Raw genomic sequence first — 72,089 nt, forward strand, 5'->3', positions numbered from 1 at the left:
TGTTCCTTTTTTCTTCACAACCTTACCAGCATGTTATTTTTTTCACTTTTTAGTAATAGTCATTCTGACTGGTATGACATGGAATATTATTGTGGTTTTGATCTGCCTTTTTCTAATGATCAGTGATGTTGAGCTTCTTTGTTCATATCATTGTTGCCACATGTGTGTCTTCTTTTAAGAAGTATCTGTTTATGTCCTTTGCCTACTTTTTTATGGGGTTATTTCTTTAAATTTGTTTAAGGTCCTTGTGGAGATGCTGGATATTAGACCTTTGTTGGATGCATAGTTTGCAAAATGTTTCTCCTGTTCTGTAGATTGTCTCTGTTGATAGTTTACTTTCTTGATAGTTTACTCTGTTAACTGTTTCTTTTGCTGTGCAGAAGCTATTAGTTTAATGATATCCCATTTGTCAATTTTTGCTTTTGTTGCAATTGCCTTAAGTGAGTTCATTATGAAATCTCTGCCTCTTCCTATGTCCTAAATGGTATTGCCAAGGTTGTCTTCCAGGGTCTTTAAGTTTGGGGCTTTACATTTATGTCTTTAATCCATCTTAAGCTAATTAACAAATAAGATTTTAAAGAAGCCATTATGAATAAATTCAAAGAATTAAAGGAAAGTATTTTTAAAGAAGTAAAGAAAGACGTTATGAAAATAGCTCATTAAATGTGGAATATTAACAAACGAAGTTTAAAAAGAATCACATGGTAATTCTGTAGAAAAATGTACAAAGGCTCCAATAAAAATTTAGTAGACACGATCCACAGATTTGAACTGAAAAAAAAAATCCATGAACTTAAAGATGGATAAATATATTTGAGAATTTGAAGGACAGGGATAAAAAAAGAATAATGAAAAATAAACAGAGCAACAAGAAATACGGGACATCTTTAAGTATAGCAACATATGTGTAAGGGGAGTACCAGAAGGAGAGTGAGGAAAGAATAAAGAAGAAAATATGCTAAAGGAAATAGTGACAGAAAACTTTCTAAGTTTGATGTTAAAAATTAATCGACTTCAAGAAGCTCAACAAAATCTAAGATAGATGCAAAGAGATACATACTTAGACACAATATAAAAAAATGTTGCAACACAAAGACAAGAAGAAAGCAGCAATAAAATTACAGCTTGTAGCATACAAGTAAAGCAAAGTAAGAGTAACAGCTAAATTCTATCAGAAATCATGGAGGCCAGAAGTCAGTGTAATGACATATTCAAAATGCTGAAAGAAAACAAAACTGTCAACCAAGAATCTTACATCAAGCAAAACTGATTTTCATAAACAAAGACAAAATAAAGGGATTTCTAGATGTACAAAAATATGGAAAATTTGTTGTTAGCAAGTCTGCTAACAACAGTAACTAACCTTAGTATAAGTACTAAAAAAAAATTCTTCATGCTGAAAGTAAATGAATGAAATTATAGGACAGTATAAATACATACTTCTTTTATTGTCTTAACTGACCTGAAAAGAAATTGAATAAAACAATATTATGCAATTGTTTTTAGTTTATAACATAGAAATATAATATATTTAAAAATAACAGCAAAAGGGGAGTACATAGGAAAAAACCTTATTGCAGTAAGGAAATGATATACAACGGATGGTAAGTAATACTTCAATCATAAAGTAGAGTTCATCAGACTAAAAAAACACTAGCAATCTGAACAACAAAATTTGAAGAATTCAAAAATGAAATAAGAAAATACTTTTACTTGCAATACCATCAAAAAGGAAAAAAAATACTTAGGACACTTATAAGAAGCACAAAACTTATACTCTGAAAACTATGAAGCATTGCTAAAAGAAATTAAAGTAGACCTATTGAAGGACAGTTTTCAGGTGGCCTTGAACCAACCTAATTCTTCCTTCTTTCTTGCCTAAAGTTCTTACAAATAACTGCAAAATGTACCGAGAATACAAAAACATTGATTTGGATTCTACCTAACATCATATGCAAAAATAGTATCTAATAGATCATGTATTTAAATGTAAAAGTTAAATTATAAAACTCTTAGAAAATAACAGGAAATACTTATTATCTTGGGTTAGGAAATAGCTTCTTAGATGTGACAGCAAATGCCCAAGTAACAAAAGAAAACATTGACAAATGAGACTTAATCAGAATTTATAACTTTGGTAGACAGTTTCTCAGGTGGGTATTGAAGCTGATGGTACCCTGGTGGAATGCCATTTGTGCCCTATTTCTTTCACAGGTGTACTCCCCAATATTTTTTTTATTTCTAGTTCCATCTTAGAGTCTGCTTTTTGGAGAACCCAAATTGTGGGTTGAACCCAAATTGTGGGTTGAAACCAAGAGTAAGCCAAAAACATCACATAGTAAAATGTAATTCGTAGACTCAATAACATTGCAGACAACAGTGAAGATCTCATGTCCAATGGCAGGTCATAATCAACTGACCCATTTTACCATACGGTACAGCTGTTAAAACGTTTATTGATGGGGAGCTGGAATGTCCTGCCTATGGCAGAGAATTCAGTATCAAGGTGTCATAATCCAGGAATTAGAAATATATGAAGAAAATAATAAATACATGAATATTAGCATTGGATAGTTGTTGCTAAGTTACAGTTTGATATTGAAAAGCTGAGAGCATAAACACAGAGAAGTTTTTGATGCTTGCGAAGAAACCCTGGTCTCATCAATTCTGCCAGCAGAGAAAAACTGAAAATCAAGTCCAAGATTTGAGAATTACAGTGGTTGAACTCTAAAGATGGTTGAATACTTAATCAAGACACATCTGGGAAACCTAGGAATCTGACACATGGAATGAGAATGTTTGGTTGTAACTTATACTCTGAAAACTATTCTCAAATCTATTTCCAAAGATTTGATTTCCAATATTTATCTGAACTTTCACAATTTGTGCAATTGGGCCACCAATCCCCATTAAGAGCCAGCTCTTGCCTCATCTGAGAAGACAGTTCAGAAGACTTTCCCCTCACAGGGAAAAATGTGCTCCTTTAAAGACTGCTTGCCTCTTCTGGCTAACACGCCCTTTATGAGAGTTACACAGGAGCATAATCCATCCAGGCAAGTGCTAGATCTGATGAGGGAGAAAAAAGACTATGTACCAAAGCAGCTGCAAGTTCTAGCAAGCATGTTCCATAGTACTGGATTTTCAAAATGTCAAATTAAGGAGGCTAGTCTGTTAGACTGTATAACAGACATTTATTGACTTGGTTTTCTCTTGGACTGGAGGAAGTAACACCCTAATAAGAATCCCAGAGGCAGTGCTAGCTCTCTACCAGAGTGTCTGCTAGTCTGTAAAAAGAATTAGCTCATGCTGAATAAGTTTAAGTGGTAGAATGACTATGAAGACAGAAGAAATTAAAAGTCTCAGAGAAGTGAGCCTTCTGGAGTAGAAATATTACATAGGGCCAAAGGCTCACCAGAGTATTACACTCCACAGGAGGAACCATAATTTAGAAGTTATAACACTCACCGAGGGCACCAGAAATGCATTGGAGAGGGGGCAATAACACTACTAAGGAGTTCAGTGATGGCTCTACTCTGTAGGGCAGGGTAATAGGCAAGGCTGTGTAGTACTTGGCTCACTGATAGACATGAATTTGATAGAATCCCAAAATAATAGCAGTCAGATGGTGTCCTTAATCACTAGATGTTAGTGAGTTTTAATTATGGTAAGGATCAACATGTCTGAGTGGCAGCTAAGTGAGCCTCACCTGTAGAGAGTAACAAAGATGATTAATAGATTGCAACAGTCTAGGAACAAAATAAATGGAAATCCAACAAAGGAGCTACACATACAATCTAAAGAAGCCATTAATGGACGAGCAATTTTCCCAATTAAAATTTATAAGTTTTTGCTTCATTTCTGGATCTGAGCTAGTTTTCAGGCCCAGGATCTATTGACTAAAAATTTCTAGGTCCCCAAGGGAAAGAGCCCTATAACATGTCAAGTAAATATAAACACTGTAATAATTTTCCCAGTTCTTCCTCAAGACCTGCAGTCATTATTTGTGCGGTTGTATACTGAGTCAGAAGGAATACCGTGATATTAGAAAATTTTGGTATAGAGTCCAAGATGGCTATGATGCCTGAAGACCAAAAATGTCACAATTTTGCATCTGGTAGAGTTGGGGCATTTGGAAGCAAGGTTAAAAATGGGAGCCTGGCCAAAGTATGATATACAGTGGGTCCATTGGGTCCACAGACTCACCCAGGGTTCATTTCTCCAATCCTTTAATACATAATGTTTACTGACATACAAGGGCACATTGGGTCCTTATCCTTTGGGATAACAGTCATTCTTGTATATAATTCCAGGCAGAATCCCTTGAAAGTGTCCACTCACACATTTGAATCTGCACAGTAAAACAAAAGTAACATTTATGCCACATCTAAAAATCTAAAGAATGCAGGATAGTATTTATATTCCCATTTGATTCACTTGTCTATACCCTTCAGAAACTATATGGATAATGGAGAATAACTGTGTATCATGAGCTCAACCAAATAAAAGTTAACCCTGACAACAACTGCCAAGCATACATGGTTTTGTCACTACAGCAGATTAATATGGCCTCAGGTACATGGTTTTGATCCCAGATCTAATGAATGCCTTATTTCCCTCCACCAAATCAGAAAAAGGATTAGAAACTGTTTGTATATATAGATAATAAGAAAGAATTTGTATTTATACTGTGGCCTATCTTATCGTCTGTTATAATTCTATCCCAAGAGATCTGGATCCAATAGATATTCTACAAAACATCATATAGATCCATGATGTCAATAACATCATGCTGGTCAATAAGTACAAGCAAAAGGTCATTTGCATGTTGGAGGCCCTCGTGAGATTTATGTATTCCAGAAGGTAAAGATACTCCCTATGAAGATTTCAGTCTGTATCATTTCAATAGTTTTTGGGAGTCCACTGCTCAGTGGTGCCAGTGGTCCCCTCTAAAGCAGAAGACAAAACTACTTAATATTACATTTCCTATCATGAAGAAGGAAGCACAATACCCAGAAGGCTTCTTTGTGTTCTGGAGGCTTAGAAATACTATTCCAGCCCATATATGATTGTCATGGAAGGCTACTAGCTTTGAGTGGAGCCTACAGCAGGAGAAGCCTCTGCAGAAGGTCTACAGTGCAATGAAAGCAGTGTTGCCCCTTGGACCATTCTGTCCAGCAGGCCCTATGGTACTGGAGAGATTAATACTGAAAAAAAGGCAATGTGTATTTTATGGCAAGCACCATTGAGAGAGTCACAAAGCAAACTCCTGGGATTTTGGAGCAAGGCCATAACATCTGCAGTGGAGAGTTATACATTATTAGGAAAACAGCCTCTGGCATGCTACTGGGCCCTGGTAATGATGGAATGCTAGAACATATGGAGACCAAGCGACTATGCAGCTGTAACGGTACTGTTGGACTACTAAATGTGCTCAATCCCTATTAGCCTCAACAGGGAAGACACCAATTTCAAGAGGCTGAAGAAGAGACCCAGAGCCAGAAAATGAGATGTAGAGTGCTATTAAGTGCTTACATACTAGGGGGAGAGTCCAGTGGTGGGAGTGCTAGACAACATATCCACCTTACATATTGTCCAGTGGCAGTAGGCTGGACGAGATAGCCACATGGCTCAGTGGTGGCAGGCTGGGCAGGAAAACCACAAAGGCTTACAAACAGTGTGCTGTTTATACAGCATTTTCACTTAACACTCTCCCTTTAAGGACCTCCACCTGGCAACCTTCTTCCAATCCAAACTAAGTCCCCTGTATGGCCCTTGTTCCCTGGCCTCAGCCCCCTGTATAGTCCTTGTTCTATAGGACAGGTGCTCAGATGTCACTCATAGACAAGGAATGAATTTCAGGGTTGGCCATTCCCAGATTCTCTAATTTAAAACACACATTCAGGTGTACCTGCCATTCAGGGTAATTCTAAAGGTGTATTTGTTATTGCTTTTACATGTGCTTATCCTATACCAAGTTGAAAAGTCAGGCAAGCCTAGCAAAATCTATCACAACATGAAAATATTACATCCAGGAACAAGGATGAGAAGGCCAAGCATAAGTAAGCTGCAGAAGCCCAGACTCATATGTTACCCATCACACTGCATCAATGCCTCTTTCTTAGTAATAGATAAATGGAAAATCCCATACAATTACCTTAAAGAGCTTAAAAAGGTCTGAGTTTGTATTATGGATGGATATGTTCCGTAACTATAAAAAACCAAAACTATTACGAGCTGTATCACAGCCCTACTCAAAAATGGTCTTGAAAGAAATTGGCAAAGGTAGTGAAACTGGCCTTCTGCTTTAAAAAATGTCATGTGAGCCACAAATGCGAGCTCCACATTTGAGTTTTAATTTTCTAGTAACTGCATTTTAGAGGAAGTATTTAACTTAATATGCCCAAAATATTATCATTTAACATATAATGAATATTTTTAAATTAACAAGATATTTTACATTGTTTCATGATAGGTTTTATGTATCTGGTTTGTATTATACATCTACAATACATTTCAATTTGGAGCCTCACATTTCAAGTGTTCAGTAGCCTCTTGTGACTAGTGCCTATGTTATCAGACAAAGCATGTTTAGAATATACATAGGCACATGGTCAGCAGCAAATGACCTGGCCAGCTTGTCAGGGACCTGGAATAAAAAAGCTTGTAATATCAGAGGCAAGAAGGGCTAGAGTAGAGGCATGTGGATAAGCATAAGGGAGGGGCACAAAGGTGAAAGTTCTTTGTATCACACATTAATGCTAACCATAAATTATTTATAATAGAAAAGGCACTAAACACTCAAGTAGACAAAATGTCTTGGGCAACTGACTATAGCCAGCCTTTGTCAACAACCACCTCAGTACTGTTACAGTGAACACATGAACCAGCTGGTCACCACAGTAGAGACGAAGGCTATGCATATGCCCAGTAACTATGGCCCCTGCTTACCAGGGTTGATCTAGCTTCTGCCACCTCTGAAAGTGCAACATTCTAGTAACTGATGTGCACCCTGGTATAGCATTATTCCTCAGGATATTCTACCAGCCACTTGTGGCAAATTAATTACATTTGGTCTCTTTTGTCCTAAAAGGGACAGGGGTTCATGCTCATGAGAATAAACACTTATTATCAACATATATTTGCCCTTCCCACCCATCAGGGTCTTAGTATACCATGCAATATATGACAAAAGCTGCAATTACTTTTGTATCAATCTGATAGCACTAAGTTCTTTTAAGTGCAATATAGCACTAACTTCCTGTAAGTTTACCTTTAGCAAGAGAGGCTGGAGAAGTGCTGGAGAAGCTTCTCCCAAAATGAGTATGAAGAAGGGGATCACTACAGCACAACGCATGCACCGTGGCAGACACAGAGATGTAACACTCCAAACACACTTCAACAAAGCAATGAAGGAATTGCTGTCCAGCTGTGAAGAATGTGGTTAACTGACAGCTTCCAGCATTTAGCTTTGTCAGAATCTACCTCATCCTCTGGCTCAGGTTATGACAACCTCAGGATACTTCCTGATCAATTACATAGCAGTATATGAGGGCACACCCTACTTGTGGTAGCCCCAAGTCAATGAACAGGCAATGGTACCAGAGCCTAGCTATTTCTACTCGATACTGACTTATCTAATAAGACTTATTTACTCCAGAGCACTTGACCAGAGCTCTCTGCCAGATTGAAATTCTGTTTTCATTCTTTTCCTTTCACAGGATTACTCTCCTATAAAACTTCACACCTCTAAATCTCTCTCAGAGTCTCATTCTGGGAATACTGACCTGTGACACCAACAAGTCAGAACCACAGATGAGTTCTGGTCATCAGAGTGAAAGTGCCCTGATAGTGGTACAGGGAAAATTGAAAGGTCGATGGCCTTCTCTATAAATAAAGCTTTAACCATATTTTATATTGGAACAAATATTATGTTTTTAAAACACACGAAGTTTTATTAATCAAATGTAAAGCCATACATGGAATTTGGAGAAAGGAATTTTGAACACATACCTCCAGTTTTCTTTGCTTCCTCCTAATCTGAGCTTTTGTGGCATCTGTAATCTACATAAATACTTCACCACAGACAGTTTAATTTGATATACATTGTATACATATATGTAATTCACATCTTGCTTGATAGTAATACACATTCTCTTATTCACATCTTGCTAAATAATAATCTACTTTCTATTATTCACATCTTACTTGATAACAGAGCTTTGTTAATACCACATGTCAAAAATATGTTTCTATTGATAAAATTAATGCTTTCTTATGAGCAGAATACCTGTTAGATATTAGCTTTCATGAGTTAAATCAGAAGCTATTCAAGTAAAGTGAATTGGCTAAAACTGTTTTAGAGACAAGACAATTCCCTATACTTTTATGAATAGGATATAAGAATCCTGCAGTCTTTCTTTCCCCTTTCCCCCTAGAAACAGTGCTTGACGTTTAATCCCTAAATAGCCCTGTATTCAATCATTAGTTTAGTAGGAATTTTTGGCCAATACTTACTCCCAGGGTAGCAGAATTCTTCTTCTGAAATGTTGTTGCATACCCCTTGAGTGATCTTTCTTGCAAGACTGAAGGTGATTTAAACAGGTAGTATATCTTCAGAAAGAATAGAAAGTTGGAACTTCAAGCTTATAAAGCAGGTTGAGCAAACTATTTTTTGCCTGCTTATTAATAATTGTTAGTTTAATTGCTGTCTGTATATATTGCAGATTTTTATCTAAAACTTGCTTTCATTATACTTAGAAGGGAATGGTGGAGAAAGAGCTAACCTTCATTTCTTCAAAATTATCATAAAATCATATTATATACCTCTTAAAACTGAGTATTTTACTTATTATACTAAGTATCATTTATTTTATAAAAAGATAAGGTATTTGTAATATAAGTCTTCTGCACCAATTTCTACAAATCTAAGATGACTGAAGAGGGAAGAAACTCTTGATAAAATTGATTTTAATGATACAACAAAGAGATCCAATAGAATTGCATTGAAAAACTTTAACAGGCTTGAGGTTTTCTCTTTGCATTGGAAGAATATTAAATGCTTTAAACAAAAACCTGTTGAAATTCATTTGGCATATGATTTCTGCAGTGAGCTAATTTTAGAGAAATTTGCCAAAAGTAAATCCATCTTTTTTTTTTTTTTCAACCAAATTGGCCTAAATTTGGCTAGTCTTTGGGGGAACTATTTGCTGGCTGTAAAAGTGAGTATAAGCAAATTTGATGTACAAATACAAGTATGTTCTTTTATTATTATTATTATTATTATTATTATTATACTTTAAGTTCTGGGGTACATGTGCAGATCATGCAGGTTTGTTACATAGGTATATACATGCCATGGTAGTGGTTTGCTGCATCGTTCACCCCATCACCTCCATTAGGTATTTCTCCTAATGCTGTCTCTCTTTAATGCCCCTACCCCCTGCTATTCCTCCCCTAGTCCCCCACCCCCCAGGCCCCAGTGTGTGATGTTCCCCTTCCTGTGTCCATATGTTTTAAATATACTTTTAGGATGTCGAGTCTGACTGGCAAACTCTGTCTGAGCGACAGATGACAGGAGTACACAGACACAGATCCTTTGCCTGTGCATGTGCAGCCAGGGGACCCCACGGCTCACAGACCCTGATGAGGGAGTCTGGCCATGGATTCCCAATATGCCAGAGATGCTCCATACTTATTTAGTACAGATTTAATGACAAAGGTCTTGAGTAAACACCATTAGTGGGTAATTAACATTGCCAACCCCCTGAGTGGACAGCAGTTTTGCAAGCAGCTAATCAAAGGTTGCTCTTAGGACAACATGAGTAAACAAGCCACTTAGATAAATTCCTCTATATTCCCTTGTTATCTGCTCTTTTCTATTAGTTTGAAGTAAGAGGATTAGGCTGCCTTCAGCCATAATTCTCTCCCAAGGCTTTTGCAAAAATCTTCCGGCCTTCCAAGAAGGTTTGCATCTTTCTTATAATTTTTCCCACCACCCTAACTGATCTCCTCCATTAGAATAATTTTGATACCTAATTGTTCATCTCAAAGCTGATTTTTTTTAAATAACTGAGTACAATTTCTTTTAACTCAGTGAAAATGTATTTCAAGCATACCTCAAAGCATCATAGATTTAAAACCAAATAAATTTCTACAGTTTTCTTCAGTGTCTTAGAAATTGATGTAGTTAGCCTAGTGGGTTACAAATACTGCAAATAAGAGGGGCTCATTCAATAACTCTCTGACAGATCCTAAATTACAGTAGTCTATGGAAGGAACACTGTAATGATGAAGCCATCTGCAAAGTAGTTACATCCTAATTTTTTTTAAGTTATGAACAATGAAAATATTAACAGACCTGGACGAAATCTATAAATTTAAGGGATATAAAATAAACCAACTAAACAGTTCCCCAAGAGACAGATTTTGAACAGTTTGATTGCAAGGTCTGAAAGTAAACAGTTACAAAACTATACCTGTTGATAAAATAACACCAAATATTTATTTTTAAAATGGTATCACACTTGGATAATTATTTTGCATTCTAATAAACATCTAGATAATCTCTAATTTGAAATTAGTATGTACTCAGTTTTACTAAGTAAAGAGTAAAAGATATTGTTAGGTGTGTGTATATGTGTACATGCATATTTAATTAAACCCAATATTCAAACTTAAAGCAATTAAGATGCATTCGGAGAAAGTGAAACTAAATATAATAAAGGTCTTCAAAGTTATGTTATTACTTAGCCTTTGGGCATGAAAATGTTTACTAGGGGCAGTGGACCTCTATAGGAAATTCTAAGCTTTTGTAGGTGTTGAAAGACAATTTAGTACTCTGTAAATCTATTTAATAAAAAATACAGTAAGGTTGTTATTCAGATGGGTTTAGAACCAAACAGTATGGGTTAGTCTGAGATCTACAACTTACTAAATAGGTGACCTTGAGCCAAATTGTTAATTTTTTTTTCTTTTTATTATTTATTTATTTATTATTTTTAAATTGCATTTTAGGTTTTGGGGTACATGTGAAGGACATGCAAGATTGTTGAATAGGTACACACATGGTAGTGTGATGTGCTGCCTTCCTCCCATCACCTATATCTGGCATTTCTCCCCATGCTATCTCTCCCCAACTCCCCACCCCCTGCTGTCCCTCCCCTATTTCCCCCCAACAGACCCAAGTGTGTGATGCTCCTCTCCTTGTGTCCATGTGTTCTCACTGTTCAACACCCACCTATGAGACCTTGAGCAAACTCGTTAATTTTTTGCTCCTCAGTTTTCTCACCTCTAACACAAAGATAAGACTAAGGTTCTCAGGAAGATATCACTAAGGTACTTAGTAGGTTACCTAACAAAATACTGACTTCTTAATAAATGTAATATTAATATTATTATTTATTAATTGGGAACTTACTGAATACAACATGATGTAGAAAGTTATAAGAAGTGGATTTTGCTCATGCCATCAGTGTTTTAAAAATCAGGTCAACACAGTGCAAGAACTCTGGTAATCAAAAAGCTAGGGTGTCTTCTTACCTTGAAACAACCACACTAGCTCCCCAGCAATGGTTCTTAACTAGACTGAAATATCTGCAGTGACAAACATAGAATTCAGAATTTGCATAGCCATAAAGAAAGTTGAAAATCAATTCAAGAAATCTAAGCAATCCCATAAAATCATATGACAGCTGAAAGACAAAATAGCCATTTTAAGAAGGAAAGAAACTGATCTGATAGAGCTGAATAACGTGCTATAAAATTTTCATAATACAGAGGAGAAGGGAAAAAAAATGGCAGATAGGAGGCAGGACTAACTTGCAGCCCCCACTCAAAGGGACATAGCAGCATGTGAAGGCTCACATCTTGAACTTTTGCTCCAAAAACTACCATAGGAACATACCAGGAAAGCCAACAGAATCCATAGACTCTTTGAAGGAGATGGACAGGCACTGCAGCCTCTTTTGGACAAGCCAAGGAACTATGAGTCTCCTGTCTTTCTAAGCTGGAAGGCTTGTAACCTGGGCAAGTTCTCAGCCTTGCTACCCAGCTGCCTGGAAATAAAGTCAGTGCTGTTGAGAGCACATGGTGAAAGTAAGACCTGCCTTTCAGGTTGCAGGCTGTGTGGGAGCTGAGTGAGGCCTGTGACTGCTGGAGTTCCTTCACTTTCCTGCATCCTGCATGACAGGGCAGAGGTAGCCATAGTCCTGCTGAGAATATAACTTCATTGGCCTGGAAACACACCAACATCCCCCACAGCAGCCCCAGCAAGCCCTGCCCAAGGAGAGTCTGGGCTAAGAGATACCTAATCCTACCCCTCAACTGATGGTCTTTTTCTACCTGCCTTAGTAGCCAAAGACAAAGAACATAATCTCTTCAAAGCTCTACAGCCCCACCCACTGCCTAACCCTAGGCAAGCTTGTATCCTCTCTATACTATCACAGCTGAAGTGCTCTTAAAAGCATTAACTCCTTGCTGAAAGCCAACCAATAAGAAACTATCACACTTAACAAAAATATAACCAAGGACCCTCACAGAGTTCTTACTCCCTGCTACCTCTACCAGAGCAGGTGCTAATATCTGTGGCTGAGAGATCTGAAGACAGATCACATGACAGGACTATTTGCAGCCACTCCCCAGTGTCAGTCTGGAGCCTGGTAGCACCCTGGGTGGCTGGATCCAGAAGAGAAATAACAATCACTGCAGTTTGGCTGTCAAGAAACCCCATCCCTAGGAGAAGGGGGAAAGTAATACAAGTGATCACCCTCAAACTGAACAGCAGCCCTTGAACCCCAGATCTTCCTTCTGACATCGTCTACCCAAATTACAAGAAACCAGAAAAACAAATGTGGTAACATGACAAAACAAGGTTGTTTAACACCCAACAAAAATCACACTAGCTCACTAGCAATGGATTGAAACCAAGATGAAATCTCTGAATTGCCAGAAACAGAATTCAGAGGGTCAACTTAAAGAAAGTCCAACTTAAAGAAATCAAAAAAGGGATACAGGATATGAATGAAAAAGTTCCCGATGAGATAGATTGCATGAATAAATAACAATTACAACTTCTGGAAATAATGGACACACTTAGAGAAATGCAATATGTACTCAAAGGTATGAGCAACAGAATCAAACAAGAAGAAGGAAGAATTTCAGAGCTCAAAGACAAGGCTTTTGAATTAACCAATCTAACAAAGACAAAGAAAAAAGAATTTTAAAAAAATGAGCATAGACTCCAGAAGTTTGGAATGTTAAACTACCAAACCTAAAACTAATTTGATGTTTCCAAAACAGAGAAATCTGAAAGTTTGGAAAACATATTTGAGGTAATAATTCTACTATAAAGACACATGCACACATATGTTCATTGTGGCACTGTTTACATAGCAAAGACTTGGAACCAACTCAAATCTCCATCAATGATAGATTGGACAAAGAAAATGTGGCACAAATACACCACGGAATACTATGCAGCCATAAAAAAGGATGAGTTCATGTCCTTTGCTGGGACATGGATGAAGCTGGAAACCGTCATTCTCAGCAAACTGACACAAGAACAGAAAACCAAACACCGCATGTTCTCACTCATAATTGGGTGTTGAACAATGAGAACACATGGACACAGGGAGGGGAACACCACACCCTAGGACCTGTTGAGGGGTAGGGGAGAGATAGTAGGGGATACGGGGAGTAGGGAGGGATAACATTAGGAGAAATACCCCATGTGGATGACGAGGGGATAGATGCAGCAAACCACCATGGCATGTATATACCTATGGAACAATCCTGCATGATCTGCACATGTACCCCAGAACTTAAAATATAATATAATAATAATAATAATAATAAAAGAAATGCTACATGCCAGAAGAGATTAGGGGCCTATCTTAAGCATTTAAAAACTTTTATTTTAGGTTCAGGGACACATGTCAAGGTTTGTTACATAGGTAAACATGAGTCATGGGGGATGGTTGTACAGATTATTTCATCACCCAGGTATTAGGTCAATAGTTTTTTTCCTGATCCTCTACCTCCTCTCACCCTTCACCCTCCAAGGGCCCCAGTGTATGTTGTTCCCTTCTGTGTATCCATGTGTTATCATTTAGATCCCACTTATAAGTGAGAACATGTGGTATTTGATTTTCTGTTCCTCCATTAATTTGTCCATCCATGTCTGTGCAAAGGACGTGATCTCATTATTTTTATGGCTGCATAGTATTCTATGTTGTGTATCTATCACATTTTCTTTATCCAGTCTATCATTGATGGAAATTTAGGTTGAGTCCATGTCTTTAATATTGTGAAGAATGTTACAATGAACATATGCATGCATGTGTCTTTATAATAGAATAATTTTTATTATTTTTGGCATATACCTAGTAATAGGATTGCTAGATCAAATGGTATTTCTGTCTTCAGGGCTTTGAGGACTCACCTCACTGTTTTCCATAATGACTGAACTAATTTACACTCCCACAGACAGTGTATAAGTGTTCCCTTTTCTCCACAACTTCCCAGCATCTGTTATTTTTTGACTTTTTAATAATAGTCATTCTGTGAGATGATTGGTGTGAGATGGAATCTCATTGTGGATTTGATTTGTATTTCTCTAATGATCAGTGATGTTGAGCTTCTTTTTATATGATTGTTGACCACATGTATATCTTCTTTTGAAAAATGTCTGTTCATGTTCTTTGCCCACTTTTTAATGAGATTTTTTTTTCTTGTAAATTTGTTTAATTTCCATATAGACACTGGATACTGGACCCTTATCAGATGCATAGTTTGCAAAAATTTTCTCACTTTCTGTAGGTTGTTTACTCTGTCGACAGTTTCTGTTGCTGTCCATAAGCTCTTTAGTTTAATGATACCCTTTGTTTCAATTTTTGCTTTTGTTGCAATTGCTTTTGGCATCTTTGTCATGAAATCTTTGCCAGTGTCTATGTCCTGAATGGTATTGCCTAGGTTGTCTTCCAGGGTTTTTATAGTTTAGGGTTTTACACTTAAGGCGTTAATTTTGAGTTAATTTTTTATATGGTGTAAAGAAGGGCTCCAGTTTTAATCTACATATGGCCAGCCAGTTATCCCATTACCATTTATTGAATAGGAAATCCTTTCCCCACTGTTTGTTTTTATCAGGTTAATCAAAGATCCAATGGCTGAAAGTGTGCAGTCATATTTCTGGGTTCTCCATGCTGTTCCATTGGTCTATATGTCTGCTCCTATATCAGTAGCATGCTGTTTTGATTACTGTAGCCCTGTAGTATCAAGTTGGGGAGCATAATGCCTCTAGGTTTGTTATCATTACTTAGCTTATTGCCTTAGTTCTTCTGACTCTTTTTTGGTTTCATACAAATTTTAAAATAGATTTTTTTACATTTGTTTGCAGAACCTGAACAGCAATTTAGTAGAAATAGCATTAAATCTATAAATTGCTTCGGGCAGTATGGCCATTTTAATGACACTCATTCCTCCTATCCAAGAGAATGAAATGCTTTTCCATTTGCTTGTGTTATGTCTGATATTTTTGAGCAGTGTTTTGAGTGCTCTTGTAGAGATCTTTTACTTCCAAAGTTAGCTGTATTTCTAGGTATTTTATTTTTGTGTGGCAGTTGTGTATCAAAATTTGTTTCTAATTTGGCTCTTGGCTTGACTGTTGTTAATGTATAGAAATGCTATTAATTCTTGCACATTGATTTTGTATCCTGAGACTTTGCTGAAGTTGTTTATCAGCTTATGAAGCTTTTTGGCTGAGACAATAGGGTTTTCTAAACATTGGACTATGTCTTCTGCAAACAAAGATAGTTTGACTCCCTGTCTTCCTATTTGGATGCCCTTTATTTCTTTATCTTGCCTGACTGCCCTGGCCAAGACTTCCAATAATATGTTGAATAGGAATAGTGAGAAAGGGCATCCTTGTCTTGTGCCAGTTTTCAAGGGGAATGTTTCCAGCTATTGCCCATTCAGTATGATGTTGGCTGTGGGTTTGTCATATATGTCTCTTACTATTTTGAGGTATGTTCCTTCAATACCTAGTTTATTGAGAGTTTTTAAAATAAGGATGGATGTTGAATTTTATCAAAAGCCTTTTCTACATCTATTGAAATGATCATGTGGTTTTTTTAGTCTTTAGTTCTATCTATGTAATGAATCACATGTATTGATTTGTGTATGTTGAACCAACATTGCACCCCCAGGATAGAGCCTACTTGATCCTGATGGATAAGCTTTTTGATGTGCTGTTAAATTTGGCTTCCCAGGGATTTGTTGAGGATTTTTGCATTGATGTTTATCAAGGATATTGGCCTGAAGTTTTTTTTGTTGTTGTTGTTGTATGTTTACCAGGTTTGGGTATCAAGATGATATTGGTCTCATAGAATGAGTTAGGAAAGAGTCACTCCTCCTCAATATTTGGAATAGTTTCAATAGGAATAGTACCAACTCTTCACTGTACATCTGATAGAATTCAGCTGTAAATCCATCTAGTTCCTGGCTTTTTTTTTCTTGGTTGGTGGGCTACTTATTACTGCTTCAATTTCACAGTTTGTTATTGGTCTGTTCAGGGGTTCAATTTTTTTCTTGTTCAGTCTTGGGAAGGTGTATATGAGCAGAAATATATCAGTTTCTTCTAGATTTTCTAGTTTATGTGCATAGAGATGTTCATAACATTTTCTGATTGTTGTATTTCTGTGGGGTCAGTGGCAATATCTCCCTTGGCATTTCTGATTGTGTTTATTAGAATTTTCTCTCTTCTTTTTTAGTCTAGCTCATGGTCTATCTATTGTATTAATATTTTTTAAAAAACACCTCCTAGATTTGTTGATCTTTTGAATGGTTTCTGGTGTCTCAATGTTCTTCAGTTCAGCTCTGATTTTTTTTCTTTCTTGTCTTCTGCTAGCTTTAGAATTTGTTTGTTCTTGGTTCTTTAGGTCTTTTAGTTGTGATATTAGGTTGTTAACTTGAGATATTTCTATTTGATGTGAGCATTTATTGCTATAAGTTTCCTCCTTAACATTGCATTATCTGTGACCCAGAGATTCTATACATTGTCGCTTTGTTCTCATCAGTTTTAAGAATTTCTTGATTTCTGCCTTTTTGTTTATCCAAGAGTCATTCAGTAGCAGGTTGTTCAATTTCCATGGTGAGAATTTCTTTTTCTTAAGAATGTTGAATATTGGTCTCCAGTCTCTTCTGTCTTGTAGGGTTTCTGTGGAGAGGTCTTCTGTTAGTCTGACAGACTTACCTTTGTATATGACCTGGTCTTTCTCTCTAGCTTTCTTTAACATTTTTTCTTCCACTTTGACCTTGGAGAATCTGACGATTATGTGTCTTGGGGATGATCTTCTTGTGAAGTATCTTACTGGGGTTCTCTGCATTTTCTGAATTTGAATGTTAGCCTCTGTAGTTAAGTTGGGGAAACTCTACTGGAAAACATACTGAAATATGTTTTACAAGTTGTTTCCATTTTCCCTATCTCTTTCATGTACACAAGTCAGTCATAGATTTAATCTCCTTATATAATCCCATATTTCTCATAGGTTTTGTTCATTCCTTTTTATTCTTTTTTCTCTATTCTTATCTGCCTGTCTTATTTATGAAAGCCAGTCTTTAAGCTCTGAGATTCCTTTCTCTGCTTTGCCTATTCTGCTATTAATACTTGTGATTGCATTATGAAATTTTTGTAGCATGATTTTCAGCTCTATAAGGTCAGTTATGTTCTTCTCTGTATTTGCAATTTTGTCTGTCAGTTCCTGCAATGTTTTATCATGATTTTTAGTTTCTTTGAATTGGATTCCTACATATTCCTGTAGCTCAGTGAACTTCATAACTACCCCTATCCTGAATTCTACTGCTGTCATTTCAGCCATTTTCAGCCTCACCCTTATTCCAAAACCTTGGTGAAGAGGTGATGCAGTGATTAGGAGGAAAGAAGGCACTCTGACTTTTCAGAGTTTTCAGAGTTCTTGCACTGATCTTTTCTCATCTTTGTGGGCTTATCTACCTTCAATCTTTGAGGCTGCTGACCTTGGATTTTTTTTTTTTTCTGTTATCCTATTTGATGAACTTGAGGGATTCAGTAGACCAGGTTCATTTGGGGAAAGGTTTTAACATTCCACTCCCAACTCCTGGACTGCATGCTGTAATTCTGGAGAACCTGTATTGGGCCCAACTTTATTCTCTGGATCCTCAGGGTTGAGAGTCCATTACACTAGTGGGGAATGAAGTGTGGCAAATACAGCAGTGTGCTCTTGGATGTAGAGGTGCTGTCCTCCTGTGGGCATTCAGGAGCAGGAGGACCTCTGCTGGAGACTGTGTGCTGTTGCACTGGAGGTGGCGTTGGCTTGGAGTGGGGTGCTGCCTGGTGCAAGTTTAGGTGCCTCTGTGCTCCAAAAGTGGAAGTGATTGCTCAGAGTGTGGGAGGATCTCCTGTCCTCTACCTAGCCTTAGGACAAGGGCAGTGCACTGCTGGGAGCAGGGCTTGCTGGCTCTGTGACCTCCAAGACTTCATCTACAAAGGTGGTCATCAGAGGTGGGGCAGTATACTGCACTCCCACATGCTGTCAGGGCAAGTAAATCAAAACCTGTCTCTGCAGGTACATAACAGCAAAGTGATGTGGGGACTTGCAGTGGGCTCAGGGGAAGCTGCAGTATGAGAAAAGAAGGTGTGAGCTGGTACATGGCCATAAGGGCTATCACACTGGATCTCTCCACTGGCCAAGCACAGTCTGCTAGCATAGAGGCTATGCTGTGCATCTCTAGGGCACCTAGAACTTCCCTGTAAGTGGGCATGGCCAGGCTGGGCCTTGGGAGATGCCAGTGGACCATGGAGTGCTCAGGTTTGACCAGCACCATTGATGTGCAAGACCACCCTTCGGAGGTCAAGTCCAACAGTTCCCCTAGGGCTAACGTCTCTTATGGGAGAAAGTTGAACCTAGAAGGTTGGCCATCACTGGTCACACTGTGCTAAAGATGTGGCTCCACACCCTGCTAAAGATGTGGCTCCATACCAAACTCTCTGGGGTTCACATCAGCTGGCTTGCTGTCCCACCACTTTACTTGTCTCCCCAGAGCTCCACCCCAGATGATGTGGGTCAGCAATCACTCAGTGAAATCAACACAGAATGGAGAGTTCCAGGCAAGGGTTCCCGGCTGGTGATGATCAGTGGAGGTGTATAGGACCCATGAAAGATGGATGGGCCTCTTCTACTTGGGTCAACTGCAGCTTGCTGGAGGTGTGGATAAAGCACTCTTAAGGTCTTTGCTCCTTCATTAGTCTCAGGTTAACAAAAACAACTTATCTGCACAGGCAGTGGACAGAGAGGTTTTCAGTTGCCCCTGGAGGCTGTGTATAGGGAATTACCAAGCTGCTACTGGCTTGATAGCTCTGGTGAGAGGTGGCTAGAGCCCAGGTCTAGAGGACCTGGCTGGTGAGGAGATATGGGAATGGACACACAGGTAACAGTCTGGCCACTTTTCTGTAGGGCTACTGTAGTATGCTGGGGCTCTGATCCAGTCTCTACTTGCCTCAAATTGTGAAATACCTGGAGTTATTACAGTGAAGGCTATGAAACAGCAAACATGGCAGCCTGACTCTCTTTTTGGGAGCTCAATCCCAGAGAGGTATGGACATATTGCCAGCCCAAATGCACCTTTAAGGAGGTGGCTGGACCCTCAGTTGGGAGGCTTCACCCAGTGATGATGAATGGGATCAGAGACCTGCTTTAAAAAGTAGTCTGGCCACATTTTCACAGAACAGCTCTGCTGTGCGGGTTACTGCCTCTGCCTCCAGTTAGCTTGGACTTTCCAAAACCCAAAGGCTGGAATGGCTAAGTTACCCAAACAGCAAAGATGGCAGCCCACCCCATAACACCCCGGAAGCTCTGTTCCAGGGAGGTTTCATATCTCTTTAGGCAGGAGGACACTGATGCAGGTGGCTGGAGGCCCCAACTGCGAAGTACCACCCAGTGAGGAGTAAAGGGATCAGGGACCTGCTTAAAGAGGCAGTCTGGCCATGTTTAGATATAGCAGCTGTGCTGTACTGACATACCACCTCTGCCCCCAGTCAGCTTGTACTCTCCTAAATGTGAAGGTTGGTATGGCTAAGTCACACAAACAGCAAAAATGGTGGCCCACCTATCCCCCTGGGAGCTCTATCTCAGGGAGATGTAATGCTGCTACCAGTGGCTGACTGAAATTCCAAGACAGTGAGTGTTATCTTGTAAAGTGCCACGGAGGTGGGGACTGCAGACTGATGCTGCTTAGCCCCCTGGATTTAGCCTCTTTGCCAGGGGTATGTATGGGGGTTTAACCTCTTGCTTTGCTAGAGTTGCATCTGCTTTTGCCAGGATGCCAAGAAACCCTGAGTATCTAAAGCTCCTTGGGCTCTGCATATGCCTGAGTGGCTGTTCTGCTGAGACTCCACATAGCTCTGTGTATCAGACTGAAGGCCCTGGTTGAGTGGGTTCATGAATAAGAGGCTCTCCTGACCTGAAGGTTGCAAAGACCATGGGAGAAACATGAGTTTCCAGGGTTGCACATTCACTCAACACTTCCCTGGATGAGGGAGGTTCCCTAGTACTGGTATCCTAGATGGGCCATTGTCCTCTCTTGTTTTTCTTTGTTCTCTTTGTGTCAAATTGTATCCTTGATTATTGCCAATGTGAGTAGCTGGATGCTTCAGTTGAAGGTGCTGCATTTACTTACCCCTTCTGTTCCTCTCCATGAGAACAGTACACACTAGCTGCTTATAGTTGGCCATCTCAGTTTCCTACTCTAAATTTGGCATTTTTAAATAAAAGATTTTCCAACTAAGAATTTCATGTCCAGCTAAACTAAGTTTCATAGCAAAGGAGAAACAAAATCCTTTTCAGACAAGAAAATGCTAAGGGAATTTTTTTAAAACACTAAACCTGTCTTGTAAGAGGTCTTAAATGGAGTGCTAATCATGGAAATGAAGATCATTACTGGCCATCACAAGAAAATACTTAAGTACATAATCCATTGACACTACAAAGTAACTACACAATTAACTTGTCATAACAACACAATGACAAGATCAAATCCACACATATCAATATTAACCTTGATTATAAATTGGCTAAATGTTTATTAAAAGACAAAGAGTAGCAAGTTGGATGAATAAGTAAGACTCAATTTTATGCTATCTTCAAGAAACCCCTGTCACATGCACTGACAAACATAGGCTCAAAGTAAAAGGATGGAGAAGAATCTATTAAAGAAATTGAAAACATAAAAAAACAAGGGTTGCTATTCTTCATACAAAACATATTTTAAAGAAACAATGATCAGAAAAGACAAAGAAACATTATATAGTGATAAAAGATTCAATTCAATAAGAAGACTTAACTATTCTAAATACATAAACACCAAACACTGGAACACCAGATCCATAAAACAAGTTCTTAGAGACTTGTGAAGAGACTAGATAACCATACAATAATATTAGAAGACTTTAACACTCCACTGACAATATTACATAGATCGTTTAGGCAGAAAACAAAGATACTTAGGACCTAAACTTGACACTTGACCAAATAGACCTAAGAGACAACTATGGAACACTCCCCTCAACAACAGTAGAATAAATATTCTTCTCATCTGCACATGGCACATACACTAAAGTTGAACACACTCTTGGCCATAAAGCAATTTTCAACAAATTCCAAAAACCTGAAATTATACCAATTATATGCAGTGACACATCAGATCACAGCATAATAAAAGTAGAATCATACCAAGATCTCATAAAAAACAGAGAATTACATGGAAATTTAACACATGCTTCTGAATAACTTTGGGGTAAACAACAAAATTGGGGCAGGACCAAGAAATTTTTTGAAACTCATGAAAGTAAAACTACAGCATATCAGAGTCTTTTACACTAAAGCAATATCAAGAGAAAGTAATAGTGCTAAATATCTACATCAAAAAGTTAGAATAATCTCAAATTAGCAACACAGAAGTATAAAAACAAGAGCAAATCAACACCAAAGCTAGCAGGAGAAAAACAAAATCAGAGCTGAACTGAGTAAAATTGAGATGCAAAAAAAACATATAAAAGACTAATAGTTGGGTTTTTTAAGCTTGACTAATAAAGAAAAAAGGGAGAAGATTCCAGTAAACACAATAAGAAATAATAAAGCAGTCCTTATCAGAGACCCCCACAGAAATAAAAGAAACCATCAAAGACTATTATGAACACCTCTATGCACACAAACTTGAAAAGCTAAAAGAAAATTATAAATTCCTTGAAACAAACAACCTCTGGATTGAACCATAAAGAAACTGAAACACCAAACTGACCAGTAACAAGTTCTTAAATTGAATCAGTAATAAAAAGCCTACCAACCAGAAAAAGCCCTGGCAGATGAATTCATAGCTGACTTCTACCAGATATATAGAGACAAACTGATAGAAGTCCTACTGAAACTATTCCAAAAAAGTGAGGAGGTGGGATTCATCCCTAACTCATTCTATGAGCCTGATATCAAAACCTAGAGGAGACACAATGAAAAAAATAAAACTTCAAGCCAGTATTCCTAAAGAACATATATGCAAAATCCTCAAAAAAAAAGTACTAGCAAACAGAATTCAGCAGCATATCAAACAGCTAATCCACTGCAATCAAGTAGCTGGGATGCAAGCTTGGTTTAACATACACAAATCAATAAATGCAATTCATCACATAAGCAGAACTAAAAAAACAAAAACAAAAACAAAAAAAACCCACATGATTATTTTAACAAACACATAAAAGTCTTTTAATAAAATTCAATTAAAACCACTTCATGTTAAAGATCTTTAACATATTAGAAAATAAAGAAACATATCTTAATTGATGACAAATCCACAGCCAACATCATACTGAAAGGAGAAAGTTGGAACCATTCCCCTTGAGATTTGTAATAAAACAAGAATGCCCACTCTTACCACCCCTATTCAGCATACTACTGGAAGTGCTACCCACAACAATCAGGCAGAAGAAATAAATAAAAGACATTTAAATAAAAAGAGAGAAAGTCAAATTATCTCTATTCACCGATAATATATTTCCATACTGAAAAAACCATATAGTCCTTGCCAAGAATCCCAGATCTGATAAACAACTTCAGCAAAGTTTCAAGATATAAAATCACTGTAGAAAAATTTATAGCATCTTTGTACACCAATAATGTCCAATCTTAGAGTCAAATCAATAATGCAATCTTATTCATAATATCCACTGATATGGTCTGGCCCTGTGTCCCCACCCAAATCTCATCTTGAATTGTAATCTCCATATGTTGGTGAAGGGACCTCATGTGAGGTAATTAGATCATGTGGGCAGTTCCCCCATGCTGTTCTCATAATAGTGAGTGAGTTCTATGACATCTGATGGTTTTATAATGGTCTTTTCCCACTCCACTCTGTATTTCTCTCTCCCGTCACCATGTGAAGAAAGATATGCTTGCTTCTCCTTCCAACAAGGAGGTTGTAAGTTTTCTGAGACCTTCCCACCCATGAGGAACTTTGAGTCAATTAAACCTCTTTTCTCTACAAATTACCCAGTCTCAAGCAGTTCTTTATAGCGGTGTGAGTTGGAACTAATACAGCCCCAAAAAGAATTAAAAACCTAAAAATACAGCTAAACAGGGAGCTCTCTACAATGAGAATTACAAAACACTGCTGAAAGAAATCAGAAATAACACAAACAAATGAAAAATATTCCATGATTATGAATAGAAAGAATCAATATTGTTAAGAGGGCCATAGTGCCCCAAGCAATTTACAGATACAATGCTATTCCTATCAAACTATCAACATCATTTTTTACAGAATTAGAAAAAACCTATTTTAAAATTCATATAGAACCAGAAAAATTCCTGAATTGCCAAACCAATCCTAACCAAAAAGAAGAAAGCAGGAAACATCATACTACCTAATTTTAAACTATAAAAAAGACTACAGTAACCAAAACAGCATGATATTGGTACAAAACAGACACATAAACCATGAAACATGTTTGAGAGCACAGAAATAAAGCTACACACCTATGACCACCTGATCTTCAACAAAGAGAACAATAAAAATCAATGGAGAAAGGTATCTCTATTCAATAAATGGTTCTGGGATAACTGGCTAGCCATATGCAGAAGATTGAACCCTGGATCCCTTCCTTTCATGATACACAAAACTCAAGATATATTGAAGATTTAAACATAAAACAAAAACTATAAAAATTATACAAGAAAACCTAGGAAATATCATTCTGGACGTAGCGCTTAGCAAAAATTTGATGACAAAGGCTCCAAAAGCAATTGCAACAAATACAAAAATTGACAAGGGAGACCTAATAAACAAAAGCTTCTGCACAGCCAAAGGAACTATCAACAGAGTAGAGACAAACTACAGAAGGGGAGAAAATATTTGCAAACTATACATCTGACAAAGGCCTAATATCCAGGTTCTATAAGGAACTTAAACAAATCAGCAAGCAAAATCAAATAATCTCGCTTAAAATGGGCGAAGGACGTGAACACACACTTCTCAAAAAAAAGACATACATATAGCCAACAAGCATATGAAAAAATATTCAACATCACTAATTGTAAGAGAAATGCCAATCAAACCACGGTGAAATACAATCTTACACCTGTCAGAATAACTCTTATTAAACTGGCAAGATTGTGGAGTAAAGGGAATGGTTATATACTGTTGGTGGGAATATAAATTAGTTCAGCTAATGTGATAAGGAGTCTGAAGATTTCACAAAGAAGTTAGAACTACCATTCAATATGGCAACCTCATTACTGGATATATGGCCAAAGAATATAAATAATTCTGCCATAAAGACATATGCACATGTATGTTCATAACAGCACTATTTGAAATAGCAAAGACATGGAATCAACTTAACTGCTCATCAACAGGGGATTAGATAAAGAAAATGTAGTACATATACACCAGGGGATACTATGCAGTCATAAAAAGCATGGAATCGTGTTCTTTACAGCAACACAGATGAAGCTAGAGGTCATTTTTCTTTGCAAATAAACACAAGAACAGAAATCCAAATACTGCATGTTTTCACTTATAAGTAGAAACTAAAAACTGAGTACACATGGATACAAAGATTGAGACAGTAGACACTCAGGCCTACTGAAGAGTAGAGGTTGGAAGGAGGGTGAGGATTGAAAAAGTATCTGTCAGGTACTATGCTGATTACCTGAGTGACAAAATAATCTGCACACGAAACTCTCATAAGAAATAATTCACCCTGCACATGTGGTACATGTGTAACAAACCTGCACATGTACCTCTAAACCTAAAGAGAGAAAAGAAATCAGGTAGACAGGCTCTAGCTTTGGCAGCATTTTTGCAAGTGGGGACTGGCATAGCCTAGCATAAAGATACCATTAAATCTGATGAAGCATTTTATATATTTCAAAACACTGCTGAATATAACTGCAAAGATGAAACAGAAGCTGGAAATCATATTGTTTATCTTAAAGACTAGAATCTCAGGCACTACAAGACTGAAACCAAACAAATTTAAAATACATATACGCATATACTACAGTGACTGGAAAAATTCTTCAAAAAATACATCCAAGATGCTAACTGTTTCTTTGACATCACAGATCAATAAAGAGTCATTGACTGGCTTTGGTTTAGGTGGATATTTTGCATAAGAATATAGTACTAAAAATATTTTTGATGCCTATTAATACAATAACATGGACTATGAAGCTTTAAAAATATATTTCAATGTAAATGCTCCTGATTTGAAGCTAGTTTAATGGTTTTGATTAAACTTCAGTTTTGTTGCCACAGTGATTACACAGAATCCCTAATGTAATTTGAATTTTATATCACAAGTGTTTACATCTGATGCAGTTAAGTTTAGATAAGCACATTTAGATATTGACACAGGAAACACATTTTTTCTATCACTGCAAAACACACACACACGCACACATGCACACACACAGAACACAAACAAAAGTTAATGAAGCCATTATAGCTGTCCAGGCAATTATTGTTGATCCAAAGACAGACTCCAGGCTGGAAAAAATTGGAAGATGAACATTTTAAGATTTTAGCATCTCATCTAGTTAGTATAGGCAGAGCCTACACACAATTCTGGAATGTGTAAGAAAATCAAATTTTAGTTTTTCAGGAAATGAAAGCCCATAAATTTGACCAGATACTTATCACATTTGCTTTTTTCCTCTAGTAATTACTAGGGGAGAGTAAGAAGATACATTAACAAAATGAAAATGCTATGTATACAAAGATGTTCATTTTAACTATTTTACAATAGAGTTGGGGGTTTTAGTGCCCATCAAAGTAAAATAATTTAATCATGGAACAGTAACTACTCAAGGAACTGCCTATAACTAAGTTTTGAGAACTGATAAACAAATGGTGGTAGAAATATTGCATAGCAATAAAAATGAATGAACTGTTGATATAATTACAAATTGAAGACTCTCAAAACATTTTTTTGAGCAGAAACCAGCCACAAAAGAGTACATGCTACATTATTTCATTTATGCAAAATTCTAAGACAGGAAAAAACAATCCAGAATGATATAAATCAAAGTAGTAGGTTCCTCTGGTAGAGATAAGGGGTGTGAATTGACTGCAAAAACAAACAGGGGAATTTTCTGTAGTAATGGGAATATTCTATATCTTGATTTGGCTGATTGATTCATTGGTGTATATATTTATTTGAAAAATATAGGATCGTAACATCTGTGCATTTTACTATTTGAAAATTATACCTCATTAAAATTAATCAGAAAGAAGTACTGAAGAGTAAATTTTAAGTAAACCAAGGATTATAAAAGAATAGTAAAAAACAAACAAACAAACAAACAAAAAACAATAAAATTCTTTTAAAGCTATGTTCTGAGTGAGAACAGTAAAGACTAAATATGTCATACTGCTTGGTCCATTTCCACTGGTTCACCATTTCTTTTGCTTCCATCTGTTTGGCAAAGTTACAAACATTGGTAAGAGGCAGTTGTAGCTCAGAGGAACTAATTAATGAGCCTTGGTTTTGCCACTAACTGGTTTTTTGATCTAGAGCAATTTACTTAACCCAACTATACCTCCATTGCTTCATCAGTAATATGAGGGCCAGACTAGACAATTTCTAAGGCCCCTCCCAGCTCCAACATTCTATGTGTAATTCCAAATATGAGTTCTGTGGCTTCATTCAAGGAACAGCACCCAGAGTTCTATGGTGACCTAATAAAAACATTTGGAACTGTCAATAGACCTGAAATCTGGCAGATATTTTAGAATTTTGGGCTGCCAAGAAAAGTTTACCAAGGTCATAAGCCTATTCTACAATGATATATTGGTTATGCTAGTGTTGACAGCATTTCATATGATCTCCTCCCAATTACTGGTGAAATAAAGCAAGGCTATGAATAGGATCCAGGGATACCTAATTTTTTGTATGCAACGCTATTAGGGGATTTGAAAAAATTTTGGAAGCTGTTGTTGAGATCTGTTCCCAGTCCTTTGGAAAACCTTTTCAACTTATCAGACCAGGCACTCAAGAAGAAACAAACAACTAATGTTCTAAATAAAAGCATCCCTGTGTGCTTAAAAAGTTGCAATGCCATTAAAAAAACTCCTATTTTTTTGGTTAAAAATGTTTAATTTCCAATAACATTAATAGAACATGAGTGTGTACTAAATGACTATACAAGGATGTTTCATCTTCTCTTTAACAGATACTAACATGTACATACTGAAAGTGGAGCAGCTTGTCCACCTCCCAAAGCTATATTAAACCAATACAAAAGTACACTGAATTCTGTAGAAAAGACATTAATTTACACAGTCCTCAGGGCATTATTTAGCACATTTCAATAGTAAGTGACTGTCTTTGGATAGCTTACATAATATATCACTCATCTCCCAGAGCCCTTTTAGCCCAGGGAATAACAGGACCTTTTCCTTCCTAAGGCATTCATGGTTCATGACTAATAAATAAAAAATATTTTAAAAGGAAATCCAAAAGTGATTTCATAAAAGGAAAGAACTGGATTTTGATGTTTGCCACTAGACATATATACTGATCCTGGAGGCATCCTAACTGTAATAGATACTTATATCATTTTCTACAAGTGTCATCTGTTTATTTGTTTCTGAGAGGAAAAATAGTTTTCATTTTCTGGAGTATACTTCAACTTCTCACTAATAAAAATAACTCCAAATATACAAGAAAGAATTGGAGGGTGGAAAAACCTAAGACAAACATTTTGTTGCAGAATTTTGTTCTTTAGTTTAGCTAAAACCAGGCTCTTGTCACACGACCAGAAAAATTTAGGCACACAGACACATTGAAGGATGAGTAGGGCAGGAATTTATTGGGCAAAAAGGGAAAAAAGAAAAAGAAAAACTCAGCAAAGTAAAATTATGTCCTGCTAACAAGCCTTTCACCTCATAGATTGAATCCTAGGCCACACAGAAACTGAAGAGGCCAGGCTCCTCCCTGCTGGCCTGGAAGTTCAATGGCATGAACTTCCCTTGGCTTACCCCATTCTCCCACTGTGCAGGTCAGCTTGAAGTTCTCTGGGGACCCTTCCCCTTATCTTCCTCCTGCATCTGTCATCCACCCCCCCCCCACCAATAAAGAAGTACATCTAACTACTGTTAGAATAAGGATAAGGAAAATGATGAAGACCAATGTTAACTGCTTCCTGCTGACAAGGGGCACTATTTTGGAAAAATGGCAGACAGAGCTCCCTCAAAAGCCTATCTGAATGTCCCCAGTAGAAGGGTCCACTGTTTGAGGCTCCGATTGCATGGCCATTTGGAGTTTGATGGCCTGAAGGTGAGAAGAGACAAGTCAGGTTATTAGAAAATATGTATCAAAATGAAATAAGGGTGGGGTAAGGACAGCTAAAAAATTCTGAGGCCTTTTACTGGTTTTCACAGGGAAAGGGAAACCACAAGCCCAACTGCTTAAAAAAAAAAAATTGCTGGTATGTCAGGCTTTTGGGTTCCTTTTCCCTGAGCCTAATCCCAAAACAATCAGTCTAAGGTTTGGGAAATTAACTCTTCCCAGTTTGGAGGATGTATCTGAGGGGAGTGTCTCATAGTACAGAGACACACTGCCTATCAGTGAAGACAGGACAAAGGAGGAGAAAGGAAAAAGAAGGCATTTTTTTTCAGAGGAGTCCCAGGTGTGCAGGATGCATTCAAAAGTGATACAGACTGAAGACGAGATGCCTGCTCCCCTCTTCCTAGATGACTACTCATCTAGGAAGAGGGGAGCAGCCATCCCTGGTTCCTTTCCCTTCCTAGCAAATACCTGGTATACATGAGTGAGGGAAAGTGAGATGTTCCTCTTTCTTTCCTTTGTTCTTATATCCCTGAGTCCCCAGCCACAGCACAGTGCCACCCATGGGAGTCAAAATGACTTTCACCCATGCTAACAGGGTGGGCCTATGCTCTTACCCACATACACACTGTCTCCCCTGCTGTCAATAGCCTTTGAATTTCTTAGACCTCATTTATGCCATGAATACCAACATGACCTTTATCCATGAACCAGGAAGCTTGGCTTAATCAGCAGGAATTAGTCATGCTCATCTTTGCTTGCCTTTTAACTTTTGTTATCATCCTCCTCTGGATCCCTCAGATGTAGATTTTTTACACTAGGGCTTTGAACCAAAGCTTGGAATTCAGTTTGTAGCAAAAATGTGTCTTGGTAGGGTTGCATGGACTCCTTGTCAAAGACAAAATGCTAAGGCAAAGCTGTGGAATTTATTCCTCCTCCAAGGGAGAAAAAAGAATATTTTGTGACATGCCCAGATAATTGTTGACTATAGTGTTGCCTTCTAAGATTTGGGTGCATGGTACTTGCCTTTGGTTAGCTCCCTTGGTCTTGCTTTCCCAAACAGAAAACCTCTGGGTGATGGGCATCCCATTTACTCCCATCGTCTGGCAGGATTTGCAGGATACCTGCCATAAACTATAATATTGATCCAGATTTTGACATCGCTTATCCCTTTTGTTCTTTCTGAGTTGCAGCCAGAGATAGCTGGTTGGTTCACAGGGACAAGCAATTAGTCCAAAATATAGGCAAAAACTTAAAAACAACTAATGAATCTAAAATTTAAAGATGATAAGTATTGAAACATAATTTCTCTCTCTCTAGTTCCCATTTCTCTTGAAAACAAATGATAATTGGACTTCGTTATTTTCAAAATAGACTTTAGTCTTATACTTGGCCTAATGATTTGCGTAAAGTGCCACAAAAATAATTATTTCTATATAGGCTTCTTAGATTGGTTTAGTGGAACTCTGTTCCACAAGGAATGTCAAATAGACCTTTTAAAACTGAGCCCAGACATGGGTTTATATCCTCAAATACCTGTGAGTTTGGAAAACTCTTCTCTTTTTGAGGCCCCAAGAGCATATGGTTCCTGGGCCTATTGGAAAGTGACATTCTTAACTCATCATGGGTGAAGAACATTGTACGAAAACTGTGTAGACATGAGTATGAGGCCAGTTTTCCCAGGGAGCTTTTATCAGCTCTGAAAGTAACCTTGACTCCTTAAAGGGAAGAAAATCCTTTCAGTCAAAACCTTGGTAAATCAACCAGCTTTTCCAGTTGCATCTTGTTGCAAAGGAAACCGGATTTTTATTCCATGGATGCAAACAACTGTATTGCTGTAAGTTAAAAATTCTCACAGATAGTTTCCAAATTCTGGAGAATCCATGCAGAGGTTTCCAAATTCTAGAGAAACCAGGCAGAGAAAAATAAGCTCCAAATTTTGTTCACAGGAGTATAACTTTCTCAATTGTTAAAGGCTGAAAATAGCTCAAAATAAGTTTCCTTGACTCTGAAAATCAAAACAAGAATTAGCAATGTTCCAAGCAAAAGTCAAAAAGGTTACTTCAGGCTTTGTGTTAGTTCAGTCCATCCAGTTAGCTCTTGTTTTGCTTTATATTAGTGAGCATTTGTGCTCTTCCTGAGTCTTGTACATTTTTTTCTTTATTCCAATGTCAAAATTTCCAAGGTTATGAGAAATGTATATTTGAGAGCACTTGTTAGGGTCCTACAGCTTACTATAGACCATCCTTTGAAAAGGATCAAAACAAGACAAGAATTGTCTGTGAATAACATAATGTCCAGGATAGTTACAGTCAGAAACACAATTGACAAAGTTTGGTTTTCACTGTGGTTTACAATGACTTAACATAGCAACCTTAATTATGATTAATGGCTTATACTTTAGACATTAGAAATTTAGAAATCCCATACAATTTGGGAACATATATTTGTGTTATTCACTGAAATATAACCTAAAGAAGATTGAACACTATTTTGGCAATTCCATGTAATTAAACATGTCAGATAATCCTGTTTACCTCTCTTGTTGACACTCTAGGGGCCCTCTGTAGCATCCAAAAGCCAGGCATCAGGAAAGATAATTTTGAAACTGAAGTTTGATTTTGGGAAGCCTATTAAATGCTTTAGAGGTTTAAAACACTTGATGTTATAAAATAGAATTCCAGATTACCATAAGTTATTTATTTTGCCAAAATGATGACTCAGAAATTTTAAAAAGCAAAAACCTGTTATAGTTCCTTATAAATTTTGCTAAAGAGCAGGTTAGTGCCTTAAGAGAGCCTTGTTATGGTTTTATTTTAATTTTCAATTTATAGACGAACCATATAATATCCCTTTGCATTTAGTCAATGTTTACACATGAAATTTTTGCAAGACTAATTTTTACAATCATTTCCTTATTTGTTTAAAACATCAGCTTTATCTTATCTGATTCAAAACAATCCTTCAACCCTAGGCAGAAATGTACATTTCTATGCCTTCTTAAAATTTTTTACTAAAAACCCATTTTACTGTTCTTACACACCTTACATATAAATCTATTTTCAGTAGTTTTAATTACATGTTATAATGGTAACTTTTAACAATCTATAAATTTAATTTAAAACCTGGTAAGTTGTTATAATTATATGCTAGTTTTATGTTTTGTTTGCTATAAATGATTCTGTAATAAATATACTTGTTTCTATGACTTTGTAAAATTGCTTCATTGGAGAAAAATATTAGGAGTTGAATTGGCAGGCTGTTTTAAAGGTTTTGCTATTGTCAAAATATACCAAAAATTTGTACCAAATCATATTCAACCTGAGTGTGTGAAAATGGTTTTCATACACAGTCTTACTATTGTCATGCATTGAAATTTTGAAAAATGTTTTCTAATATACCTCAATGGATTAAAACATGGTTTATTATCGTGGCTCTAATGCAAATGTTAATTCTAGTAATTTGAACATATTTCATGTTTGTTGGACAGTTGTATCTTTCATTCATGAAATGTGTTTTCATAAATTTGCCTTTTTAAGAATGTTATTAAATATTATATTTTTCATTAATTTATAAGAATTTGTTTATTTTAGTAGAATACGTCTACTATATAGGTTACTAGAATATTTTTCCAGTGCAGTGTTTTTCTTTTACTTTGTATAGACATTTTGTTTTTTGGGTTTTTTTGTACTTGGCAATGAGGAAGTTTTTAACCATCACATAATTCAATAATTCCAACTAATTTTTCAATGGCATAGAAATTGCTGTTCTCTGAGGGATTGAAAGTACTCACCAGTCAGACTACCTAGACCAACCCTTTTTGGGAAAACTATTTTTGACAACATGTTCTATTTCAGCTACATATATTATCTGATTTAGATTTTCTTTTTCTCCTTAATTTAATTTGGTAGGTTATACTTTCCTAAAAATTAATCATTTCAGTTAAAATTTTCTACTATCACATTTTTTCTACTTATGCTTAACTACTTATACCATTTTCATTTATGTGTTGTATCCATCTTTCCACTGATAAATAGTTTAATGGTTACCTAGTATATTATTTTACTAGGCAGAATACCCCAAAACTGGGTAGGCAGAAACTGGGTATTTTACTAGGCATAGGTGAGGGAGGAGAGGGCTCTCCCCCACTCACAAGGAATGTCAGGTGATCATTCTACTCATCAAATCTCATTAGTATTTACTATGCCTCAATACTTATTCCTAATATTATTTGTCTTTATAGCTTTTCTCATTTTCGGGGGACTTGTTACTTTTTAAAAGAAAAAGTTTTTGGATTTATTTTCCAATTTGAACATCTTATTTTTCTTAGATTAATTCTGTCAGTTATTTTCTTTGTTTTTTTTTTTTTTTTACCACATATTTACTTTTAAACTTTGTTTTTATTTCATTAATGTCTTGATTTGAATCCTCATGTACCCCAAAATTCCTGAAATGTTATTTTAGATGCCATCTTAGTCTGTTTTATGTTGCTTATAGCAGAATACCTGAAACTGGGTAATTTATAAGAAACAAAATTTATTTCTTACAGTTCTGGAGACTGGAAAATCCAAGGTCAAAGGGTACATCCGGTGAGAGCCTTCTTGATAGTAGGGACTATCTGCAAAGTCCCAAAGCAACATAGGGAATCACTTGGTGAGGATGTTAAGCCTACTAGGTCAAGTCTCTTTTCCTTTTCTTATAAAACCATTATACACCCATGATAACCCATTTTTCCATTAATTCATTATTTCATGAATGTATTAGTCCATTCATGAGGAAGCATCTTTATGACTCAATTACCATCTAAAGGCCCCACCTCTCAGCACTACCACATTAGGAATTAAATGTCAACATGAATTTAGGAGGGGAAAAGTATTCAAACCCTGACAGATGCTATAATCAATATTGGAGAAAATTCCAATATTGTGGCTGGGCACGGTGGCTCAAGCTTGTAATCCCAGCACTTTGGGAGGCCGAGGCAGGTGGATCACGAGGTCAAGAGATCGAGACCATCCTGGTCAACATGGTGAAACCCCGTCTCTACTAAAAATACAAAAAATTAGCTGGGCATGGTGGTGCGTGCCTGTAATCCCAGCTACTCAGGAGGCTGAGGCAGGAGAATTGCCTGAACCCAGGAGGCGGAGGTTGCGGTGAGCCGAGATCGCGCCATTGCACTCCAGCCTGGGTAACAAGAGCGAAACACCGTCTCAAAAAAAAAAAAAGAAAAAAGAAAATTCCAATATTGTTTGTTCTTTATTTTATTCCACAATATTTTTATATTATTCACATTACACATTATTCTTTTCTTATTTGTCTTTAAATAAGACAAAATCTGGCAAGACCAATGTTTGTCTGCACAGAGCCTATTGAATTGCCCTTTTTCCTATCCTCTGTTCACCATGATGATGGTCATTTTTTTTTAAGTATTAGTAATATTTACTAGTTAAAGTGCTCAACATCTAGGTGTCTTTTTGAATTTTATCAGTTTTAAAACAAAGGGGGCCGGGCGCGGTGGCTCATGCCTGTGATCCCAGCACTTTGGGAGGTCGAGGGGGGTGAATCACGAGGTCAAGAGATGGAGACCATCCTGGTCTACATGGTGAAACCCCGTCTCTACTAAAAATACAAAAAATCAGCTGGGCATGGTGGCGCGTGCCTGTAATCCCAGCTACTCAGGAGGCTGAATCCAGGAGGCAGAGGTTGCGGTGAGCCAAGATCACGCCATTGCACTCCAGCCTGGGTAACAAGAGCAAAACTCCATCTCAAATAAAAAAAATAAAAAAAAAAAAGGAAAAATACCACAAAACACAAGAGAACCTTCTCCTCTTAAATGGCACTTTTGAATTGTTTAATCCCCAATTATATTATAATAAATTAAAAATATAATCAGTTTGTACTAGAGCAGAGCAGCATCTCCTTTATAACACTTTTCTAATGAAAAATACAGTTTTCAGATGTATGTATCACCATCTTAGTTTGTTCAATCAGCTATAACAAAATTTCAGAGCTAAGTAGGTTATATACAGCAGACATGTATTTGTCACAATTCTAGAAGCTAGATATCCAGTATTAAAGGGCTGTCAGATTTAGTGCCACATGAAGGCCCACTCTCTAGTTCATAGAAAATACCTTCATGGGTCCTCACATGGTGGAAGAGACAAGGCAGCTTCCTGGAGCCTCTTTTAAGGGCACTAATCCCACATTGGTGATTCGGTTTTAACATACGAATTTTGGGGAGGACACGGGGAACACAAACATTTAGACTATAGGAACCACCATCAGTTCTGTCACTTGTGAATAGTTTCTAGGATTTAAAGTTGTTGTCTAGTTGTTAATGGAAAAGAAAGGAAAGGGATTGTGGCAAAGTGAAGAAACGGGTAGGAGCTGACGGCAAGGGAATACAAGGATGCTCAGGTTCTAGTTTATAAGGCAGAGAATGAGTGGTTAGAAAGCATGAAAGTATATTTTATATTTTCTATTGTTAACACTCTGAAAAGCAAGCTCTAGAGACAGTATGAAAACAAAACTTGGGCTCTGGTTAATTTCTTGAACTGGCATGTTGTAAGAAAAAAAAAAAAAAAAACGTCTGGAGCATTCTGTGGTGCCAAAAAGTAAGAAAGTACTGAAAACAGAAAACAAGAGGATGAGAGCAAGTATAAAGGATGCACAAGTCAACCTAAAATAGTCTCCAATGGCCAAAGTGGGAACAAGTTGAGCAACAAAATAAATAACAACAGAACTGAGTTATAAACCCTCTAAATGTACATGAGATCATACTGACACAAATAAATACATGGAAGAATGAACAAATTTTCTTTATAGAAGAATCATAATTAATATGTGTATATTAAATCAGAAAATTAGAAAATCATCAGTAGATCATTACAATAATTATTGCTGTGGGCAAAATCTACTAATGGATGCTTAAATTAATGAACAGAACTTTAAGCAGAAAAAAATATGTACACAATTTGGAGGTATTTTTCCCAAAATACTGAGTTTTCGGTATATTACAGTATATTTCCCAAAATATTGAGTTTTCAGTAAATATTACAAATATATAAATATTTGTAATATTTATTACAAATAAAGGAGTAGCTTTACAATAGAGAATTTTGGCAAATATCGGCTTAGCCAAGTGATCAAGAGCTACAACACTGGGCATATACACTGACACAATGTATCTCTTCATAGGTGATTTACAAGGATACATCATACCCAATGCCGAATAACCTTAATTTAACATTGAAAAAACATCAGACAGACCTAAATTTAGAGATAATCTGTAATATAAGTATCAGTTCTCTTTAAAAGTGTGAAAGTCATGAAATACAAGGAAGACTGGGAAACTGTCATGGATTAGAGATTAAGAAAATTAAATACAGCATATCAGCAAAGTAATAAAATAGGAAGTGTCAGATTCCACACCCATTCCCATCCAAGGAAGTTACTCTAGCAACTATCCACAGACCAGAACAACTTTTTGAAAATCCAAACACTTGGCAACAAGCTTGAGATATCTATGCGGTCTGAAGAACTTAATGAAAGTCTGACTACAATAACACCATCCCTTCCCATTCTCCAAGTAAGTACAATGTTAGATGAAGATTAATCTATGCCCAGTTTCAACAAGAGAAAGGAGAACTGTAGGCAGTCAACCAGCTTCCTTGGCATTCTGAGGTGCTTCCCAGGATGCTCACTCTGGTCTTACCTCATATGCAATACTGGAAAGTAATGGCACAGTTAGACTACCCAAGGCAAGTTAGAAACAAAGAAAGGAGGCAGAGCTCATAATGACTGGCATGTAAATCTTGGTAGTTCTGCCTTCATGCCAGCTGTGGTGTCCAATCAAAGATAACAGGCAACTTTATTGCTCACCCACAAAGCTGAGCCAGTCACCTTCAGAAGCATAATGAAAAGTTCAACCCAGCTTGAATCCCTAGAGAGCTGATCTCTATGCCCCATCCTCAGAGCCTACCCCAGTTATTCGACCCAAACAGGAATAGTCTTGATTTCACTCATTTCAGATAAACAAAAAAGCTAGACCTACTTGGCCCAGAGGTCAAACAGTTGCTCAACAACCAAAATCTCACCCCATGGCTCTACTCTAACAAGGAGGCAATTCTTAATCATGTATTTCTAAGAAGCATAGCTTCTGATCCCCCCTGTTATTAGCAGTAACTCAGCTTAATATGAGCAATCTCGGAGCCCAGTCTGCAGCCTTGCCCAACTGAAGACCCCAAGTAGCAGAATTGCCCAGCTAGGGAGCACATTCTTGGCCTGTCTTACCAGAAGAAATCACAATACCCTGTCAATAGTTCTGCCTAACAGCAGAACTCAACCACTGTTTTTTCCAGACAGTAGAGCAGTCAGCAGCTCCACTCAACATTGGAGCAAAGGCAGTAGTTCAGCCAGCTAGAGAACCTACAATAACCTCTGCCTCAAGGGGACATAACTAACTAGCTTTTCCAGAATCACAGGCTAGACTATATAATTAAGGTCTACCCCTGCCAAAGAATACCTGTAAAGATAAGAAGAGGAGGCTGTCTTCTCAAATACACAGGCAAAGCTGTAATAACACAAGAATTGTTATTAATCAAGGAATAATGACACTTCCAAAATATCCAATAAAGCTCTAGTAATAAATCTTTAAAATAAAGAGTTATAAAATGACTGACAAAGAATTTAGGATACTTCTCTTAAAGAAATTCAGTGAACTACTAGACTATATGGAAAGGAAATTAAATAAAATTTGGGAAATAATACATGAGCAAAGTGAGAAATCTGACAATAATAAGAAAACCAAATAGATACCCTAGAGATTAAAAATATAATGACTGAACTTAAAAATATGATAGGCTACAGTAATCAAAACAGCATGTTACTGGTACCAAAGCAGAGATATAGACCAATGTAACAGAACAGAGGTCTCAAAGGTGACACAATATATCTACAACCATTTGCTCTTTGACAAACCTGACAAAAACAAGCAATGGGGAAAGGATTCCCTGTTTAATAAATGGTATTGGGAAAACTGGCTAGCCATGTGCAGAAAGCAGAAACTGGACCCATTCCTGACACTTTACACTAAAATCAACACCAGATGGATTAAAGACTTAAACATAAGACCTAACATCATAAAAACCTTAGATGAAAATCTAGGCAAAACGATTCAAGATATAGGTGTAGGCAAGGACTTCATGACCAAAACTCCGAAAGCATTGGCAACAAAAGCCAAAATCGACAAATGGGACCTAATCAAACTCCACAGCTTCTGCACGGCAAAAATTAGAGTGAATCAGCAACTAAGAGAATGGGAAAAAAATTTTGCAATCTACCCATACGGCAAAGGGCTGATATCCAGAATTTACAAAGAACTAAAACAGATTCACAAGAAAAAAACAAGCCAATTCAAAAGTGGGCAAAGGATATGAACAGACACTTTACAAAAGAAGACATACATGAGGCCAACAAACATATGAAAAATGCTCATTATCACTGGTCATTAGAGAAATGCAAATCAAAACTACATTGAGATACCATCTCACACTAGTTAGAATGGCAGTTATTAGAAAATCTGGAGACAACAGATGCTGGACAGGATGTGGAGAAATAGGAATACTTTTACACTGTTAGTGTGAGTGTAAATTAGTTCAACCATTGTGGAAGACAATGTGGCCATTCCTCAAGGACCTAGAAGTAGAAATTCCATTGACCCAACAATCCCATTACTGGCTATATATCCAAAGGATTATAAATCATTCTACTATAAGGACACATACACACGAATGTTCATTGCAGCACTGTTTACAATAGCAAAGACTTGGAATCAACCCAAATGCTCATCCATGATAGACTGGACAGGGAAAATGTGGCACATATACACCATGGAATACTATGCAGCCATAAAAAATGATGAGTTCATGTCTTTTGTAGGGAGATGGATGAATCTGGAAACCATCATTCTCAGCAAACTGACACAAGAACAAAAAATCAAACACTGCATGTTCTCACTCATAGGTGGGTGTTGAACAGAGAACACATGGACACAGGGAGGGGAGCATCACACACTGGGGTCTGTTGGGGGGAAATAGGGAAGGGACAGTGGGGAGTGGGGAATTGAGGAGAGATAGCCAGATGGGGAGAAATGCCAGATATAGGTGAAGGGGAGGAAGGCAACAAATTATGCTGCCATGTGTTTACCTATGCAACAATCTTGCATGTTCTTCACATGTACCCCAAAACCTAAAATGCAATTAAAAAAAAAAAAGTCTACTAAAAAAAAATGGTGTGGTGGCACGAGCCTGTAGTCCCAGCTACTTGCAAGACTGAAGTGGGAGACACCTGAGCATTGGAAATTGAGGCTTTAGTGAGCCATGATCATGTCACTGCAATTCAGCCTGGGTGGAAAAAAAAAAAAAAGAAAGCTTCAATAGAAGACTCAAAGTGTTAAGAGATGATCAGTGAACTGGAAGAAAGACATTTAAAATTATCTAATCAGAAAAACAAAAAGAATAGAAAGAAATGTAGAAAGCCTGTAAGAATTTTGGGACACCATCAAGAGACCACCTTTACACAACAAGACTTATAGAAGAAGATGAAGAAAGAGAAAAATGGTGAGAAAGCATATTTAATAAAACAATGGCTAAAAAGATTTTCCTATCTGGGGATACATACTAGCATACAGATAAAGGAAGTGTAGAATCCTCTAATTAAATTCATCTCATGAGTTAACCATAACGCATAATAATAAAACTAACAAAAATCAAAGACAAAAAAACTCTGAGATCAGTAAGATAAAAGAAACACATCACATACAAAAGAGTATCAATATGACTATCAACAAATGTCTCACAAACAAAAAAAGATATATTTCAAAGTGCTGACAGAAAAATACTGCCATCCAATAATACTTAACCAAGCAAATGTGCCTTTCAAAAGAGAAAAATTTTCCAGACAAACAAAAGCTAAGGTTTATTATCATGAGAATTGCCTTACAGGAATTGATAAAAGCCTTCTTTAAACTGAAACAAAAGATCACTAACTAATAACATAAGGTATATGAAAGTCCAAAACTCAATGGAATAACTAAAACAGAGCCATATTCAGAATATTTCAGGTCTGCAATGATTATGAAAAGCAATTTTATATCTAGTATGAGGCTTAAAAGCCAAAACTATTAAAAACAACCATAGCTACAATAAATTGTCAAGGAATACACATTACAAAATAATATAAATTATGATATTAGAACTACAAAATGTTGGAATAGGGTAAAAAAGTGTAGAGTTGCTCTATGCAACTAATATTAATTTGTTAGCTTAAAATATGAGGTTATAAGATGTTTTATGTAACTCACATAGTAACAACAAAACAAAATTCTAGTATAAAAACAAAACAATAATAAAAAGAATTCACACCACACACACACACACACACACACACACACACACACACACACACACAAACCACCAAATCGCAAAGGAAGACAACAAAGAAACAAACAAAATATCTACAAAACTAGAAAACTGCTAACAAAATGGCAATAGTAAGTTCTTACATATCAATACTTACCTTGAATGTGAATAAATAAAATTCTCCAATAAAAAAGACATAAAATGACTGACTGAATAAGAAAATAAGATCCAGAGAGAGTCAGGGAAAGACAGCCAAATAGAAGCCTTCAGTAATTATCCCCACTACTGGAACACCAAATTGAACAACTAGCTACCCCCTAAAAAGCACCTTCATAAGAACAAAAAATCAATTAAGTAATTACAGTACCTGGTTCTAACATTGTATTTTTAAAAAGAAACACTGAAGAAGACTTAAGAAAGACAGTCTTGAATCACCAACACCACTCTTCCCTGAACTTCCCCGCAGTGGCCACATGGCACAGAGAGAACATGTGTTTGTGGGAGAGTGCATTGATTGTAGGACTTTGCCTTGAAACTCAGTGCTGCCCTGTCTCCGTGGAAAGCAACATGGGGCAGAACTTGGCCAGTGCCCATGGTGACATCATTCAAACTAGCCCTAGCCAGAGGAGAATTGTCTATCACAGTGGTCAGAATCTGAATTCTAGCAAGCCCCACCATAGCCAGCTAAAGTGCTCTGGGGTTCTGAATAAATCTCAAAAGCAGTCTAGGACATGAGGACTGCCATTTCAGGCCAAGTCTTGATGTTGTGCAGGGCTCAGAGCCAGTGGACTTGGGGTGCATGTGACCTAATGAGACACCAGCCAGGGAGGCAAAGGGAGTGCTTGCATTACCCTTCCCCCAACCCCAGACAGCACAGCTCACAGCTCTGGAGAATCTCCTTCCTGCCACTTGAGAACAGTAAAGGGAAGAGCAAAGAGGATTTTGTCTTGTTACTTGAATATCAGCTCAACCACAATAGAATAGGTAAACAGGCAGAACAGATCCTAGCTCCAGAATGCATACCTAGACATACTCTGGGCCAGAAGAAAACCCACTGCTTTAAAAATGAAGGACCTGGTTCTGGCAGGATTCATAATCTGCTGGCTAAAAAGCACTTGGTTCAGCTCTAGTAGCTTGGCAATACTTACCATGGGCCTTGGGTGAGACTCAGGACTGTGCTAGTTTTAGATGTGACCCAGAACATTCCCACTTGTACTAGCTATAGGTAGAGACTCCTTCTGCAGGAGGAAAGAAGAGAGAAGAGTAAATGGGGACTTGGTTCCACAGCTTGGGCACCAGTGTAGCCACTGTGGAGTAGAGCACTAAGTAGGGTCCTGGGGTTCCTGGTTCCAGGCCTTGGCTTTTGGATGGCATTTCTGAACCTGTTCGGGACTAGAGGGGAGCCCACCTCCCTGAAGAGAGAGACCCAGGCCAGGCAGCACTTACCACAAGCTGACTAAGGAGCCACTGATCCTAGAGTGAACATCAGTGGTAGCCAAGCAGCACTAGATTCAGGCCAGGGACAGTGGTGGCCCTGAGGAGAGACTCTTCTGTATGAGGAAAGGGGTAGGAAGAGTGGGAAGAACTTTGTCTTGTGCCTTGGGTGCCAACTCAGCTGCAGTAGAATAGTATACCAGGTGTATTCTTAAGCTTTCTGACTCTAGACCCTGGCTCCCAGATGGCATCTCTGGAACCACCCAGGGAAAGGGATAACTCATCACCCTGAGGGGAAAGACACAAACCTGGCTGGATTCATCATCTGCTGATTGTAGAACACGTAAGCACTGAGTGAATGTAAGGGGTAGCCAGGCAGTGGTCACCGTGATCCCTGGGCAAGACTCAGTGCTGTGCTGGTTTCAGATCTGACTCAGTGCAGTCCTACTGTTGGTGGCCACAAGGGTGCCTGTGTAACCTCTACCCCAGCTCCAGGAAGCTCAACAGAGACAGAGACTCCATTTGAGGAAAGTAAAGGAAGAAAACAAGGTATTTCCCTGATAAGCCAGAAAAAATCTCCTCGCTCTTACACAAAACTACTCCTAGAGGCAGTTTCTGTAGAAGTCTGCAAGAACTACAGCATTATTGAGGTTGAGTGCTCCCCAATGCAAATACAAATACAGTAACTAAAGACTTAGATCACAACACTCAAGTCCTTTTGAATACTTGAAAAGCCTTCTCAGGAAGAATAAACTGCAAAAGCCCAGACTGCAAAACCTACAGTAAAGATCTAACTTTTCAAAGCCCAGACACTGATAAACATTCACAAGCATCAAGACTATTCAAAAAAACAACTTCACTGAACAAATTAAATAAGGCATCGGAGAGAAAGAGATGTGTGATCTCTTTCGGACACAAAATTCAAAAATTAAAAAAATTTTGAGGAAAGTCAAAAATATTCAAGATATTACAGAGAATAAATTAAGAATCCTATCAGATAAATTTGACAAAGAGATTTTAACAATTAAAAAGACCAAGCAGAAATTCTGGAACTCAAAAATGTAACTGACATACTGAAGAATACACAGGACTATAATGACAGCAGAATTGATGAGGAAGAGGAAAGAGCTGATGAGCTTAAAGACAGGTTATTTTAAAATACAGTCAGAGGAAACAAAAAAAGAATAAAAGAGTAAAGCACACTTAAAATATGTAGAAATAGCTCATGTAATTCTTTTTCCTCATCGATTCTGCTGTAATAAGACTCTTATGTATTATTCAGTATATCAATTGCATTTTTGAGTTCCCGAATTTCTGCTTGATCTTATAAATTATTTTAAAAGGGCAAATCTAAGAGTTATTGGCCTTAAAGGGGAGGTAGAAAGAGAGAGATCATGGAAGAAAGTTTATTCAAAAGGATAATAACAGAGAACTTCCCAAACCTAGAACTTTCTCTAGGTTTATCAGTATTCAAGCACAAAAAGGTTATAGAACATCAAAAAGCCTTAATCCAAAGAAGATTCCCTAAAGACATTTAATAATCAAATTCCCATAAGTCAAGGATAAAGGTGGAATTATAAAATTGCTAGGCTGAGCGTGGTGGCTCATGCCTGTAATCCCAGCACTTTGGGAGGACGAGACGGGTGGATCACCTGAGATCGGGAGTTCAAGACCAGCCTGACCAGAAGAAAACCCATCTCTACTAAAAATACAAAATTATCCAGGCATGGTAGTGCATGCCTGTTATCCCAGCTACTTGAGAGGCTGAGGCAGAATTGCTTGAACTCAGGAGACAGTGGTTATGGTGAGCTGAGATCACGCCCTTGCACTCCACCCTGGGCAACAAGAGTGGGACTTCGTCCCCCCCAAAAAAAGCAAAATAATAAAAAAGTAGCACAAGACAGTAAGCAAATAATATATAAAGGAACTCAAATACATCTGGAAGCTAACATCTCAGTGGAAACCCTGCAGACTGGGAAAGAAGGCCATGATATTTAAAGTTTTGAAGAAAAAAAGAATTTTATCTTAGAATAATATATTCACTGAAAATATCTTTCAAACGTGAAGGATAAATACTTTCCCAGACAACCAAAGTTGAGGGGTGTCATCAACACCAGACCTGACCTAAAAGAAATGCTAAAGGGAGTTCTTCAATCACACAGAAAAGGAGATTAAAGAGGAATAAAAAGTCTTCTAAAGGTACAAAAATTATGAGTAATAGACTAGTGCATAGAAAAAAATACAAAATAGCAAAAAATTATAATTGTGTGTAGAATATTCATATCTTGAGTAGAAAGACTAAAAGATAAACCTATCAGAAATAATAGGTTTATCAGACATTGATAATATAATATGATATAAATAGAAACAATGAAATATCTAATAATAGAAATATCAGACATTGATAGTATAATATGATATAAATAGAAACAATGAAAAGTTAAAAAGTAGGGAGAAAAAGTTAAAAAATCCAGGACCTGATGGCTTCACTGCTAATTTTTACAAAACATTTAAAGAAAAACTAATAGCAATTATACTCAAAGTATTCTAAAAAATAAAGAAGACAAATGCTTTCACACTTATCCTATAAAGCCAGTATTATCTTGATACTAAAACCAGACCAGGATATGCAAAAATAGAAAACCACAGGCCAATATTCCTGGTAAACATTTATGTAAAAGTCTTTAACAAAATACTAGCAAACCAAATTCCACAAAACTTAAAAAGATTATACATCATGACCAAGAGAAGTTTATTCCAAGGATATAAGGATGGTTCAACATACACAAATAAAACAACACAGTACATTATATCAACAAAACAACGTTAGAAAACCATGATCATTTCAACTGACACTGAAAAGCATTTGCTAAAAGTCAACATCCATTCATGCTTAAAAAAAAGAATAACTCAAAAGGCAAGATAGAGAAGAAACATATACTTCAGATGCACAGCTAGTATCATACTAAATGGGGAAGAATTGACCATTTCTCATAAGATCTAGAACAAGACAAAAACACACACATTCAATACTGTTATTTAATATAGTACTAGAAATCCTAGATAGAGCAATCAGATAAGAGAAAGAAATAAAGGATAGCCAAATTGGAAAAAAAAAAAAAAAAACTTATCATTGTTTGCAGATGATATGATCTTATATTTGGAAAAAACACTAAGAATCCATCAAAAAAAAAAAAACTGTTTAAACTGATAAACAAATTTAGTAAATTTTCAGGATACAAAGTCAACAGATGAAAATCAGTACTATTTCTATACATCAAAAATGAACAATCTGAAATATAAATCAAGAAGGTAATCTCATTTACAATACATACAAATAAAATAAAACACTTAAAAATAGACTGAAAGAGAAATCTCTACAATGAAAATTATAAAACACTGATGCAAGAAATTAAAGAGGAAACAAATAAAGTGGAAAAAATTATTCCATGTTTACGGATTGGAAGAATCACTATTGCTAGAATATCTACCAAGCAATGGTAGAATACTACCAAAGCAATCTACAGATTCAATGCAAAACTGCCAAAACATCAATGAAGTTCTTCACAGAAATATAAATAATAATCCTGAAATTTATATGAAACTACAAAAGAACCAGAATAGCCAACACTATCTGGACCAAAAGAACAAAACAAGAGTAATCACATTACCCGACTTCAAATTATACTACAGATCTATAACAACAAAAACAGTATAGCACTGATGTAAAAGCAGACAGACCAATATAACAGAGTATAGAATCCAAAAATAAATCTGTGTATCTATAGTGAACTCCCTTTGGACAAAGTTGTCAAGGACGTATTTGGGGTAAGGACAGTCTATTCAATAAATTGTACTGGGAAACCTGGATATACATATGCAGAAGAATGGAAATAGACCCCTATTTCTTGTTATATACAAAAATAAAACTAGATTAAAGACTTCAGTATGAGACCTCAACCTATGAAACTACTACAAGAAAATGTTAGTAAAACTTTCTGGAACATTGTACATGGAAAAGATTTCTTGAGTAATACCCCAGAAGCACTGACAATGACAGCAAAAGTAAACAAATGTGATCACATCAAGTTAAAAGTTTCTGCATAGCAAAGAAAACAATCAGCAAAGTGAAGACAAAACCCACAAAATGGAAGAAAATATTTGAAAACTATTTATTTGACAAAGGTTTAATAACCAGAATATACAAGGAGCTTAAGCAACTCAATGGAAAAAAAAATCTGATAATCCAATTTTAAAACGGGCAAAGATCTAAATAAACATTTCTCAAAAGAAGATATATAAATGCCAATCAAGTATATGAAAACCTGCTCAATATTATTGATCATCAGATAATGTTAATCAAAAGTCAAATGAGATATCATCTCACCCCAGTTAAATGGCTTTTATCCAAAAGTCAAGCAATAATAAATGATGGAGAGGATGTGGAGAAAAGGGAACCTTCATACACTGTTAATGGGAATGTAAATTAGTAAAGCCACTATGATGAACAGTTTGGAAGTTCCTCAACAAATCTAAAAATACACTGCCAGTGGGAATGTAAACTAGTACAACCACAATGAAAAACAATGTGAAAATCCTCAAAAAACTAAAGTAGAACTACAAATAGATCCAGGAACCTCACTACTGGGTATCTACCCAGAGGACAAGAAGTCATTACACACACAAAAAAAAATTACTTGCACATGCATGTTTACAGCAGCATAATTAGCAATTGCAGATATATGAAACTAGTCCAAATGCCTATCAATCAACAAATGGATAAAGAGATAGTGGTATATATATATATATATATATATATATATATATATATATATATGTTTTTTTATCCATTAATCTGTTGGAAATATATATTTATATGTGATGGAGTACTACTCAGCCATAAAAAGAAATGAATTAATGGTATTTGCAGAAACATGAATGGAGACTATTATTCTAAGTGAAGTTACACAGAAATATAAAACTAAATATCATACGTTGTCACTCTTAAGTGGGAGCCAGGCTATGAGGATGCAAAGGCATAATAATAATACGATAAAATTTAGGGTCTCCAGGGAAAGAGTGGGAGGGATAAAAGACTACAAATTAGGTTCAATGTATACTACTTCAGTTATGGAGGCATCAAAATTTTACAAATTCCCGCTAAAGAACTTACTCATTTAACCACATACTAGTCGTTTCCCAAAAACCTATGGAAATAATTTTTTTTTGAAAAAAAAAAAAAAAAACTACCATATGATTAAGCAATTCTACTGCTAGGTATGTACTCAAAAGAAAGGAAATCAGTATAGGTAACAGATATATACTCTCCCATATTTATTGCAGAACTATTCACAATAGTCAAGATTTAGAAGCAATCTAAGTGTTCATCAACAGATGAATGGACAAAGAAAATGTGGTACATATACACATTGGAGTACTACTAGTCAGAAAAAGAATGAGATACAGTCATTTGCAACGACATAAATAAAACAATAAGACATTACATTAAGTGAAATATTCCAGGTACAGAAAGACAAACTGCATATGTTCTTATTTATTTTTAGAAGCTAAAAAATAAAATAACTGAACTCATAAAGATAGAGGGTAGAATGGTGGTTGCCAGAGGCTGGGAAAGGTAGTAGAGGAAAGTGGAAATGGCCAATAGGTATAAAAATATAGAATAAATAAGATTTAGTATTTGATAGCACAACAGTGTGACTACAGTCAACAATAACTTATTGTACAATTCTAAATAATTAAAAGATTATAATTGGATTATTTTTTACACAAGGAAGGTATAAATGCTTGAGGTGATAAATACCACATTCTCCCTTATGTCTTTATTATGTATTGTGCGTTTGTATCAAAATAGTTTATGTAACCCATAGAAATATATACCTACTATGTACAAAAATTAAAAGTGAAGAAAACAAGATCCAACAATATGCTTCTTACAAGAAACTCAGCTCATTTTATGAATACACATAGACTGAAACTGAGAGTGAAAAGAAAAATCCATGTAAATGGAAACCAAAAGAAAATAGAGGTAGCTACAACTTATATCTGACAAAATAAACTTTATTTTTAAAATTGCTTGATACAAATCAGACACTTTTAAAATTAATTAATTTATTATATTTTATCTGGGGAACATGTGTAGATTGTGCAGGTTACATAGGTATACACATACCATGGTGGTGGTTTGCTGAATCCAATCCCCCCACCCCCCTGCTATTCCTCTCCTAGCCCCCGACCACCCAGGCTCTGGTGTGTGATGTTCCCCTCCCTGTGTCTGTGTGTTCTCATTGTTTAACTCCCACTTATGAGTGAGAACAGGAAATATTTGGTTTTCTGTTCTTGTGTCAGTTTGCTGAGAATGATGGTTTCCAGTTTCATCCATGTCCCTGCAAAGGACATGAACTCATCCTTTTTTTATGGCTGCATAGTATTCCATGGTGTATATGTGCCACATTTTCTTTATCCAGTCTATCACTGATGGGCATCTGGGTTGGTTCCAAGTCTTTGCTATTGTGAACAGTGCCACAATAAATGATTTATAATTCTTTAGGTCTACCTCCAGTGATGGGATTTCTTGATACAAATGGTATTTCTATTTCAAGATCCTTGAGGAATTGCCACACTGTCTTCCATAGTGATTGAATTAATTTACACTCCCACCAACAGTGTAAAAGCATTCCTATTTCTCCACATCCTCTCCAGCATGTGTCACTTTTTCTCATATGCTTTTTTGGCTGCATAAACGTCTTCTTTTGAAAAGTGTCCATTCATACACTTTGCCCACTTTTTGATGGCATTCTTTTTTTCTTGTAAGTTTAAGTCTTTGTAGATTCTGGATATTAGCCCTTTGTCAGATGAGTAGATTGCAAAAATGTTTTCCCATTCTGGTTGTTGCTGGTTCACTCTATTGATAGTTTCTTTTGCTGTGCAGAAGCTCTTAAGCTTAATTAGACCCCATTTGTCTATTTTGGCTTTTGTTGCCTTTGCTTTTTGTGTTTTGGTCATGAAGTCTTTTCCCATGCCTGTGTCTTGAATAGGCTTTCTTAGGTTTTCTTCTAGAGTTTTATGGTGTTAGGCCTCATGTTTAAATCTTTAATCTATCTAGAGTTAATTTTCATATGAAGTGTAAGGAAGGGACCCAGTTTCAGCTTTCTGCATATGGCTAGCCATTTTTCCCAACACCATTTATTCAATAAGGAATCTCTTATCCCATTGCTTGTTTTTGCCAGGTTTGTTAAAGATCAGATGGTCACAGATGTGTGGCATTCTTTCTGAGGCCTCTGTTCTGTTCCATTGGTGTATATCTCTGTTTTGGTACCAGTACCATGCTGTTTTGATTACAGTAGCCTTGTAATATAGTTTGAAGTCAGGTAGTGTGATGTCTCCAGCTTTGTTTCTTTTTTTGTTTGTTTCTTTGTTTTGTTTGTTTTTTGCTTAGGATTGTCTTGGCTATGAGGGCTCTTTTTTGGTTCCATGTGAAGTTTAAGGTGTTTTTTTCCAATTATTTGAAAAAAGTCATTGGTAGCTTGATGAGAATAGCATTGCATCTATAAATTACTTAGGGCAGTATGGCCATTTTCACAATATTATTTCTAACCATGAACATGGAATGTTTTTCCATCTGTTTGTGCCCTCTCTTATTTCCTTGAGCAGTGATTTGTAGTTCTCTTTGAAGAGGTCCTTCACATCCCTTGTTAGTTGTATACCTAGGTATTTTATTCTCTTTGTAGCAATTGTGAATAGGAGTTCACTCATGATCTCTGTTTGTCTATTATTGGTGTATAGGAATGCTTGCTATTTTTGCACATTGATTTTTTATTCTGAGAATTTGCTGAAGTTGCTTATCAGCTTAAGGAGATTTTGGGCTGAGATTATGGGGTCTTCTAAATATACAATCATATCATCTGCAAAAAGGGAGAATTTGATGTCCTCTCTTTCTGATTGAATACTTTTATTTCTTTCTCTTGCCTGATGGCACTAGCCAGAACTTCCATTACTATGTTGAATAGGAGTGGCGAGAGAGGGCATCCTTTCTGTGTCAGTTGTCAAAGGGAATGCTTCCAGTTTTGCCCATTCAGTATGATATTGGCTGTGTGTTTGTCCTAAATAGGTCTTACTATTTTGAGACAAGATCCATAGATATCTAGTTTATTGACAGTTTTTAGCATAAAGGCTGTTTAATTTTTTTGAAGGCTTTCTCTGCATCTATTGAAATAATCATGTGGTTTTTGTCTTTGGTTCTGTTTATGTGATAAATTACGTTTATATATTTGTGAATGTTAAACCAGACTTGCATCCATGGGATGAAGCTGACTTCATCATGATAAATAAGCTTTTTGATGTGCTGTTGGATCCAGTTTGCCAGTATTTTATTGAATATTTTTTCATCAATATTCATAATAGATATAGGCCTGAAATTTTCATCTTCAGTTGTGTCTTTGTCAGGTTTTCATATCAGGATGATGTTGGTCTCATAAAATGAGTTAGGAAGGATTCGTTATTGTTGTATTGTTTGGAATAGTTTCAGAATGAATGGTATCAGCTCCTTTTTGTACCTCTGGTAGAATTTGGCTGAGAATCTGTCTGGTCCTAAACTATTTTTGGTTGGTAGGCATTAATTGCTGCCTCAACTTCAGACCTTGTTATTGGTCTTCAGGAACTTAACTTCTTCCTGCTTTAGTCTTGGCAGGGTGTAAGCGACCAGGAATTTATACATTTCTTCTAGATATTCTGGTTTATTTGCATAGAGGTTTTGTAGTAATCTCTGATGATAGTTTGTATTTCTGTGAAATCAGTGGTGATATTCCCTTTATCATTTTTTATTGCATTTATTTGAATCTTCTCTCTTTTCTTTTTTGTTAGTCTGGCTAGTGGCCTATTCTGTTGATCTTTCCAAAAAACCAGCTCCTGGATTTATTGATTTTTTTTGAAGGGCTTTTTGTGTCTGTATCTCCTTCAGTTCTGCTCTGATCTTAGTTATTTCTTGCCTTCTGCTGGCTTTTGAGTTTGTTTTAAATGTGTCCCAGAGATTTTGGTACCTAGCATCTTTATTCTCATTGGTTTTGAAGAACATCTTTGTTTCTGCCTTCGTTTCATTATTTATCCAGTATTCATTCAGGTGCAGGTTGTTTAGTTTCCATGTAGTTTCATGGTTTTGAGTGAGTTTCTTAATCCTGAGTTCTAATATGATTGCACTGTGGTCTAAGAGACTGTTAAGCAAGTTCTTAATAACCCACAAAGAGACTTAGACTCCCACCCAATAGTAATGGGAGATCTTAACAACCCACTGTCAATAATAGACAGATCAATGAAACAGAAAATTAACAACGCTATTCAGGACTTGAACTCAGATCTGGACCAAGCAAACATAATAGACATCTGCAGAACTGTCCACCCCAAAACCACTGAATATACAGTCTTCTCAGCACCACATCACACTTATTCTAAAATTGACCACATCATTGGAAGTAAAACACTCCTCAGCAAATACAAAAGAACAGAAATTACAACAAATTAGACATTATTTAACAATAAAAGGGTCAATTTATTGAGGATGTAACAATTCTAAATACATATTCCACCAGCATTGGACCACCTATATACACAAAACACATTTAAAATGTGCGAGGCAGAGATTGACTACAAGACTATAAGAGTAGGGAACTTGAATACTCCACTTTCAACAATGGACAGATTATCCAGGCAAAACATTAATAAGAAAACATTAGGCCTGATGTTTTAGATCAAATTCATCTAACAGACATAGGCAGAACATTCCAGTGAATAGAAACACATACAAATTATTCTCATAAATAGAACCTTCTCTGGGACAGACCACATGTTCAGGAAACAACAAAGTCTTGATAAATTTAAGAAGATTGAAATTATAACATGTTTCTTATGTGATTACAATGGTATAAAACTAAAAATCAAAAATAGAAGAAATTTCAGAATATTCACAAGTACATGGAAATTAAACAACATGCTCCTGAACAACTAATAGGTCATTAAAGGAATTAAATGAAAAATTAAAACGTTGTTGAGACTATTAATAAAATTAAAATGTAACATATCAAAGCTTATGGGATGTGGCAGAAGCATTTTTAAGAGGAAAATTTATAGCAATAAATGTCCACAATAAAAACATAAAGCTTTCAAATGAACAACTGAATGTTATTCTTTAAAAACCCAGAAAAAAAGAACAAACTAAGGTCAAAGTTAGCAGAAGAAAGAAAATAATGGATATTAGAATAAAAGGAAATGTAATAGACACTAGAGAAACAATACAAATGATCAATAAAACTGAGTCACTTTTTTTAAAGATAAACAACAAACCTTTAGCTAATCTAAGAAAAAAAGATGGATGAATAAATAAAATCAGAATTGAAATAGAAGACATTACACCTGATACCAGAAAAACACAAAGGATCATAAAAATTGGTATGAACAATTATACCCCAATAAATTAAACAATGAAGAAGAAAGGAATAAATTACTAGAAAACAAACATATAACCCACCAAGCATGCATAATGAAGAAAGAGAATAACTAAACAGACCAACTATGAGTAAAACAATTGAATCTGTAGTAAAAAAAATCTCCCATCAAAGTGAAGCTCAGGATCTGATGGCTTCACTTCAGAATTCTACCAAACATTTAATGAACAAATAACAATACTTCTCAAACTCCCTCAAAAAAATGGAAGAGTAGAGAATATTTCCAAACTTTTTTTCATGTGGCCTGCATTACTCTGTGACCAAAGCCAGACAAGAACATTACAAGAAAAGAAAATTACAGGCCAATATATTTGATGAACATAAATGCAAATTTCATTTAAAAATAAAACTAGTAAACCAAATTCAAAAAACATTATATTTTTAACAGAAATATATTTTTTAAATTCTCAACATTGCTAATCATTACAGAAATGTGAAGAAAAATCCCAATGAGATATCATCACACATTCATCAAAAAAACTATTGTTAAAATAAAGAAGATAACAAGTGTTGGCAAACTGTGAAGAAAGAAGAAAGCTTTTATACTGTTGGCAGGAATGTGAATTGGCAACATTTGCAGATGATATTGAATGCATACACTTTAAAGTATCAAGATTATATGCAAATAATACTAGAGAGTATCAATATTTACATCTCTTTCTCCCCATTCTTGCTATGTTCACTTTATAGTTTGAGGCTAAAACAAATATTTTAAGTGATACCTCAAGGAAATGTTAGGTAATATACTAGAACATAGCAGTAGCTATAAATATATTTCTCTCTATTTGCTGATTTGGCATTTCTGATTTAAAATTTTTAAAAATAGAAAGCATCATCACTGATATATTTTTTCAACAAAATCACAAAGTTCAAGTTTAGGTTTTGGGTATTTTTTTTTTTCTGAAATGTTCTGCTGTGGAATCTAGGGCTATCTCTGTCTTAAAAATAACAATTTTTAAAATCAGTTAAGATGAGAAATAAATACAACTTAATGTCTACATAGAAACTTAAAAATCTAAGAATGAATACAAATTTGCATCACGATTATAATGATTTTGAATTTTTCTTTTAAATTTTTACATATATTTACTTCTGACATCATTCTGACACAGAATGGTTAATTCATTAAAACAAATTTATTATTTTCTACAAGTTAATAATGTATGATTCTCAGATCACATAAAGTGTATGTTTCTTACATGGGAAAAATAATATTTCTTTATATCTTGGACTTGGCTAAGCCAAATTAAAGATGTTGTAACTGAGCCTAACTGTTGAAAATGTTTGAAAAGAGCAGTAATATTTCATTCCTACTGCATGGCTACCTTATGGCTTTGAAAAAAGAATAGAAGAAGGAGAAGGATGAAGATAGGTAGGAGGAACAGAAACAGAGCATGCAAGTTGAATAAACATATTGTCCTCAACTATCACTACATCAGAGTCAAAACACTTGACCTTAATCAAGAGTAAGCTCAAAGATTTTAGGAGACATAACACACAATATTTGAAGTAGATGATTCCCAAGGACTCTTCTATTAGAAGACAATTCTTCATTGGTCTAATTGAGTGTCCAAAGACTTTCTACTGGGAGACAACTCTCCAGGGATGTCTCGCTTTTATGCACATTGATATGGTTTGGATGTCTCGCTTTAAGCAGCTGTTGAAATGTAGTCCCCAATGTTAGTGTTGGAGCCTTGCAGGTGGTGATTGGATCATGAGGATGGATTTTTCATGAATAGTTTAGCACCATCCCCTTGGTACTTTCCTCATGATAATGAGTGAATTCTCATTAGATTTGGTCATTTAAAAGTATATAGCACCTCCCTTCCCTCTCTCGTTCCCATTTCGTCCTGTGAAATGCCTGCTCCCACTTTGCCTTCTGCCGTGAATGACAGCTCGCTGAGGCCTCCAGAAAAGCCAATCATCATGCTTCCTGTACAGCCTGAAGAACCATGAGCCAATTAAGTCTTTTCTTAAATCAATTAACCAGTCTCAGGTATTTATTTATAGCAATATAAGAAAGGCCTAATACACACGTCTTGTAAGAACAGGCACTGTATTAGTCTGTATTCATGTTGCTAATACATACATACCTGAGACAGGGTAATTTATAAAGGAAAGAGGTTTGATTGACTCACAGTTCAGCATAGCTATGGAGTCCTCAAGAAACGTACAATCATGGTAGAAGGGGAAGCAAATATTTCTTAACATGGCAGCAACAAGGAGAAGTGCAGAGTGAATGGGTGAGGAAAGACCCTTGTAAAACCTTCAGATCTCATGAGAATTCACTCACTATCACAAGATCAGCATGGAAGTAACAGCCCCCATGACTCAATTGTCCCTCACCAGAGTCTCTCTCATGACATGTAAAGATTATGGGAACTACAATTCAAGATGAGATTTGGGTGGGAAGACAGCCAAACCATATCAGGCACCAACAGACTTACTTTGTTTCATATTTGTTTTTATCAAGAATTTTTGTACAGTGAACAGTCTTAGAGAATTATGATAGTATCTATCCCCAGAATAAAAAGGCAAGTCTGCTTATAGTCTGGAAATAGAGACAATGCCTCCCTTTGGAGCAATAGACAGAGAGATTTACTGCCCATTATTAAAGATTCAGGTTTTTTAAACTCAGTGTTCCTCCCTTATAGCACAATCTATACATGTATAGATATCACTGACCTTCCACACATCACCCTGCAGGAATTTGGTTTCAGGAATCTAATACTGAAAACAATGTTGATACTCTGGCTACTGCTATTAATAATGTCCTTTGTCTATGACCCATGAGTCTCATGTCTTCTACCAGTGTGCATAAAACTGTGGCAAGTCTAACTTGCTAGCTTACAAGCACATATCTCAGACTTTTCAGAGTCCTTGACACATTCAGTTCTACTTTATTTCACAAAAAGTAAAGACCAAATAAAACTAATACAGATGTGTCAATTGGCTAAAGTTGCTTAGCAGGTTACAATATAGAGAGTTCACTCCCTGTTTAAATGTGACTATTGCCATTCTGATTAATTATTATGGGCCCAGTTGCCATAATAATCAATTGGAATTGCAATAGCCTTATTTAAACTAATATTGTCAGAATTGTCTAAATTTTTTTGAGAAATTAAACTCTTGTTTTTATGAATAGCACCTAAAATTTTAATGTCAATTAACTAGTTAAAAAATTCTAAAGCCTGTTGCGGGATCAATAAAATATGTCAATGGATCAGTACTGTCATGGATATTGCTACCTTAGTCTAGTTGTTACATGTCAAAAGTCAACGGTCTAGATTTTTCTACTTATGGACTGCATAAAGTAATTCATCTAGAAACTTTCTATAGTTTCTCTCATTTTAAGTTTCTCATGTAGAATACATAGAATGGTACTTTCACAATTTCTTCTTTAGAATCAACCAGACTTTTTGAGTAACTTTTGAAAGATAATATGACAGGAGCCTACAGGACAATAGAGGAATTCAGGGAAAAAAAAAAAAAAAACAAACAAACACTACAATTCTTAGAATCAGATATAATTTTGCCTCCATGATCTGCCTTTGCAGAAATTAGGCCTGCAGTTCCAGGAGAAATTAAATACTGTACCTTGTTTATTGGTTGTTCAATCAGATATGCACCGCTAAGTCTTTAACATTGTGTTTTAACTGTTCTGTATTTACTGGTTAAAGATAAAGAAAGATTATATTAAAATAAGATGCTGGTAAGAACATCAAATGTTGAAGGAAAATTTGGGCTGCTATATTTTGCAGTATAAAAATGCCTAACTCTAGAATTTTCTCACAATTTGAATGTCCTATTTTGTATTGATACTTTTTATATAGTAATCTCCCATATTATGAAAACAACTCTAGACTCTGAATCTTTAGAATTTAACAGAAGAATGCTATCACTTTCAATGATTATTTTATTCCCAAAGTTCTAAAGTCAAAAAGCGATATTTATAAAATATAGCAAAGATGAAGAATGGCATGAGAAATATGCAGTTTAAAATAGATGCTACCTCAGGCATAAAATTCAAATCCAGTGAAACTACAGCTTTGTTTTTTAAAAGAATCTTGTGATCTGAGTTGTCATATATCTGAAAGAACCAGCAAAATGGGCTTTTGAAATTTTTTTCAAGTATACTTTTTTCCTTCCAGCTGCACAGCTGCTGTTGCACTCCTCCATGAAATTTTCTTCTTTCCCCTCCCTACATGTGCCTGCTCTTCCTTCAGATCTCAACTCAGTCGAGATTCCTGTCACAGGAAAGTCTTCTCTGACTTCCCTTACCTGTCCAAGGCCTTTCACTCTTAGCACTGCCTGTCTTCTTTGTGGAATTTACCACAGTTGAGGTTATTGGAATGATGTCTCTATTCTCATTGGACTGTAAGACCCAAGAAGACAGGATTCATTTATTTTGTTTCTCATCGAATCCCCAATTTCGAGAATTATCATTTACATATGATAGGTAGTCAATTCAAAGTTGTAAAATAAAGAATATGAATAGGCAGTGTCCAGAGTCTAAGGTTCTACTCTTCAGTCTTTCACTAACAAGTGTCTGTGGCCAATCACTAAGTGTCTTCAACTGAAAAATAAAGAGTAAAACAATAGTGATGTTTTGATGTACATCAGCATTTTTAAACATGATAACGGGTGATGTCTATTTAGTCTCAGTCTGATAATTATATTTGTATTTTGCTCTGGTTGAATATTTTCAATATAATAATGGTTTTATTATTTGAAACTAGCAAAAAGGATTTTGTGTTTGTATTAAAATTCCAGAGAATGCTGGGAAGATGGCCACCTAAGAACAGCTCAGGACTTCAGCTCCCAGTGAAAGTGCAGAGGGTGAGTGGATGCCACATTTCCAGATGAATTTTTATTGCCCACAGACCAGGAGATACCCAGGCAAAGGGGTCGCCAATGCCTCTGTTCCAGCCGCTGCAGCTGTTTTGGTCCCCACGGGGCTGATGTGGCCCGCACGGCTGCTGTGACCATGCCCTGTCACGGCAGTTCTCCGTACAAAAGCCACTGGTCTGGGAGCCCTCTTAGCTGGTGATCAGAGCCCTGAGACGGCAGAGTTGCCCATTCATCTGAAATAGCGAGCCAGGCCAGGAGATTCCTAGGCAAAAAATCCGCCAGGAGCCGGCTCTGCTGTTATAGCCGACTCAGTGAGTCGCAGCACGGGAGATCCTGACGCCTTTTCAACAAGCAACTGGAACGCAGGGTCATTCAACTTAAAAGAAAAGACTCTGAGTCAGGAAGCCAGGTGATCAGGCTCGGTTGGTCCCAGCCCCCCACCCCCAACAACAACGAAAACAAAAACAGTAATTGGAAACCCTCTGGGTTGAGCCCTTCAAAACAAGCACAGCAGGATGGGGGACGGGCGTCCGCCATTACTGAGACTCTCCACCACTACAGAGGCAGGCCACCGTCGCCAAGGCAACCCGCCATTGCCAAGGCAACCTGCCATAACAGAGAGAGTCCACTATAACAGAGGTGGGGCCACCATCGCTGAGACAGTTCTAACTATGCCCATATAAACAGGACTGCAGGGAAAAGCACAGGGCAGCTGGGCGGAACCCACAGCAGCTCAGCAAAGACTCTGCAGGCAGGCAGTGGCTAGGCGTGCTGCTAGCTGGGTGGGTCAGACCTGAAAGACAAATCAAAAAAGGCAGTAGCGCAATGGAAACTCATAAAGCCCCAACTCCCCAGGACAGAGCACCAAGGAACAAAAAGTGTTTTATGAGTTCAGCTGCAGCAGACCTAAACGTACCTGCCCAGCAGCTCTGAATGAACAACAGAGCTCACAACTCAGGACTTAAGCCCCAATAAAAGATAGACTGTCTCCTCAAGTAGCTCCCTGACCCCTCTAGATCCAAAGAATTGCCTCATAAAGGAGAGAATGGACTGACAGTAGGCGAGCATCCTTCTGGGACAAAGATAGCGGAAGAGGAAACTGGCAGCAACCCTTACTGTTCTGCAACTGCTGCAGGTGATCCCCAGGCAAGCAGGGCCTGGAGAGGACCTCAGCAGTCCTACAGCAGAGGGGCCAGACTGTTAGAAGGAAAGCTTAAAAAAAAAAAAAAAGTAACTTCAGCATCCACGAACTAGAAGTTCACTCAGAGACCCAATCTGAAAGACAGTAACTACAAAGACAACAGGGGGAAAAACCCACAAAAATGGGAAGAAACCAGCACAAAAAGGATGAAAGCTCCTGAAACCAGAACACCTCTCCTCCTAAAAGGGATCACAACTCCTCACCAGCAAGGGAACCAGACCGGATGGAGAAGGAGGGTGATGAAATGACAGAATCAGACTTCAGAAGGTGGGTAGTAAGAAACTACAGTGAGCTAAAAGAACATGTTCTAACTCAACGCAAAGAAACTAGGAATGTTGAAAAAAGATTGGACGAAATGCTAACGAGAATGGATAGCAGAGAGGGGAATATAAGTGAGTTGATGGAGCTGAAAAACACAACAGGAGAACTTCGTGAAGCATGTACAAGCTTCAACAGCCGAATTGACCAAGCAGAAGAAAGGATATCAGAGGTCGAAGATCAACTCAACGAAATAAAAAGAGAAGGCAAGAACAGAGAAAAAAGCACAAAAAGGAATGAACAAAATCTTCAAGAAATGTGAGACTATGTGAAAAGACCTAATCTACGTTTGATAGGTGTACCTGAATGTGAAGAAGAGAATGAATCCAAGCTTGAAAATACTCTTCAGGATATTATCCAGGAAAACTTCCCCAACCTAGCAAGGCAGACCAATATTCAAATACAGGAAATACAGGGAAAACCACAAAGATATTCCTCAAGAAGAGCAACCCCAAGGCACATAATCATCAGATTCAACAGGGTTGAAATGAAAGAGAAAATGCTAAGGGCAGCCAGAGAGAAAGGTCGGGTTACCCACAAAGGGAAGCCTATTAGACTCACAGCAGATCTCTCAGCAGAAATCCTACAAGCCAGAAGAGATTGGGGGTCAATATTCAACATCCTTAAAGAAAAGAACTTTCAACCCAGAATCTCCTATCCAGCCAAACTAAGCTTCATAAGTGAAGGAAAAATAAAATCCTTTGTGAACAAGCAAGCACTCAGAGATTTCATCACCACCAAACCTGCTCTACAAGAACTCCTGAAAGAGGCTCTACACATATAAAGGAACAACCAGTACCAGCCACTCCAAAAACGCACCAAATGGTAAAAGAGCATCAACACAATCAAGAATCTGCATCAACTAACCAACAAAACAGCCAGGTAGCGTCAAAATGACAGCATCGAATTCACACATAACAATACTATCCCTAAATGTAAATGGACTAAATGCCCCAATCAAAAGACACAGACTGGCAAATTGGATAAAAAGCCAAAACCCATCAGTGTGCTGTATCCAGGAAACCCATCTTACATGCAAGGATACACAAAGGCTCAAAATAAAGGAATGGAGGAAGAGCTACCAAGCAAATGGAGAGCAAAAAAAAGCAGGAGTTGCAATTCTCATCTCTGATAAAATAGACTTTAAAGCAACAAAGATCAAAAGAGACAAAGAAGGACATTACATAATGGTAAAAGGACCACTGCAACAAGAAGAGCTAACGATCCTAAATTTATATGCACCCAATACAGGAGCACCCAGATACATAAGGCAAGTTCTTAATGACTTACAAAGAGACTTAGACTCCCACACAATAATAGTGGGAGACTTTAACACCCTATTGTCAATACTAGACAGATCAACCAGACAGAAAATCAACAAGGATATCCAGGACCTGAACTCAGACCTGGAACAAGCAAACCTAATAGACATTTACAGAACTCTCCACCCCAAATCCACAGAATATACATTCTTCTCAGCACCACATCACACCTACTCTAAAATTGACAACATAATTGGCAATAAATCACTCCTCAGCAAATGCAAAAGAACGGAAATCATAACAAACAGTCTCTCAGACCACAGTGCAATCGAGTTAGAACTCAGAAAGCAGAAACTAACTCAGAACTGCACAGCTTCATGGAAACTGAACAATTTGCTCTTGAATGTTGACTGGATAAACAATGAAATGAAGCAGAAATAAAGATGTTCTTCAAAACCAATGAGAATGAAGACACAACATACCAGAATCTCTGGGACACATTTAAAGCAGTCTCTAGAGGAAAATATATAGCAATGAGTGCCCACATGAGAAGAAAGGAGAGATCTAAAATTGACACACTATCATCAAAATTGAAAGAGCTAGAGGAGCAAGATCAAAAAAAACTCAAAACCTAGCAGAAGACAGGAAATAACTAAGATCAGAGCAGAACTGAAGGAAATAGAGACACAAAAAACTCTTCAAAAAATCAATAAATCCAGGAGCTGGTTTTTCGAAAAGATCAACAAAATAGACAGACCACTAGCCAGATTAATAAAAAAGAAAAGAGAGAATAACCAAATTGATGCAATAAAAAATGATAAAGGGGATATCACCACAGATACCACAGAAATCCAAACCATCATCAGAGATTATTACAAACAACTCTATGCTCATAAACTAGTAAACCTGGAAGAAATGGATAAATTCCTGGACACCCGCATCCTCCCAAGCCTAAACCTGGAAGAAGCCGAAACCCTAAATAGACCAATAACAAGGACTGAAGTCGAGGCAGCAATTAAGAGCCTACCACCCAAAAAAAGCCCAGGTCCAGATGGGTTCACAGCCGAATTCTACCAGACATACAAAGAGGAGCTGATACCATTCCTTCTGAAACTATTCTAGACAATCCAAAAAGAGGGAATCCTTCCCAAATCATTTTACGAGGCAAACATCATCCTGATACCAAAACCCGGCAGAGACTCAACAAGAAAAGAAAATTTCAGGCCAATATCCATGATGAACATAGAAGCAAAAATCTTCAATAAAATACTGGCAAACCAATTGCAACAGCATATCAAAAAGCTCATCCACCATGATCAAGTAGGATTCATCCCGGGGATGCAAGGCTGGTTCAACATATGCAAGTCCATAAACGTAATTCAATACATAAACAGAACCAAAGACAAAAACCACATAATTATCTCAACTGATGCAGAGAAGGCCTTTGACAAAATTCAACAGCCCTTTATGCTAAAAACCCTCAATAAACTAGGTATTGATGGAACGTATCTCAAAACAATAAAAGCTATTTACAACAAACCAACAGCCAATATCATACTGAATGGGCAAAAACTGGAAACAGTCCCTTTGAAATCTGGCACTAGACAAGGATGCCCTCTCTCACCACTCCTATTCAATATAGCACTGGAAGTTCTAGCCAGAGCAATCAGGCAAGAAAAAGAAATAAAGGGTATTCAAATTGGAAAGGAGGAAATCAAATTGTCTCTATTTGCAGATGACATGATTGTATATCTAGAAGACCCCATCATCTCAGCCCAAAATCTCCTGAAACTGATAAAGAACTTCAGCAAAGTCTCAGGATACAAAATCAACGTGAAAAAATCACAAGCATTCCTATACACCATTAACAGACTTAAAGAGAGCCAAATCAAGAACGAACTGCCATTCACAATTGCTACAAAGAGAATAAAATACCTAGGAATACAACTAACAAGGAACATAAAGGACCTCTTCAAGGAGAACTACAAGCCATTGCTCAACGAAATAACAGAGGACACAAACACATGGAGAAACATTCCATGTTCATGGTTAGGAAGGATCAACATCGTGAAAATGGCCATACTGCCCAAAGTAATTTACAGATTCAATGCTATTCCCATCAAACTACCAATGACCTTCTTCACAGAACTGGGAAAAAACACCTTAAACTTCATATGGAACCAAAAGAGAGCCCGCATAGCCAAGTCAATTCTAAGCAAAAGGAACAAAGCAGGAGGCATCACACTACCAGACTTCAAACTATACTACAAGGCTACAGTAATCAAAACAGCATGGTACTGGTACCAAAACAGAGATATAGACCAATGGAATAGAACAGAGGCCTCAGAGGAAATACAACATACCCACAACCATCTGATCTTCAACAAACCTGACAAAAACAAGCAATGGGGAAAGGACTCCCAGTTTAATAAATGGTGTTGGGAAAACTGGCTAGCCTTGTGCAGAAAGCAGAAACAGGACCCCTTCCTGACACCTTACACCAAAATTAACTCCAGATGGATTAAAGACTTAAACATCAGACCTAACACCATAAAAACCCTAGAAGAAAATCTAGGCAAAACCATTCAGGACATAGGCGTAGGCAAGAACTTCATGATCAAAACGCCAAAAGCAATGGCATCAAAAGCCAAAATAGACAAATGGGACCTAATCAAACTCCACAGCTTCTGCACAGCAAAAGAAACAGTCAGTAGAGTGAATCGGCAACCAAGAGAATGGGAAAAAATTTTTGCAGTCTACCCATCTGACAAGGGGCTGGTATCCAGAATTTACAAAGAACTAAAACAGATTTACAAGAAAAAAACAAACAAGCCCATTCAAAAATGGGCAAAGGATATGAACAGATACTTTACAAAAGAAGACATACAGGAGGCCAACAAACATATGAAAAAATGCTCATCATCACTGGTCATTAGAGAAATGCAAATCAAAACCACATTGAGATACCATCTCACACCAGTTAGAATGGCGATCATGTAAAAATCTGGAGACAACGGATGCTGGAGAGGGTGTGGACAAATAGGAACACTTTTACACTGTTGGTGGGAGTGTAAATTAATTCAACCATTGTGGAAGACAGTGTGGCGATTCCTCAAGGACCTAAAAATAGAAATCCCATTTGACCCAGCAATCCCATTACTGGGTATATATCCAAAGGATTATAAATCATTCTACTACAAGGACACGTGCACACGAATGTTCATTGCAGCACTGTTTACAATAGCGAAGACCTGGAACCAACCCAAATGCCCAACGATGATAGACTGGATAGGGAAAATGTGGTACATATACACCATGGAATATTATGCAGCCATCAAAAATGATGAGTTTGTGTCCTTTGTAGGGACATGGATGAACCTGGAAACCATCATTCTCAGCAAACTGACACAAGAGCAGAAAATCAAACACCACATGTTCTCACTCATAGGCAGGTGTTGAACAATGAGAACACATGGACACAGGGAGGGGAGCACTACACACTGGGGTCTGTTGGGGGGAAATGGGGGAGGGACGGGGGGGTGGGGAAGTGGGAAGAGATAGCATGGGGAGAAATGACAGATACAGGCGAGGGGACGGAAGGCAGAAAACCACACTGCCATGTGTGTACCTATGCAACAATCTTGCATGTTCTTCACATGTACCCCCAAACCTAAAATGCAATATATATATATAAATTCCAGGACACATTTCTATCAATCTAATCCAGAAGCTTGAAAGAAGAGTACTAGAAATTTTCCACTATAAAATTAAATCACTCCACCATACTTTAAAACTGAATGTGTTTCTCAATTTACAAATGTTTAATTTAGAAGTTCTGATAGAATAGGACTTTCTGTTTGAATTAACAACATTTGGCAAAAATATATATTTTATAGTATTATGAAATGTTCATTAATCACATTCACCTCAGATATTCACTAAATATCATTATGTGTAGCATAAACTTGCATTTTCCACATCATCAGTGATGCTCAGGTTGTAAGCATAAATGCAGGAATGGGTAACTTTGTATTGTCAAATTAAATTCATTCACTTAAATTTTCAGCAAATTTTCACAACCATGTTACATTTTAAACACATTTAATTTTAATCAGGAAAACAAAACGTGATTTTTTAGTATTATTTGAGGGGGTTGTACCAGTACCTTGCTTCAAGATAGCTAATTAACTTCAATAACAAAAACAAAAATATGTAACTCACTGCTCATAATATTAAACAATAACTGAAAGTATCCAATTTAGTCATACTTTAGTAAAATTTTCAGTTCATTAAACAGTGAGCTGAAGTATTTGAGAAAAAGTACAGCTTCAGAACTTGTACGCAAGTAGAATTGTGTGTAGAGGGATGGGGAGGGAGAATATCATTGAAAAAAGGTAACCAGGAATTTTTTTTCTTGAATTTACTTTCATGTATCAAGTGTTGTTGTTGTTGTTGTTTTGCTTTTTTTTTTTTTTTTTTTTTTTTTTGCATTGTATATTTACTTGAGAAAACAATAATGGAGATGGGACTATTTCATCTTTCAAAAGCAACTCCATGGCTCTGACATTGTACTAGTATCTTAATATGCCTCTATTGATGAGATATACTCTAGTGACTTGAACACATTGCAGTAAACTTTTAAAATAGCTTAAAGATGTAATTAACAAATCATATAATTCATCCATTTATAAAGTACAAAATTCAATGGTTTTTAGTATACTCAGAGAGTTGTGTAACCATCACCATAACTTTAGAATGTTTTTATAACTCACCCTATTTTTATTTTTATTTTTTTGTTACTTGTTTTGTCTTTTTCGTTTTTTACATCCATAGGTTTTGGGGAACAGGTGGTGTTTGGTAACATGAGTAAGTTCCTTAGTGGTGATTTGTGCGATTTTGGTGCACCCATTACCCAGACAGTATGCACTGTATCCAGTGTGTGGTCTTTTATAACTTACCCCCATCCTATCCTTTCCCCTAAGTTCCCAAAGTCTGTGGTATTATTCTTATGCTTTTTAATCCTCATAGCTTAGCTCCCACTTACCAGTGAGAACATATGATGTTTGGTTTTCCATTCCTGAGTTACTTCACTTAAAATAATGGTCTCCGATTTTACTCAGGTTGCTGCAAATGCTGTTATTTTGCTTCTTTTTATGGCTAATGACTAAATAGTATTATGTGATACATATATGTCTCTCTCACAATTTCTTTATCCACTCATTGATTAATGGGCATTTGAGCTGGTTCCATGTTTTTTCAATTGTGAACTGTGCTGCAATAAACATGTTATGCAAGCACTTTTTTTGCATAATGATTTCTTGTCCTCTGGGTAAACACCCAACAGTGGTATTGCTGGATCAAATGGCAGTTCTACATTTAGTTCTTTATGGAATCTCTATACTGTTTTTCATAGTGGCTGTACTAGTTTACGTTACCACCAGTAGTGTAAAAGTGTTCCCTTTTCACTGCATCCTATCAATGTCTATTTTTTTTTTATTATTATGGCCATTCTTGCAGGAATAAGGTGGTATTGCATTGTGGTTTTGATTTGCATTTTCCTAATCATTAGTGATGTTGAGCATTTTTTCATATGTTTGTTGGTCATTTGTATATCTTCTTTTGAGAATTGTCAATTCATGTCTTTAGAACAATTTTTGATGAGATAGTTTGTTTCTTTCCTGCTAATTTGCTAGAGTTCCTTGTAGATTCTGGATATTAGTACTTTGTTAGATGTATAGATTATGAATTTTTTTTCACTGTTGATTGTCTGTTTACTGTACTGATTGTTTCTTTTGCTGTGCAGAAACATTTTAGTTTAATTAATTCCAACTTATTTGTCATTGTTTCTGTTGCATTCACTTTTGGATTGTTGGTCATAAAGTCTTTGCCTAAGCCAATGTCTAGAAGGGTTTTTCCAATGTTAGTTTCAATAATTTTCATGGTTTTTGGTATTAGATTTAAGTCCTTGATCCATCTCAAGTTGATTTTTGTATAAAGTGAGAGATGAGGATCCAGTTTTATTCTTCAACAGGTGGCTTGCCAATTATCCCAGCACCACTTGTTCAATAGGGTGTCCTTTCCCCACTTTGTGCTTTTGTTTGCTTTGCCAAAGATCAGTTAGTTGTAAGTATTTGGCTTTATTTCTGGGTTCTCTATTCTGTCTCATTGGTCTCTGTGCCTATTTATATCCCAGTCCCATGCTGTTTTGATGGCTATGGCCTTATAGTATAGTTTGAAATCAAGTAAAATAATGCCTTCAGATGTGTTCATTTGGCTGTGTGGGTTCATTTTTGTTGCTCACAGGGATGTTTTGTTGTTTTCCCTGTAGAAGTGTTATGTACATTTCTAAGAATTTCTTTTTTTTTTTTTGCAGCTATGGCAAATGGGGTTGAATTTTTTATTTCATTCTCCACTTGGTTGCTGTTGGTGTATAGAAGAGCTACTGATTTGTGTACATTAATTTTGCATCCAGAAACTTTTCTGAATTCTTTTATCAGTTCTAGAAGCTTTATGGAGGTGTCTTTAGCATTTTCTATGTAAACAAGAATATCATCAGCAAACAGTTACAGTTTGATTTTCTCTTTATCGATTTGGATGTTCTTCATTTCTTTCTCTTGTCTTATAGCTCTAGCTAGAACCTCCAGTACTATGTTGAATAGAAGTAGTGAGAGTGAGCATCCTTGTCTTGCTCCAGTTCTCAGACGAAATGCTTTTAAATTTTGCCAGTATTATGTTGGTGATGGGTTTGTCATAGATGGCTTTTATTACCTTAAGGTATATCCCTTTTTTTTGTTTTTTGTTTTTTGTTTGTTTTGTTTTTTTGTTTTTTGAGATGGAGTTTCGCTCTTGTTACCCAGGTTGGAGTGCAATGGCACGATCTCGGCTCATCGCAACCTCCGCCTCCTGGTTCAGGCAATTCTCCTGCCTCAGCCTCCTGAGTAGCTGGGATTACAGGCAAGTGCCACCATGCCCAGCTAATTTTTGTATTTTTAGTAGAGACGGGGTTTCACCTTGTTGACCAGGATGGTTTCGATCTCTTGACCTCGTGATCCACCCATCTCGGTCTCCCAAAGTGCTGGGATTATAGGCGCAAGCCACCGCACCAGGCCTGTATATCCTTTCTTGTCCGATTTTGCTGAGGGTTTTAATCATAAAGCAATACTGGATTTTGTCAAATGCTTTTTCTGTGTTTCTTGAGATGCTCACGTGATTGTTGTTTTTAATTCTGTTTAAGTGGTGTATCACACTTATTGACTTGTGTATATTCAACTATCCCTGCATCATTAGCATAAAACCCACTTGATCATGGTGTATTATCTTTTAGATATGCTGTTGGATTTGGTTAGCTAGTATTTTTTAAAGGATTTTTTGCATCTATATTCATGAGGGACATTAATCTGTACTTTTCTTTTTTTGTTATGTCCTTTCCTGATTTTGTTATTAAGGTGATGCTGGCTTCATAGAATGATTTAGGGAGAATTCCCTCTTTATCTTGTAGAAAGATGTCAGTAGGATTGGTACCTTTTTGAATGTCTGATAGAATTCAGTTGTGAATCCTTCTGGGTTTCTGGGCTTTTTTTGTTGGCAATTTTAAATTACAATGTCAATCTCATGGCATCTTATTGGCCTGGTCCAGGTTTCTAATTCTTTCTGCTTTAAGCTAGGAGGGTTGCATATTTCCTAGAATATACCAACCTTCTTCTCTACATTTTCTAGTTTATGTGCATAAAGGTGTTCATAGTAGCCTTGAATGATCTTTTGTATTTCTGTGTTGTTGGTTGTAATATCTCCCATTTTGTTTCTTATTGAGCTTATTTGAATTTTCTCTCTTCTTTTCTTGGTTAATCTCACTAATAGTCATCAATCTTTTTAATTTTTTCAAAGAAACAGCTTTTTGTTTCATTTATCTTTTGTATTTGTTGTTGTTCTTTCAATTTCATTTAGTTCTGCTCTGATCTTGATTTTCTTTTCTTCTTCTGGGCTTTAGTTTTTTTTTGTTCTTGTTTTTCTACTTCCTGGAGGTGTGATGTATAGTTTGGCTCTCAGAAAGGCACACCCCTAGGAAAAAAGGTAAAGTACTACATCAAGGGAGCCCCCTGTGGGAATAAAGAATCTGAACAGCAGCGTAGAGCCCCAGATCTTCCTCTGACATAGCCTACCTAAATGAGAAAGAACCAGAAAAACAGTTCTGGTAATATGACAAAATAAGGTTCATCGACACCCTCAAAAATCACACTAACTCACCAGCAATGAATCCAAACCAAGAAGAAAACCCTGATTTGACTGAAAATGAATTCAGAAGGTTGATTATTATGCTAACAAAGGAGCCATTGGAAAAAGGTGAAGTTCAATGTAATGAAATTAAAAAAATACAAGATATGAGGGGAGAAATATTTAGTGAAATAGCATAAATAAAAACAATCACAACTTCTGGAAATCAAGAACACATTCATAGAAAGGCAAAATGCACTGGAAGTCTCAGCAATGGAATTGAACAAGCAGAAGAAAGAACTTCAGAGCTCAAAGACAAGGCTTTTAAAATAACCCAATCTGACAAAGACAAAGAAAAAATAACATAAAAACCTACAAAGTCTCCAAGATATTTGGGATTTATGTATGACCAAACCTAAGAATAATTGGCATTCCTGAGGAAAAAAAAACTCTAAAATTTTGGAAAACATATTTGGGAAAATAATTTTTAAAATCTTCCCTGCTCTTGATAGAGATCTAGACATCCAAATACAAGAAGCTCAAGGAACACTGGCAATTCATTGCAAAAACATCATTATCTAGGTACATAGTCATCAGATTATTTAAAGTGAAGATGAAAGAAGAGTAAGAGCTGTAAGGCAAAGCATGAGGTAACCTATAATGGAAATACCTTTTCAGATTAACAGCAGATTTCTCAGCAGAAACCCTATAAGCTAGAAGGAATTGGGACTCTATCTTCAAATTCCTTAAGCAAAATGATTATCAGCCAAGAATTTTATGTCCAGCAAAATTAAGCTTCATAAATGAAGATACAGTGTTTTTCTCAGACAAATTCTGAGAGAATATATCACTACCAAGCCAGCACTACAGGAACTGTTAAATGAAGCTCTAAATCTTAAAACAAATCATCAAAATCCATCAACTGGAACCCCCTTAAAGCATAAATCTTATAGGACCTGTAAAACAACAACATAATAAATAAATAAATAAATAAAACCCAACGTATTCAGACAACAAATACCATGATGAATAGAATAGTACCTTACTTCTCACTACTAATGTGGAATGTAAATGGCCTAAATACTCCACTTAAAAGATACAGAATGGCCGAATAAATAAAAATTTACTAACCAAGAATCTGCTGCCTTCAAGATACTCATCTAATACATAAGGGCTCATATAAATGTGTAACCACGGTGGAGCACAGAGGCTCAGCTCCCTCCCTGTGCTCGCCAAAATGTGACCAGAGGATGGGAGCAGACCTGCAGGGCATCCCAAAGACACTTCCAGTTCTCTGATCCCATGCTGTCCCCAATGTGCCCAGGTCCTTGTCCTCTCTTGCCCCAGGAATGTGGAAAAGAGTCCCAAAGGCACAGTGAGCTTACCATTTGAATAAATATCATGGACCCAAAAGTTTTGCAAAAAGCAATTTGTTAGGCAGAGAGAGAGAAAGAGAGAGAAGAAGAGAGAGCTCCCACACAGCCATGAGAAGGGATCCAAGGAAGGAATCCGTATAGATAAGGAGTAATGGGTTTTTAACCTTGCAGTTATTCCCATCCCATGTATTCATATCCATTGAGAGGAGCTCTTTCAAACTTCCTCTGGAGTGATTATCTTTGTCTCTGATATCAGACTAGCTGCTAGGTCCACAAGAGAAGCCCTTCTTCCCAGAGTTTTTCAAGGACTTTTTGAACAAAAAAGCACACCTTGAATTTCTACCTAGCCCTTGAAAGTCAGACAAATAACTTTAAGTTCCCAGATGGGGACATGAATGGAGGCATGGTGCTGGGAAATTCTTGCCTTTGAAACCACATCCCTTATGGACTCAGGAAGATAAGTTTTTGTTGATTAACATAGTCCCTCAAACTTAAGGTAAATAGGTGGGAAAAGACATTCCATGAAATGGACACCAAAAGAGAGCAGGAGAAGCTACTCTTTTTCAGGTTTTTATTTATTTATTTATTTATTTATTTATTTATTTAATTTATTTATTTATTTACATTTTAGGTTTTGGGGTACATGTGAAGAATATGCAAGATTGTTGCATAGGTAAACACATGGTAGTGTGGTTTGCTGCCTTCCGTCCCCTCACCTGTATCTGTCATTTCTCCCCATGCTATCTCTTACCACCTCCCCGCCTCCCTGTCCCTCTCCCATTTCCTCCCAACTGACTGCAGCATGTAGTGCTCCCCTCCCTGTGTCCATGTGTTCTCATTGTTCAATACCTGCCTATGAGTGAGAACATGCGGTGTTTGATTTTCTGCTCTTGTGTCAGTTTGCTGAGAATGATGGTTTCCAGGTTCATCCATGTCCCTACAAAGGACACAAACTCATTGTTTTTGATGGCTGCGTAATATTCCATGGTGTATATGTACCACATTTTCCCTATCCAGTCTATCGTTGATGGGCATTTGGGTTGGTTCCAGGTCTTTGCTATTGTAAACAGTGCTGCAATGAACATTCTTGTGCACGTGTCCTTATAGTAGAATGATTTATAATTCTTTGGATATATACCCAGTAATGGGATTGCTGGGTCAAATGGGATTTCTATTTTTAGGTCCTTGAGGAATCGCCACACTGTCTTCCACAATGGTTGAATTAATTTACACTTCCACCAACAGTGTAAAAGTGTTCCTATTTGTCCACACCCTCTCCAGCATCCGTTGTCTCCAGATTTTTACATGATCGCCATTCTAACTGGTGTGAGATGGTATCTCAATGTGGTTTTGATTTGCATTTCTCTAATGACCAGTGATGATGAGCATTTTTTCATATGTTTGTTGGCCTCCTGTATGTCTTCTTTTGTAAAGTATCTGTTCATATCCTTTGCCCATTTTTGAATGGGCTTGTTTTTTTCTTGTAAATCTGTTTTAGTTCTTTGTAAATTCTGGATACCAGCCCCTTGTCAGATGGGTAGACTGCAAAAATTTTTTCCCATTCTGTTGGTTGCCGATTCACTCTACTGACTGTTTCTTTTGCCGTGCAGAAGCTGTGGAGTTTGATTAGGTCCCATTTGTCTATTTTGGCTTTTGATGCCATTGCTTTTGGCGTTTTGGTCATGAAGTTCTTGCCTACGCCTATGTCCTGAATGGTTTTGCCTAGATTTTCTTCTAGGGTTTTTATGGTGTTAGGTCTGATGTTTAAGTCTTTAATCCATCTGGAGCTAATTTTGGTGTAAGGTGTCAGGAAGGGGTCCTGTTTCTGCTTTCTGCACATGACTAGCCAGTTTTCCCAACACCATTTATTAAACAGGAATCCTTTCCCCATTGCTTGTTTTTGTCAGGTTTGTCGAAGATCGGAGGGTTGTAGATAGTTTGTATTTCCTCTGAGGCCTCTGTTATATTCCATTGGTCTATATCTCTGTTTTGGTACCAGTACCATGCTGTTTTGATTACTGTAGCCTTGTAGTATAGTTTGAAGTCCGGTACTGTGATGCCTCCTGCTTTATTCTTTTTGCTTAGAATTGACTTGGCTATGCGGGCTCTCTTTTGGTTCCATATGAAGTTTAAGGTGTTTTTTTCCAGTTCTGTGAAGAAGGTCATTGGTAGCTCGATGGGAGTAACGTTGAATTTGTAAATTACTTTGGGCAGTATGGCCATTTTCACGATGTTGATCCTTCCTAACCATGAACATGAAATGTTTCTCTATCTGTTTGTGTCCTCTCTTATTTCATCGAGCAGTGGCTTGTAGTTCTCCTTGAAGAGGTCCTTTATATTCCTTGTTAGTTGTATTCCTAGGTATTTTATTCTTTGTGGCAATTTTGAAAGGCAGTTCGTTCTTGATTTGACTCTCTTTAAGCCTGTTACTGTTGTATAGGAATGCTTGTGATTTTTGCATGTTGATTTTTTATCCTGAAACTTTGCTGAAGTTCTTTATCAGTTTCAGGAGATTTTGGGCTGAGATGATGGGGTCTTCTAGATATACAATCATATCATCTGCAAATAGAGACAATTTGATTTCCTCCTTTCTAATTTGAATACCCTTTATTTCTTTTTCTTGCCTGATTACTCTGGC

This window comes from Saimiri boliviensis, chromosome 1 (genome assembly GCF_048565385.1).
Source record: "Saimiri boliviensis isolate mSaiBol1 chromosome 1, mSaiBol1.pri, whole genome shotgun sequence".
NCBI classification, from domain to species: Eukaryota; Metazoa; Chordata; class Mammalia; order Primates; family Cebidae; genus Saimiri; species Saimiri boliviensis.